The sequence below is a fragment of the Cucurbita pepo genome, chromosome 11 (assembly GCF_057944985.1).
Source record: "Cucurbita pepo subsp. pepo isolate OVF chromosome 11, ASM5794498v1, whole genome shotgun sequence".
Lineage (NCBI taxonomy): Eukaryota > Viridiplantae > Streptophyta > Magnoliopsida > Cucurbitales > Cucurbitaceae > Cucurbita > Cucurbita pepo.
In genome coordinates, this window is record NC_141808.1 from 5030058 (window position 1) to 5101162 (window position 71105).

The 71105-nt window shown below is 37.8% G+C and overlaps 4 protein-coding genes across 5 annotated transcripts; all 4 read right to left on the minus strand.

The window, feature by feature from the left end:
- Positions 1–4562: 4562 nt before the first annotated feature.
- Positions 4563–6209, minus strand: LOC147790139 (exopolygalacturonase-like). Its single transcript, XM_087128576.1, has 4 exons — positions 6054–6209; positions 5666–5968; positions 5042–5560; positions 4563–4950 (listed from the first exon to the last, which is right to left on the minus strand). Exons 1-4 carry the CDS (start codon positions 6186–6188, stop codon positions 4687–4689), a joined length of 1221 nt encoding a protein of 406 aa, XP_086984702.1. The 5' UTR covers positions 6189–6209; the 3' UTR covers positions 4563–4686.
- An 11461-nt stretch (positions 6210–17670) lies between these two features.
- Positions 17671–18623, minus strand: LOC147790140 (exopolygalacturonase-like). The gene is made up of 2 exons (XM_087128594.1): positions 18105–18623; positions 17671–18013 (listed from the first exon to the last, which is right to left on the minus strand). The coding sequence occupies exons 1-2, from the start codon at positions 18192–18194 to the stop codon at positions 17750–17752; spliced, it is 354 nt and encodes a 117-aa protein (XP_086984720.1). The 5' UTR covers positions 18195–18623; the 3' UTR covers positions 17671–17749.
- On the minus strand, positions 18196–19251 carry LOC147790141 (exopolygalacturonase-like). Its single transcript, XM_087128335.1, has 5 exons — positions 19117–19251; positions 18986–19031; positions 18729–18901; positions 18297–18623; positions 18196–18240 (listed from the first exon to the last, which is right to left on the minus strand). The coding sequence occupies exons 1-5, from the start codon at positions 19249–19251 to the stop codon at positions 18196–18198; spliced, it is 726 nt and encodes a 241-aa protein (XP_086984461.1).
- Positions 19252–61203: 41952 nt separating this feature from the next.
- Positions 61204–63187, minus strand: LOC111784440 (uncharacterized). 2 transcript variants are annotated; one of them, XM_087128154.1, is made up of 4 exons: positions 63025–63187; positions 62707–62937; positions 61961–62190; positions 61204–61434 (listed from the first exon to the last, which is right to left on the minus strand). In XM_087128154.1, the coding sequence occupies exons 1-4, from the start codon at positions 63034–63036 to the stop codon at positions 61425–61427; spliced, it is 483 nt and encodes a 160-aa protein (XP_086984280.1). In that variant the 5' UTR covers positions 63037–63187; the 3' UTR covers positions 61204–61424. The 2 variants fall into 2 exon arrangements, with proteins under 2 accessions (XP_086984280.1, XP_023520916.1); XM_023665148.2 differs by having other exon boundaries at positions 61957–62190.
- Between the last annotated feature and the right edge of the window lie 7918 nt (positions 63188–71105).

Sequence of the window (71105 nt, forward strand, 5' to 3'; positions counted from 1 at the left end):
CAGTTAACTTGAATAATGACCCGCCTCATTCCCGCGTTGACGCAGCTTGGCGGCGCAGTGGACTTGGCTTCTCAGCTAGACAGCTCGTTTAAAAATTATATACCATTTCCTAAGTTTTGGACCTTCGTAAAACCATTTTTACCTTATTTAAGGCATTTAAGATCTGTAAGACTCCTATCTATCCAAATTTAGTTAGGTGTAGGACTTATGTTAGAAATAATCATCATGTTTAGTTAGGCTAAGAGGTTTATATGCCGTAAGCATGTTATATGAATTGATATAGGTGAGAATTAAGCATTGGAATATAGTTTTCGAAGCGGCTGTCGAGTAATTAGTAACTTCGGTCAAGGCCAATCTTTTAGTGGTCTTACGGTTGGAGTAAGCTAATTGGTTGATGTATGATGGTGCATGCATCATATTAATTATGTGATGCTTATATGCTCTTTGTATTACCATGTATGCATGTGATATCCAATACACTATATTATGAATGAAATGAAATGTCATGTATGAAATTTTATGTCTTACCATATAAGTTACGTGATGGATTACGTGATATATACCATGTACATGATCCATATATGAAATATGTTATGGGGGGAAAGAGAAACGAAATGAAACAACTATTATGTTAGGAATGAAAATCATGGGACCTCATGCATGTATGTATGTCATGTACATCGGGATACTTCCCCGTAATGTTATGCTAGTACGGATGCGTACCTTCGATATTTATGTTTGTCATGATATCATGTGGGTCTTTCCTTTTCTGAGGCATCCAGTGACGTGTAATATTTTGTCCCAACCAAGTCAGGCCCAAGGGGTACGTGTACGAGCCCGCCTAGTGGGTCCATGAGCGTGTACGTGGGCCGTGAGTGAAAAAGTACCATGCATCAAACCCTATCCGAAACTAGAAAGAGCCTAAGGTCATGTTACGGTTTTAAAAGATAGATCTCAATCATGTATTGTGTGTGACTGCTTTACTAACTCCAATAGTGGGTTGACTTACCGAGAATTTCGTAAAATACTCAAGTCACATGTTACCCTATATTTTTTAAGTAAAGCCAAAACTCTCATGCACGAATGACGATAAACACTGGAAAGACCATGGAAGTTAGGATAGATCATGATAGGACAGCAGCATTGAATTTGAATTTAATTAGTAGTTGGTAGGTGTTTTATGCCAATTTGTTTTATGTTAAAAACCATGTTATATTTATTTATGTTTCGAACTGAATATGTAAGTCAATGCCTTTATTTTAAAAGTATTTATATGAATTTCTGCCTATGTGATTAAAGCATGCTAGGGTAACGTCACTAATTAACCTAAAAAAATTAGGGGCATTACCGATAATGTTTTGTTTTAAACTGTTGAAAATAGTAAAATATCAAGATTATTCCTAAAGTAAATTAGTTTGAGATAGAATTAAAAACCTAGCTTAACATTACTTTCATTCATTAATATAAATATAATAATTCATAATAACGAACTTAAAATAAAAATTGACTATGAGAAAACTCTATGAATAGTTTTATATAGATTAAGGTATTTTAGTTGATTGAAAGGAAATATCTGTAAGTAAGTAGGAGTTGAGTTGACTTAGAGTTGGATTAGTTTTTTTTAATTATTTTAAAAAGGTGATAATTAACTTTCAAAAATCAATTTAACCAACCTCTAAGGTTTATGAGATTAATCTAATTTGTCTGAGTAATAGTGTAACGCCCCTAATTTTCTTACCTAGATCAGACACGTCATTACATGCATGCCTTTAATAACATATGCGAAAATCTAAATAAAAATTTTAAACGAAGCCATGAACTTACATGTTTAATTTAAAACAATAAATAAAAATAATGTCGTCGTCGGTAACATAGATTTTTTTGTACAAAAATCAAAAGCTACCTATGGAACTATTAATTGAAAACAATGCATACTACCGTCCTATCTCAGCTTCCATGACCATTCCAGCATTCATCGTTATCCGTGCATGGACGCTTTATCTTTACATGAAAAATAAGGCTAGCATGTAGCTCGAGTATTTTAGTAAATACTCAGTAAGTAATCTCATTGTTGGAGTCAGGTAATGCAAACATACACATACATGATGGAACCTATCTTTTAAAACAACGTATCATGAGCTTGAGTTCTGCCCAGTTTAGGTAGGTTGGATGTGTGGTACTTCCCCATACACGGCCCACGCACGCACACATGGACATAGCAGGCAGACTCGTATACGTACCCCTGGGTCTGGCTTCATCGAACTAAACACGCTAATGCGTCGCCGGACACCACAGAGTGAAAGGCTCACATGATATGATGATGAACAAAAATATCGAAGGTATGCGTCTGTACTAACATAACATAACGAGGAAATATCCTAATGCACATGACATTGATAAATGCATAATAGCTTAAAATCATAGCATATAATAAGAATCATTTCGTTTTTCCTTTCATTCATGTCATAGTACACATATGAATCACGTATGAATAGTACTTATCACGACTTATATCACACACATTCATAACATGGCTTCACATGGCATTACATATCATGACGTAGCATGGCATCACACACATTCATAACATGGCCTCATAGGTCATCACATAACATACTTAAAATAGCATAACATTCCTAATTGTGTGCATGTAAGGGCCACAGGGCAAGCATGCTTCATCATACAATCCTTCCAACCAACAAATGTAGAGTCACTCACTTGTTTAGCCCAGATTCCCTTGTTGAACGATGAAAGTTCCACATTTGCTAATTTAGGGAATGATCGTTGGTTTATAACAAGGAATACTCTATCCATTGGTGTGAGGCCTTTTGGGGAAACCCAAAGCAAAGTCACGAGAGCTTATGCTCAAAGTGGACAATATCATACCATTGTGGAGAGTCGTGTTCGTCTAACCTCCCTAACTATTTTATAGGTGTTCTTAGGACATAGTATTAAACTTAGTTTAGCTAAACATATTGATTACTCCTAGTTTTAGCTAAAAAAAATATATTAAATTTGAGCAAATAGGAGTCCTACGGACTTAAAATGGCCTCAATAATGTCAAAAACAACTTTTTAAGGGTCGAAAATGTTGGAAATGATTGGCGTTTAGATTTTAAACACTTTTTTTTACTGTTTTATACACTCCTTTTCTTCGACATTCTATTCTAAATCATCAAGGTTGATCATTCCCCAAGAGAATTTCGAAGAACATAATTCGGGACTTTTGAAGCACGTGCTAAAAATACTGAGTAACGTTGATGTTTTTCGAAATTTTCTTGGTGAATGATCAACCTTGATGATTTAGAATAGAATGTCGAAAATTAGGGTTTCGATTTTAAACACTTTTTTTACTGTTTTATACACTCCTTTTTTGTTCGATCAATTCTAAATCATCAAGCTTGATCATTCCCCAAGAAAATTACGAAAAACATCAACTGTTACTCAATTTTTTTAGCACGTGCTTGAAACGTTCTGGATTAGGGTTTCTTTAAGCACTTTTTTACTATTTTATAACTCCTTTTCTTCGACATTCTATTCTAAATCATCAAGCTTGATCATTCCTCCTAAGGAAACCTTCGAAAAACATCGATCGTTACTCAGTTTTTTTAGCACGTGCTTCTAACATTTTAACTAGAGAGAGTAGGGGCCTCTCATGGTCGAGGCTTCTCCCGTCGATCTTCATCCTCGTCAAAGCTTTTCTACTAATAAGCTGACATTTTAGTGACAAATGGAGGCTGAATCGGACCCAAAGTACTTCTCCCTTTCTCCTCAAAACTTTTTTTTGACTTCTCCCTCACCCAACAAAATTGTGATATGTTTACAAATAATCCCTCCCATTTTTCAGTTGTTTTAGAATATTTCAACTATTTCTAGAATTGTTTTTATATCTAACATGTCTGTTTCTTCTAAAACTAGTTTTTACCTTGTTTGCATTGTAAAATCCTGTATTCCTATACAAATTAGAATTCTAAACTCTCTACGCCCTCTGGGATAAGATATTTTTCGAAACAAGCAAATCATAATGGTAAGATATTTTCCGAAACAAGCAAATCATAATGATTGCTGGTTTTATTATTTTCATTCGTTTTTTGCTATATTTCAATGGATTCAGCAAAACTCTTCTTATAAGAATAGCCTTTTTCTTGATAGCTTTGATTAATATGAACTAATGAAATACCTATGATTTTATTTTCCTTTATTAAGATCTTTCTAGTTTGCTACCCCTATTTTCTAAGTTAATTCTAATGATAGTTTATTTTGAATTAAATTATAAAGGGAGACTTTGTCCTTAATATTTCTTTTTATAAACGGTATATTTTATATAACAGATTTTGAAATTTTAATGGTGTATTCCATAAATCTTATTGCTGTATTTTTAAAATTATTTATTAATACTTTCCATTTGTAATTTTTCCATTGTAAGGAACCTCCACAAACAGCGTGATACTAAATTCATGGTCTTCTGGTCTTCTCCTCCTTCAAAGCAAAAGCAATGTCAATTATGTAAGAGGACTTTATTATAGTATAAAAATAGAATTGTTAAGTATTAATTCTCCTAAATTTTAAAAATACAATTATTGAAAACATGCCCAACATCATGGCATGTTGTAAATCGAATTTTGAAAGTTAAAATAAAAATGATAGGAAGAATGGTTTGAAACATTTGTCGGCATTAAAAGATTATTCAATCAGTCGACGGAGTGGTCTCAGGTGGCGCTGGTTTAGCACAGATGGGAGGGTTTTGCTTTCCAGAAACGGTCGGTTTCACATTTGCACACTCAGACACAGCTGGCCCTTCTTTACCACTATAAGTGAGGTCAATATCAGCAATTTCCACCCCCTCACATGGATTACTTTTACTGCAAACAAGTTTGACTGCAACCGGAGTAGAAGATGTACCCCTGATATTCTTGAAACTAACTTTGCTAATCTTAATGGCGGATGGAACCTGGATGTTCAAAATAAACATTAAACATTAATTAATACTTGTTCAAAAGAAAATAAGTTGGAAACCAACTTGGTTCGAATTTAATACACACCTTTCGGTTGCATTGATTCCATGGACAATATTCTTGATCTATGATGATAGGGTTGGCAACATTTTCCATTTCAATATCTTCAAAATGCATGTCAGAGGCTGGGTATGAGACGGCAGAATCTGGCCATGATTTGATCCTGACACCATTTGTAGTACCGATTAATTTGCATTTCTTCACTGTAACTCCTACTACTTCTTTTTCAGTTTTATACTTGCCCAAGCTGCCTATGCTAATGCCATGTCCCGGTCCGCAAGTAACATCACTAATGGTTATTTTTCTGTTAGTGTATCCTACGGATATACAATCATCTCCCGTTGCAATTGCGGTATTGAGAATGTAAACGTCTTCTGAATCGCCCAAGTGAATTCCATCGGTGTTGGGACTATTGTGTGGTGCAGTAATTTTCAGGTGATCGAAGGTAAGATTCTTGCCGGCCAAAACATTGATATGAAAATTCTTGCTATCCAACGAAGTTATGTCCTTCACTATCGAATTTGTGATGAAATTGAACTTCAAATTCTGCCCATTTTAAACAAACAAAGAAAAAACACTCCCATGTTAAAGTATATAATGCTAACCCAGATTATGAGTTCTTTTTATAATTAAAGTAGTATGAGCATTTACCATGGGAAGCTTTTTGCATTCTTTCTTCAGGTGGCAATCATTCTTTTCCCAACCAGCTTTTCCTTGGCCATCGAAAACTCCAGTACCAGACAATGTCAAATGATCGACGTATTCCATAACAAGCAACCCATCTCCTTCCGTGTCGGTAGGAGAAGCTTGTAATGTTCCTTCAACTAGAAGCTCAATAGGACTTTTACATGGACCTTTGAGCCTGGATTCTCCTAATTGATAAGTTCCTTTTGGAACCAATACTTTACTTGGAGTAATCGAAGCACATGCTTCCTTCCATGCATCTGCTAAAGCCTGTGAATTCAACCATTTCATTTGAGAAAAATATTTTGTACAAAATGAAATTTTCGTTTATCAACTTAAACAAATGTACACGTACTTTAGTAGCATCAGCATTAGGTTTGGCACCAAATGTCGTAATATCAAAAACACCGCTAGTAGCATCAACGGTAGCATTAGACACCAACAATAGCAACAGTGGTATTAATGCCATAAACTTTGATATCAATCCCATCCTTTCTAGTTCACCTGTCTCTTCTACCTTACCTTATTTTCTTTTCTTTTGGTACAAATTCTCAAACTTCTTAGGAATAAGAATTGATTTGAATGCATTCACCAATTCAAACCCTCTTTATATACCAACACAAAAATAACCAATTCAAACTAGCTAAATTTGTTAAAAGATAATTACGTGGTTTAAGGCAGACCCTATAATTAGTTTTACCTTAAAGGAGGGAGGACTGGTTTGGTTTGGTTGAACATAACTCCTTCATTAAATTTATATATTAGATAAATGTACATCCTACAATTTTCAACAAATGAACACGATAAAAATTATCCTCAAAGAGTTTATCAAAATTTTAATATATACATTTATATATATTAGTTTTCAAACTCTATAGTATTACTCTCTACTTTTCTTACTTTTATTCCTATCTCACAAGTTCTCCTCTTTTTCTCCCGAGAAATATATCGATGAGAATAAATATTTTTTATTTTATTGTTTTTAGCGTGTATCAAAAATATATTAAAACGATGTGATGGAAAAAAAATTTCTTTAGTCATTTTTCAGCAATATTGGTCGGTCGAGGCCCGTTCATGCCCAATTGGTTAGTCGGGCTTGTCCATTTCCAATCCTAATGGACAAACCCTCGATCCAATTTTCTCTCAATTCTTCACATGTCTTGTTACGTGATTGATACATTCTATTGGGCGCACTTGCCGTATATTTTTCAGAATCAGCTCTAGAAAATTTGTAATCTATTTTTTAGAATCCGCTCTAGAATCAATATAAATGTATAGAATTTTATCTGTTGTTTTCTCAATTATTCCGGATGAATGGAGTTGTAGGGTTGCTTGTGATACGTCATGCGGCGTACACTTGGATTGATCAAGATCCCCTTCAGCTGTAATTTTTTTGGATCTTTATGCGGTCTCTTGCAGAAAATAGGTTGTAGCGTTTGGGCACGGTTCCCTCTACCTCCTTAGGCTGTTCTTGTTCCTTTTGTCAATGAATTCCTTTAAAGTTTCTTTTCTAAAGGAAACAAGAAGAGAAACAAAATTGAGCCCAATGGTGTTATCCTCGAAGATATTATTTAACTTTCTGGGATGATAACCCACCGTGAATTATGAAGTTAGTGGATATCATGTAAGGGGTATGGAATGAAATGATGAAAAAAATTTAGAATTTCAGGCTATTTCGAGGTTGAACGACGCATCAGTGCACAGGCTTCACGCGCACGTGGAGGTGCGAGTAACCAAGGAGTGGGACATGTGGGCAACGAGTGTAGTACGCATGTGGGTGGTGGAGGCTTATTTCAAGTTTCAGCTCGTTCTGTTCAACTCCTTTTGACCTGTTTTATCAATATTAGCTTATACTAACCTTGAAAATCATTAGATATAGGTCAAATTAAGAGAATTTGTGACGAAATTACCATATTATGAACAATTATGAAAGCAAAGGAATTGACGATTCATGTAAGTAGTATCTCGAAGCTCCTAAACAAGCATGTTACCATGGGATTAAGAGCTAGAAACGTTGAATGTATGTAAATGGCACGAGTTAAATAATAATAATAATAATAATAATAATAATCATGAATCCATGCCTAAAATGTGAGCATATTAGAGAATCGTGATTAGTAAGTATGATGTACGACTCTAGTTTATGCTTATGAACTATTTACGATATGGAGATGTGAATGAGTATTCTTAGTCTACTAATCCCGGCAAAACCCGTAACCAATGCGATGTGTGCCAAGTTGGGAACAATAAATATTTATGACCAGAGAATTTAGTGGACAAACCGTATTTGACCGAGAGTGAGCCTTACGTACGAGTCTAAAATTTGTAGTGAACATAAATAGAGCCAACAAATAAAACTTAAGGTTGCTAGAACACCTTAATATCAACGGGGAGGTCCTAGTAGATGAGACTAGGAGCCAAGGTAATGGTTGGATGGAGGACTCTATCCACACCAAAAGCCTAAGAATAACCCATTGGGAATAAAACTTAAAATATTTCCAAAAAATAATAAAATTTGTTAATGATAAGTTAGCTAGTTGAGGAGTAAATTAATTACTCGTCAAAATTATTTTTAATTTTTGTTTTTAGATAAATGTGAAGTAATGTGATCCAGATGACTGTGTAGTCGAGTTGGAGACTTAGGGATCCTACCTAGACCGGTAATTTGTGTCAATAGTAAGAACAGTGAATCAAACTTTCGAGTAAGGCCGATATTGTATTAAATTTATATTTAACATATCATTTAATTTTTAAAAATTTAATTTTGTCAGAGATTTACTAAACACAAATGGAAAGTTCAAATATTTATAAGCTAGATCTATTTAACTTTTTTTTTTTTTCTTAGAATCTAAAAATAAACTAGACAAACAAAATTTTGAGATTAATTTCGGTATATTCAAGGAAATGCATGAGTTTAAAGTATATTTTCTTACATTTAAAAATATTTTAAAGAGTTTCAAAGGTCAATCCAAACAAGCTTCGAGAATAATTAGTTGGTTTCTTCATATGTATAGATGCACATTACTCCATACGAAGCTGAGTTACTACCTTACAAAGAGTAGCCAATTTTATAGAATTAGTACCATTTTTGTATCCAAGTTTTCTTTTATTCAACATAGATATTAGACATGTATGGTTTAACTACTATATGGATCCCCTTTGACATTTGATCATTTTAATATCTCTACGTTCTAAATGTTCGTTGTTTTTTGTTCTTGCATTTTTAAATTTGATTCATTTTGGTCTATATACTTTTTAAACACGACTACTTGACTTTCTGTTTGCAAAATTTTAACCTACAATTTATACATAATGGAATCCATTTAATACATGTAGACTATATTTTAGGAAGGATGAGAGGAAAATGAAAATGAAGAGATTAAGATGAGCCTTGGGACAAAAATAGACCTATTGAAAAGGAATAGACAAAAATAGTTTAAATCTATTAAAAATAAAATAATCCAAGTTATCCTTCTCACTTAAAAGAACTTTTAGACGTTTGTAATAAGTTTATTATGGTAGGCGATGCATTAGAGCATTTCATATGTTACTATTCCCATGTTCCAACGTTATCCAACGGCTATTAAATTCATGTCTAATCAGATTAATCTAACACGTTAAGAATATATTTTTTGTAGAGTTAGCAAAACTTTATAAGTAATAATTTTTGACGCACTATTTGATCGAAATAGATGGGAAAGGATAGTTTCATTAATATATCAACTGGTTCAATCTACAGTGTATCTCCAAGAAAACAGGAATGACGGATAAACATTATAGATCAACTAGTTCCAACGTGCATAAACTTGGTGTTTAATCTGAAGAAATGTCATGAGAATTTATGTCTTAAAATCTCGTAATTAATAATTTGATTTAAAAAAATTTATTTAGAGTTTAAAGAGTATCCATCCTATGAAAAATTGAAAGTTATTAGTGTCACGTCGTGGACCTCTGGAAAGATCATGTTTAAGTAGTAATATAAATGGTTTATAAAATATGGATAAAGTTGGGTGCTTTATTCTGATAACATTGTTGTTATGAGCCACGATTGTTACAAATGATTTGATCCAAGTCTTTCAAGTGAAAATATGAGTAGAGATACCTCGTAGAATGAGTTTGTGTAGGACTAAACCAAAATAATTTATCCATTTTTCTTTCTAATAAATTTTTTACTTGAGAAGATTAATATTTTACCGTATGATCATATGCAACTCGATCTTAATTCTAAGTGAGTTACGAACTCTACTTATTAGGGTTTATCATTTGATTTGCAAGGTTTGAACAACTTTCCTAACCAATTCAATATGTCTTCCATTTTAGAGACTAACCAAACAGAGAGTTGAGGACATGTCTTATGAGATGTAATTCAGTTATTTTAATATCAAGTAAGTAAAAGAGTAGTTTTCTAAGTGATGACATGAGAACTTGAATAAAAGGTCCCTACCCTCTTATCATGGTTGGATCATAAACAATTGTTCTTTCAAGAATTTGTGGTAATTAACAACTTAAATATAGTTACAAGGGCAAAACAAACGTTTGACCTAACCATAATTACGATAAGCTCTTAAAGGATCTAGTAATAATTTCATCTATGTAACAACTTGTCGTGCAGCGTATAGGAGTGCAACTCTAAATTTATCGTGGAGTGGCGTATAATTAGTGAATGATTATTAAATGAAGAATTTAAATAAGTGACATGTAGGTTCATAAACATATTAAATATAAAAGAAAAATGGTTTATTTATTACAGAGTTCAAATTAATATTTAATACGTGGTCTATATCAACTCACAAAAAAAATTATATTATAATACATTAATAAAATAATTAATGTATTTTAAATACATTAAAATAATTATTGTTGAAGTAATGTTGTCACATGGTAAGCATTTTAATTTCATATTTGTAATATGTTATTTGCAAACTTGATGGTTTAAGTATATTGGAAGCATTAAATTTAAGATTTTATATTTATTTTAACTCAGAATGTCATATAAATTTCATCATGAAAAATCCGTCATAGAAAGTTTTATACCCCTGAATTCTCGACATTGCATTAATCGATTTAGGAAAAGTCCATAAGTATATTCAACTATCCATACAAAACTAACATTCACATTCACGGTTTTATCTTCCTAATGAGTTTACATTTTTCATGTTTCAAGCAGCTTAAAATTAAATTTAATTTGTTTTCAATGGATTTAGACTTTGAGATAATGTAATGGTTTGGAATTAAAATATATATATTTAAATCTGGTCCCATATCTCGCGATTTCGGGCGAGGCATTATTTTTGCAAAAGTAACCAACACAACCCTCCCTTAAATTCACATCTCTCATCCCTTATAAACACATCCAAATCCACACATTTACGGACCTGGGCAGGTAAGGGAGACAAATCTTGGATTTTAGGTTGTCGTATCTCTCTCGGGCCTTTGCTATAGGTGAACCACACTTCTACAACGCCCACGACCCAATACAAGCAGTCCATCCCGGAACGTATCAGCCCAGTGTGACTCAACCCAACCCATACAGCCCGCAGTTAACTTGAATAATGACCCGCCTCATTCCCGCGTTGACGCAGCTTGGCGGCGCAGTGGACTTGGCTTCTCAGCTAGACAGCTCGTTTAAAAATTATATACCATTTCCTAAGTTTTGGACCTTCGTAAAACCATTTTTACCTTATTTAAGGCATTTAAGATCTGTAAGACTTCTATCTATCCAAATTTAGTTAGGTGTAGGACTTATGTTAGAAATAATCATCATGTTTAGTTAGGCTAAGAGGTTTATATGCCGTAAGCATGTTATATGAATTGATATAGGTGAGAATTAAGCATTGGAATATAGTTTTCGAAGCGGCTGTCGAGTAATTAGTAACTTCGGTCAAGGCCAATCTTTTAGTGGTCTTACGGTTGGAGTAAGCTAATTGGTTGATGTATGATGGTGCATGCATCATATTAATTATGTGATGCTTATATGCTCTTTGTATTACCATGTATGCATGTGATATCCAATACACTATATTATGAATGAAATGAAATGTCATGTATGAAATTTTATGTCTTACCATATAAGTTACGTGATGGATTACGTGATATATACCATGTACATGATCCATATATGAAATATGTTATGGGGGGAAAGAGAAACGAAATGAAACAACTATTATGTTAGGAATGAAAATCATGGGACCTCATGCATGTATGTATGTCATGTACATCGGGATACTTCCCCGTAATGTTATGCTAGTACGGATGCGTACCTTCGATATTTATGTTTGTCATGATATCATGTGGGTCTTTCCTTTTCTGAGGCATCCAGTGACGTGTAATATTTTGTCCCAACCAAGTCAGGCCCAAGGGGTACGTGTACGAGCCCGCCTAGTGGGTCCATGAGCGTGTACGTGGGCCGTGAGTGAAAAAGTACCATGCATCAAACCCTATCCGAAACTAGAAAGAGCCTAAGGTCATGTTACGGTTTTAAAAGATAGATCTCAATCATGTATTGTGTGTGACTGCTTTACTAACTCCAATAGTGGGTTGACTTACCGAGAATTTCGTAAAATACTCAAGTCACATGTTACCTTATATTTTTTAAGTAAAGCCAAAACTCTCATGCACGAATGACGATAAACACTGGAAAGACCATGGAAGTTAGGATAGATCATGATAGGACAGCAGCATTGAATTTGAATTTAATTAGTAGTTGGTAGGTGTTTTGTGCCAATTTGTTTTATGTTAAAAACCATGTTATATTTATTTATGTTTCGAACTGAATATGTAAGTCAATGCCTTTATTTTAAAAGTATTTATATGAATTTCTGCCTATGTGATTAAAGCATGCTAGGGTAACGTCACTAATTAACCTAAAAAAATTAGGGGCATTACCGATAATGTTTTGTTTTAAACTGTTGAAAATAGTAAAATATCAAGATTATTCCTAAAGTAAATTAGTTTGAGATAGAATTAAAAACCTAGCTTAACATTACTTTCATTCATTAATATAAATATAATAATTCATAATAACGAACTTAAAATAAAAATTGACTATGAGGAAACTCTATGGATAGTTTTATATAGATTAAGGTATTTTAGTTGATTGAAAGGAAATATCTGTAAGTAAGTAGGAGTTGAGTTGACTTAGAGTTGGATTAGTTTTTTTTAATTATTTTAAAAAGGTGATAATTAACTTTCAAAAATCAATTTAACCAACCTCTAAGGTTTATGAGATTAATCTAATTTGTCTGAGTAATAGTGTAACGCCCCTAATTTTCTTACCTAGATCAGACACGTCATTACATGCATGCCTTTAATAACATATGCGAAAATCTAAATAAAAATTTTAAACGAAGCCATGAACTTACATGTTTAATTTAAAACAATAAATAAAAATAATGTCGTCGTCGGTAACATAGATTTTTTTGTACAAAAATCAAAAGCTACCTATGGAACTATTAATTGAAAACAATGCATACTACCGTCCTATCTCAGCTTCCATGACCATTCCAGCATTCATCGTTATCCGTGCATGGACGCTTTATCTTTACATGAAAAATAAGGCTAGCATGTAGCTCGAGTATTTTAGTAAATACTCAGTAAGTAATCTCATTGTTGGAGTCAAGTAATGCAAACATACACATACATGATGGAACCTATCTTTTAAAACAACGTATCATGAGCTTGAGTTTTGCCCAGTTTAGGTAGGGTTGGATGTGTGGTACTTCCCCATACACGGCCCACGCACGCACACATGGACATAGCAGGCAGACTCGTATACGTACCCCTGGTGTTGGCTTTTTGGCCTTGATCTCACTTTAATTAATTTCAATCAATTAATTGATGTTTTGATGATAACAAACCTACTTTTTAATTATTAATTATTTTCAGTATTTTGAACTGTCCACAGTATAAGGTCGGGAATAACAATTTCAACGACTTTTCAATTACTCAAATCAGAGCTAAAACGAAGAAATTACAGTCGAGACAACATACCCGACGTGATGATGTGGCAGCAAAATCAAAATGATGGACAAATCAAAATATATCAAAGTATGACATTTATGATTTTGGGAGAGTAACAAATGGTGGAGTTTTTCTTATTACTCTATTTTTAAATAAAGTTATTTTTACAAAATATAAATTTGAATCTAACCGTTACTCACATCGATTTTTATTATTACAATATTATATTATTATATTATTATATTTTAAAATTTTGGTGGTTACTCACATAGTTTTTATTATTATTATATTATTATATTTATAATAAATTTTGAATTTCATTTGACCGTTACTCACATAACTTTTTATTATTATTATATTATATTACTATTATATTAAAATTTTGAAATAAATGAATTTAGAAAAATTTCTTATTTATTTACTTTTAATCTCCACCTTCCATTATTCCTAACACAATCCAATGGTCAATATTCAATCCTACATTTTGCCACTTTTCTCCTCTATATAAACTCATATTCCCCACATTTTAAAATACACAACTTACATACATTCTCCAATCCTCATTTGTTCAAAGTCTCCATTGTTTGTTGCTCTCTCCAAGCTTACAAGTTTATTTCTTTTCATCTTATTCTTGAGAGGGATTATTTTTGTATTGTGAGGAAATAGTTGTGAGTATCCCAAATTGTAAATCTACTCTTTGAGAGAGTTGTGGTGTGTTATTATCAAACTCAAATACTTGTATCGGTTTGATCCTGCGCCGTGGAAAGGATTGAGTTTGCTCTTGAACTCGTAAAAAGAGCGGTGTAGCGGTTTGGCTCAGATCCGTGGAAAGAGTCGAGAAAGTTCTTTATTCAAATTCCCAAGAGGCGCTTGGGGAGTGGAGTAGGTCGAGTTTGACCGAACCACTATAAAACTACGGTATCATTTTCTCTGACTCTTTTCTATTTAATTTCAAAATTATTATTGTGATTTATTGCATGTTCTACTTGATTATTGTTTTGACCTAAATTACTTTGTTATAGTAATTATCATCTTTTACTTATTTGTAAAAAGTTTCATCATTAGAAAAATTAATCACGTTTAAACACTTTTATCGTTAAAACCCTATTCACCCCCCCTCTAGGGTTGCCATACCGATCCAACACCTGGGTCTGGCTTCCTCGAGCTAAACACGCTAATGCGTCGCTGGACACCACAGAGTGAAAGGCTCACATGATATGATGATGAACAAAAATATCGAAGGTATGCGTCTGTACTAACATAACATAACGAGGAAATATCCTAATGCACATGACATTGATAAATGCATAATAGCTTAAAATCATAGCATATAATAAGAATCATTTCGTTTTTCCTTTCATTCATGTCATAGTACACATATGAATCACGTATGAATAGTACTTATCACGACTTATATCACACACATTCATAACATGGCTTCACATGGCATTACATATCATGACGTAGCATGGCATCACACACATTCATAACATGGCCTCATAGGTCATCACATAACATACTTAAAATAGCATAACATTCCTAATTGTGTGCATGTAGGGGCCACAGGGCAAGCATGCTTCATCATACAATCCTTCCAACCAACAAATGTAGAGTCACTCACTTGTTTAGCCGAGATTCCCTTGTTGAACGATGAAAGTTCCACATTTGCTAATTTAGGGAATGATCGTTGGTTTATAACAAGGAATACTCTATCCAATTGGTGTGAGGCCTTTTGGGGAAACCCAAAGCAAAGTCACGAGAGCTTATGCTCAAAGTGGACAATATCATACCATTGTGGAGAGTCGTGTTCGTCTAACCTCCCTAACTATTTTATAGGTGTTCTTAGGACATAGTATTAAACTTAGTTTAGCTAAACATATTGATTACTCCTAGTTTTAGCTAAAAAAAAATATTAAATTTGAGCAAATAGGAGTCCTACAGACTTAAAATGGCCTCAATAATGTCAAAAACAACTTTTTAAGGGTCGAAAATGTTGGAAATGATTGGCGTTTAGATTTTATTCATCGGTTTGTTTTGGCTTACTAATCCGATAGAAGAAGAAGAACATGTATGCGTGCTAAGCGGTGGGCAAGCGAGGATAAGCAGAAGCTATGGAATAGAGTCTTTCCTTGCTTTGACATTCAGCATTCAGTAAGTAGGAAGGCAAAGCCAGCCGGGTTTCGATTCTTTCAGTAAATAGGGGAAGGGAGTATCGTATTCCGGTGTTTCTTACCTTTCTATTCAAATGAAAAGAGTCGGCGAGTAAGGCTTCAGAAGGACCTAGTCTCGGGAATAAAAACACAACATTCTACCCCACCTTATCTACAAATCAAACACACAATTCTACCTCACCTTATCGAAAATCAAAACACTCGGCAATGAGGAAAGGAAGGACAGCTACAGAAGCAGGTCGTATTTTTTGATCTTCTTGTAAACCTTCGGAATCTTGGGGTGCGCTTTTTTTTACTGTTTTATACACTCCTTTTCTTCGACATTCTATTCTAAATCATCAAGGTTGATCATTCCCCAAGAGAATTTCGAAAAACATAATTCGGGACTTTTGAAGCACGTGCTAAAAATACTGAGTAACGTTGATGTTTTTCGAAATTTTCTTGGTGAATGATCAACCTTGATGATTTAGAATAGAATGTCGAAAATTAGGGTTTCGATTTTAAACACTTTTTTTACTGTTTTATACACTCCTTTTTTGTTCCATCCATTCTAAATCATCAAGCTTGATCATTCCCCAAGAAAATTACGAAAAACATCAACTGTTACTCAATTTTTTTAGCACGTGCTTGAAACGTTCTGGATTAGGGTTTCTTTAAGCACTTTTTTACTATTTTATAACTCCTTTTCTTCGACATTCTATTCTAAATCATCAAGCTTGATCATTCCTCCTAAGGAAACCTTCGAAAAACATCGATCGTTACTCAGTTTTTTTAGCACGTGCTTCTAACATTTTGACTAGAGAGAGTAGGGGCCTCTCATGGTGAGGCTTCTCCCGTCGATCTTCATCCTCGTCAAAGCTTTTCTACTAATAAGCTGACATTTTAGTGACCAATGGAGGCTTTCTACTAATAAGCTGACATTTTAGTGACCAATGGAGGCTGAATCGGACCCAAAGTACTTCTCCCTTTCTCCTTAAAACTTTTTTTTGACTTCTCCCTCACCCAACAAAATTGTGATATGTTTACAAATAATCCCTCCCAGTTTTCAGTTGTTTTAGAATATTTCAACTATTTCTAGAATTGTTTTTATATCTAACATGTCGGTTTCTTTTATCTAAAACTAGTTTTTACCTTCTTTTATCTAAAACTAGTTTTTACCTTCTTTTATCTAAAACTAGTTTTTACCTTGTTTGCATTGTAAAATCCTGTATTCCTATTCAAATTAGAATTCTAAACTCTCTACGCCCTCTGGGATAAGATATTTTTCGAAACAAGCAAATCATAATGGTAAGATATTTTCCAAAACAAGCAAATCATAATGATTGCTGGTTTTATTTTCATTCGTTTTTTGCTATATTGCAATGGATTCAGCAAAACTCTTCTTATAAGAATAGCCTTTTTCTTGATAGCTTTGATTATTTTGGTACTTATTCTTATGAACTAATGAAATACCTATGATTTTATTTTCCTTTATTAAGATCTTTCTAGTTTGCTACCCCTATTTTCTAAGTTAATTCCAATGATAGTTTATTTTGAATTAAATTATAAAGGGAGACTTTGTCCTTAATATTTCTTTTTATAAACGGTATATTTTATATAACAGATTTTGAAATTTTAATGGTGTATTCCATAAATCTTATTGCTGTATTTTTAAAATTATTTATTAATACTTTCCATTTGTAATTTTTCCATTGTAAGGAACCTCCACAAACAGCGTGATACTAAATTCATGGTCTTCTGGTCTTCTCCTCCTTCAAAGCAAAAGTAATGTCAATTATGTAGGAGGACTTTATTACAGTATAAAAATAGAATTATTGAAAACATGCCCAACATCATGGCATGTTGTAAATCGAATTTTGAAAGCTAAAATAAAAATGATAGGAAGAATGGTTTGAAACATTTGTCGGCATTAAAAGATTATTCAATCAGTCGACGGAGTGGTCTCAGGTGGCGCTGGTTTAGCACAGATGGGAGGGTTTTGCTTTCCAGAAACGGTCGGTTTCACATTTGCACACTCAGACACAGCTGGCCCTTCTTTACCACTATAAGTGAGGTCAATATCAGCAATTTCCACCCCCTCACATGGATTACTTTTACTGCAAACAAGTTTGACTGCAACCGGAGTAGAAGATGTACCCCTGATATTCTTGAAACTAACTTTGCTAATCTTAATGGCGGATGGAACCTGGATGTTCAAAATAAACATTAAACATTAATTAATACTTGTTCAAAAGAAAATAAGTTTGAAACCAACGAGGTTCGAATTTAATACACACCTTTCGGTTGCATTGATTCCATGGACAATATTCTTGATCTATGATGATAGGGTTGGCAACATTTTCCATTTCAATATCTTCAAAATGCATGTCAGAGGCTGGGTATGAGACGGCAGAATCTGGCCATGATTTGATCCTGACACCATTTGTAGTACCGATTAATTTGCATTTCTTCACTGTAACTCCTACTACTTCTTTTTCAGTTTTATACTTGCCCAAGCTGCCTATGCTAATGCCATGTCCCGGTCCGCAAGTAACATCACTAATGGTTATTTTTCTGTTAGTGTATCCCACAGATATACAATCATCTCCCGTTGCAATTGCGGTATTGAGAATGTAAACGTCTTCTGAATCGCCCAAGTGAATTCCATCGGTGTTGGGACTATTGTGTGGTGCAGTAATTTTCAGGTGATCGAAGGTAAGATTCTTGCCGGCCAAAACATTGATATGAAAATTCTTGCTATCCAACGAAGTTATGTCCTTCACTATCGAATTTGTGATGAAATTGAACTTCAAATTCTGCCCATTTTAAACAAACAAAGAAAAAACACTCCCATGTTAAAGCATATAATGCTAACCCAGATTATGAGTTCTTTTTATAATTAAAGTAGTACGAGAATTTACCATGGGAAGCTTTTTGCATTCTTTCTTCAGGTGGCAATCATTCTTTTCCCAACCAGCTTTTCCTTGGCCATCGAAAACTCCAGTACCAGACAATGTCAAATGATCGACGTATTCCATAACAAGCAACCCATCTCCTTCCGTGTCGGTAGGAGAAGCTTGTAATGTTCCTTCAACTAGAAGCTCAATAGGACTTTTACATGGACCTTTAAGCCTGGATTCTCCTCATTGATAAGTTCCTTTTGGAACCAATACTTTACTTGGAGTAGCCGAAGCACATGCTTCCTTCCATGCATCTGCTAAAGCCTGTGAATTCAACCATTTCATTTGAGAAAAATATTTTGTACAAAATGAAATTTTCGTTTATCAACTTAAACAAATGTACACGTACTTTAGTAGCATCAGCATTAGGTTTGGCACCAAATGTCGTAATATCAAAAACACCGCTAGTAGCATCAACGGTAGCATTAGACACCAACAATAGCAACAGTGATATTAATGCCATAAACTTTGATATCAATCCCATCCTTTCTAGTTCACCTGTCTCTTCTACCTTACCTTATTTTCTTTTCTTTTGGTACAAATTCTCAAACTTCTTAGGAATAAGAATTGATTTGAATGCATTCACCAACTCAAACCCTCTTTATATACAAACACAAAAATAACCAATTCAAACTAGCTAAATTTGTTAAAAGATAATTACGTGGTTTAAGGCAGGCCCTATAATTAGTTTTACCTTAAAGGAGGGAGGACTGGTTTGGTTTGGTTGAACATAACTCCTTCATTAAATTTATATATTAGATAAATGTACATCCTACAATTTTCAACAAAAGAACACGATAAAAATTATCCTCAGAGAGTTTATCAAAATTTTAATATATACATTTATATATATTAGTTTTCAAACTCTATAGTATTACTCTCTACTTTTCTTACTTTTATTCCTATCTCACAAGTTCTCCTCTTTTTCTCCCGAGAAATATATCGATGAGAATAAATATTTTTGATTTTATTGTTTTTAGCGTGTATCAAAAATATATTAAAACGATGTGATGGAAAAAAAATTTCTTTAGTCATTTTTCAGCAATATTGGTCGGTCGAGGCCCGTTCATGCCCAATTGGTTAGTCGGGCTTGTCCATTTCCAATCCTAATGGACAAACCCTCGATCCAATTTTCTCTCAATTCTTCACATGTCTTGTTACGTGATTGATACATTCTATTGGGCGCACTTGCCGTATATTTTTCAGAATCAGCTCTAGAAAATTTGTAATCTATTTTTTAGAATCCGCTCTAGAATCAATATAAATGTATAGAATTTTATCTGTTGTTTTCTCAATTATTCCGGTTGAATGAAGTTGTAGGGTTGCTTGTGATACGTCATGCGGAGTACACTTGGATTGATCAAGATCCCCTTCAGCTGTGATTTTTTTGGATCTTTATGCGGTCTCTTGCAGAAAATAGGTTGTAGCGTTTGGGCACGGTTCCCTCTACCTCCTTAGGCTGTTCTTGTTCCTTTTGTCAATGAATTCCTTTAAAGTTTCTTTTCTAAAGGAAACAAGAAGAGAAACAAAATTGAGCCCAATGGTGTTATCCTCGAAGATATTATTTAACTTTCTGGGATGATAACCCACCGTGAATTATGAAGTTAGTGGATATCATGTAAGGGGTATGGAATGAAATGATGAAAAAAAATTAGAATTTCAGGCTATTTCGAGGTTGAACGACGCATCAGTGCACAGGCTTCACGCGCACGTGGAGGTGCGAGTAACCAAGGAGTGGGACATGTGGGCAACGAGTGTAGTACGCATGTGGGTGGTGGAGGCTTATTTCAAGTTTCAGCTCGTTCTGTTCAACTCCTTTTGACCTGTTTTATCAATATTAGCTTATACTAACCTTGAAAATCATTAGATATAGGTCAAATTAAGAGAATTTGTGACGAAATTACCATATTATGAACAATTATGAAAGGAAAGGAATTGACGATTCATGTAAGTAGTATCTCGAAGCTCCTAAACAAGCATGTTACCATGGGATTAAGAGCTAGAAACGTTGAATGTATGTAAATGGCACGAGTTAAATAATAATAATAATAATAATAATAATCATGAATCCATGCCTAAAATGTGAGCATATTAGAGAATCGTGATTGGTAAGTATGATGTACGACTCTAGTTTATGCTTATGAACTATTTACGATATGGAGATGTGAATGAGTATTCTTAGTCTACTAATCCCGGCAAAACCCGTAACCAATGCGATGCGTGCCAAGTTGGGAACAATAAATATTTATGACCTGAGAATTTAGTGGACAAACCGTATTTGACTGAGAGTGAGCCTTACGTACGAGTCTAAAATTTGTAGTGAACATAAATAGAGCCAACAAATAAAACTTAAGGTTTCTAGAACACCTTAATATCAACGGGGAGGTCCTAGTAGATGAGACTAGGAGCCAAGGTAATGGTTGGATGGAGGACTTTATCCACACCAAAAGCCTAAGAATAACCCATTGGGAATAAAACTTAAAATATTTCCAAAAAATAATAAAATTTGTTAATGATAAGTTAGCTAGTTGAGGAGTAAATTAATTACTGTCAAAATTATTTTTAATTTTTGTTTTTAGATAAATGTGAAGTAATGTGATCCAGATGACTTTGTAGTTGAGTTGGAGACTTAGGGATCCTACCTAGACCGGTAATTTGTGTCAATAGTAAGAACAGTGAATCAAACTTTCGAGTAAGGCCGATATTGTATTAAATTTATATGTAACATATCTTTTAATTTTTAAAAATTTAATTTTGTCAGAGATTTATTAAACACAAATGGAAAGTTCAAATATTTATAAGCTACATCTATTTAATTTTTTGGTTTCTTAGAATCTAAAAAAAAACTAGACAAACAAAATTTTGAGATTAATTTCCGTATATTCAAGGAAATGCATGAGTTTAAAGTATATTTTCTTACATTTAAAAATATTTTAAAGAGTTTCAAAGGTCAATCCAAACAAGCTTCGAGAATAATTAGTTGGTTTCTTCATATGTATAGATGCATATTACTCCATACGAAGCTGAGTTACTACCTTACAAAGAGTAGCAAATTTTATAGAATTAGTACCATTTTTGTATCCAAGTTTTCTTTTATTCAACATAGATATTAGACATGTATGGTTTAACTACTATATGGATCCCCTTTGACATTTGATCATTTTAACATCTCTACGTTCTAAATGTTCGTTGTTTTTTGTTCTTGTATTTTTAAATTTGATTCATTTTGGTCTATATACTTTTTAAACACGACTACTTGACTTTCAGTTTGCAAAATTTTAACCTACAATTTATACATAATGGAATCCATTTAATACATGTAGACTATATTTTAGGAACGATTAGAGGAAAATGAAAATGAAGAGATTAAGATGAGCCCTTGGGACAAAAATAGACCTATTGAAAAGGAATAGACGAAAGTAATTTAAATCTATTAAAAATAAAATAATCCAAGTTATCCTTCTCACTTAAAAGAACTTTTAGACGTTTGTAATAAGTTTATTATGGTAGGCGATGCATTAGAGCATTTCATATGTTACTATTCCCATGTTCCAACGTTATCCAAGGGCTATTAAATTCATGTCTAATCAGATTAATCTAACACGTTAAGAATATATTTTTCGTAGAGTTAGCAAAACTTTATAAGTAATAATATTGACGCACTATTTGATCGAAATAGATGAGAAAGGATAGTTTCATTAATATATCAACTGGTTCAATCTATAGTGTATCTCCAAGAAAACAGGAATGACGGATAAACATTATAGATCAACTAGTTCCAATGTGCATAAACTTGGTGTTTAATCTGAAGAAATGTCATGAGAATTTATGTCTTAAAATCTCGTAATTAATAATTTGATTTAAAAAAATTTATTTAGAGTTTAAACATTATCCATCCTATGAAAAATTGAAAGTTATTACGGTCAGGTCCTTCACATTCACGGTTTGAATTTCCTAATGAGTTTACATTTTAAATGTTTCAAGCAGCTTAAAATTAAATTTAATTTGTTTTCAATGGATTTAGCCTTTGAGATAATGTAATGGTTTGGAATTAAAATATATATATTTAAATCTGGTCCGATATCTCGCGATTTCCGGCGAGACATTATTTTTGCAAAAGTAACCAACACAACCCTCCCTTAAATTCACATCCTCATCCCTTATAAACACATCCAAATCCACACATTTACGGACCTGGGCAGGTAAGGGAGACAAATCTTGGATTTTAGGTTGTCGTATCTCTCTCGGGCCTCTGCTATAGGTGAACCACACTTCTACAACGCCCACAGCCTAATACAAGCAGTCCATCCCATAACGTGTCAGCCCAGTGTGACTCAACCCAACCCATACAGCCCGCAGTTAACTTGAATAATGACCCGCCTCATATTCCCGCGTTGACGCGGCTTGGCGGCGCAGTGGACTTGACTTCTTAGCTTAGACAGCTCGTTTAAAAATTACATACCATTTCCTAAGTTTTGGACCTTCCTAAAACCATTTTTACCTTATCTAAGGCATTTGAGATCAGTAAGACTCCTATCTATCCAAATTTAGTTAGTTGTAGGAATAATCATCATGTTTAGTTAGGCTAAGAGGTTTATATGCCGTAAGCATGTTATATGAATTGATATAGGTGAGAATTAAGCATTGGAATATAGTTTTCGAAGCGGCTATCGAGTAATTAGTCACTTGGGCCAAAGCCAAACTTGAAGTGGTCTTACGGTTGGAGTTAGCTAATTGGTTGATGTATGATGGTGCATGCATCATATTAATTATGTGATGCTTATATGCTGTTTGTATTGCCATGTATGCATGTGATATCCATTACACTATATTATGAATGAAATTAAATGTCATGTATGAAATGTTATGTCTTACCATATAAGTTATGTGATGGATTACGTGATATATGCCATGTATACATGATCCATATATGAAATATGTTATGGAGGGGAAGAGAAACGAAACGAAACAACTATTATGTTAGGAATGTTAGGAATGAAAATCATGGGACCTCATGCATGTATGTATGTCATGTACATCGGGATACTTCCCCGTAATGTTATGCTAGTACGGATGCGTACCTTCGATATTTATGTTTGTCATGATATCATGTGGGTCTTTCCTTTTCTGAGGCATCCAGTGACGTGTAATATTTTGTCCCAACCAAGTCAGGCCCAAGGGGTACGTGTACGAGCCCGCCTAATGGGTCCATGAGCGTGTACGTGGGCCGTGAGTGAAAAAGTACCATGCATCAAACCCTATCCAAAACTAGAAAGAGTGATAAGATAAGGAATCAACTACAAGGGGAATAAGATTCGGATTACCTATCGAATATCTCAAGGCAAGAACATTGTTTAAGATTCGAATCACTCCACAAGCAAGATCGATCATGTCTAGCTTGAATGATTCTTGTTGATCAAATATATCAACGCAAGAACACTTATTTGAGATTCGAATCACTCCACAAGCAAGATTGATCATGTCGAGCTTGAATGATTCTACATGCAACCTAAACTACATAGAATTGCAAATAAACTTAGCCATTGGCTAAAGAAAAGCACAAATGCTTCTTTTACTATATTTTCCAAGTCTCCCTACACATACAACATACATGACTTTATATCGCCTCAAAATGAAACTAGTAAAGGCAAGTTGTAACATTTATAGCCATAATTAACCATTATGTAATTGTAACCTAAAATAAATAAAAAGTCTTAAAGTATATTAATGAAATACAATAACTCTAAATTGAAATCCACCCAAAATTTATAACAAGAAATTTCATTCTTCTTTAACGTGACATGAATTGAAATATCTTTTGATAATTTCAACAATATTTTCTTCATATCTTCATTGAAGCTTTTTGTATGATGGATGTCTCTTGGTTCATATCATTCTCCACTTCTTCAAGAGGATTCATCCTCAAATCTATTTGTGAAACTTTGCTCCAAAAAATTAGTTATGGAAATACAAAGGACCTCACACCACTCTCTCACAAGTATACACTAAAAGAATTTTAGGCCACTCTTTTTGCACTCATTTACACAAATGAAACTCTCATTCTCACCTCTCAAAATTTTAAATAGAGCAAAGATTGAATTTTAAACTCTGGGTCGATTAAAAACTAAAAAAATAAAAATAAATAAATATCAAATTGAAAAGAAACTCAAAGGAAACATATATCCGATCTTGAGCCTGAAGCTCTGATACCAAATGATAAGATAAGGAATCAACTACAAGGGGAATAAGATTCAGATTACCTTGTTGATCGAATATCTCAAGGCAAGAACATTGTTTGAGATTCGAATCACTCCACAAGCAAGATCGATCATGTCTAGCTTGAATGATTCTTGTTAATCAAATATCTCAACGCAAGAACACTTGTTTGAGATTCGAATCACTCCACAAGCAAGATTGATCATGTCGAGCTTGAATGATTCTACATGCAACCTAAACTACATAGAATTGCAAATAAACTTAGCCATTGGCTAAAGAAAAGCACAAATGCTTCTTTTACTATATTTTTCAAGTCTCCCTACAAATACAACATACATGGCTTCATATAGCCTCAAAATGAAACTACTCAAGTCATTCCAAGAGTGGTAACATTTATACTTAATGGCTATAATTAGCCATTATGTAATTGTAACCTAAAATAAATAAAAGTTTTAGTTGATTGAAAGTAAACATCAGTAAGTAGGAATTGAGTTGACTTAGTCCGACGTTACATTAAATAGACTTAGAAGTTGGATTAGTTTTTTTTAATTATTTTAAAAAACTGATCATTAACTTTAAAAAATCAATTTAACCCACCTAATGAAATGGTAGTTTGAGGAACTAAGGTTTATGAGGTTAATCTAATTTGTCTAAGTAAAAGTGTATCGCCCCTCATTTTCTTACCTAGATCAGACACGTCATTACATGCCTACCTTTAATAACATATGCGAAAATCTTAATAAAACATTTTAAACGAAGCCATGAACTTATATGTTTAATTTAAAACAATAAATAAAAATAATAACGTCGTCAAAATAAAACATTAACATAGATTTTTAGTACAAAATTGAAAAAGCTAACTATGGAACTATTAATTGAAAATAATGCATACTACCGTCCTATCTCAGCTTCTATGACCATTCCAGCATTCATCGTTATCCGTGCATGGACGCTTTACCTTTACATGAAAAATAAGGGTAGCATGTAGCTCGAGTATTTTAGTAAATACTGAGTAAGTAATCTCATCGTTGGAGTCAGGTAATGCAAACATACACATACATGATGGAACCTATCTTTTAAAACAGCGTATCATGAGCTTGAGTTCTGCCCAGTTTAGGTAGGGTTGGATGTGTGGTACTTCCCCATACACGGCCCACACACGCACACATGAACCTAGCAGGCAGACTCGTATACGTACCGCTGGGTCTAGCTTCATCTAGCTAAACACGCTAATGCGTCGCCGGACACCACAGAGTGAAAGGCTCACATGATATGATGATGAACAAAAATATCGAAGGTATGCGTCTGTACTAACATAACATAACGAGGAAATATCCTAATGCACATGACATTGATAAATGCCTAATAGCTTAAAATCATAACATATAATAAGAATCATTTCGTTTTTCCTTTCATTCATGTCATAGTACACATATGAATCATGTATGAATAGTACTTATCACGACTATCACACACATTCATAACATGGCTTCACATGGCATTACATATCATGACGTAGCATGGCATCACACACATTCATAACATGGCATCATAGGTCATCACATAACATACTTAAAATAGCATAACATTCCTAATTTTGTGCATGTAGGGGCCACCGGGCACACTCATGCTTCATCATACAATCCTTCCAACCAACAAATGTAGAGTCACTCACTTGTTTAGCCTTGATTCCCTTGTTGAAGGATGAAAGTTCCACATTGGCTAATTTAGGGAATGATCGTTGGTTTATAACCAAGGAATACTCTATCCATTGGTCTGATGTCTTTTGGGGAAACCCAAAGCAAAGTCATGAGAGCTTATGCTCAAAGTGGACAATATCATACTATTGTGGAGAGTCGTGTTCGTCTAACCTCCCTAACTATTTTATAGGTGTTCTTAGGACATAGTATTAAACTTAGTTTAGCTAAACATATTGATTACTCCTAGTTTTAGCTAAAAAAAAATATTAAATTTGAGCAAATAGGAGACTTACGAACTTAAAATGCCCTCAATAAGGTCAAAAACAACTTTAGAAGGGTCCAAAATGTTGGAAATGGTAATAAAATTGGCGTTTCGATTTTAAACACTTTTTTTTTACTTATTTATACACTCCTTTTCTTCGACATTCTATTCCAAATCATCAAGGTTGATCATTCCCCAAGAGAATTTTGAAAAACTTAATTCGGGACTTTTGAAGCACGTGCTAAAAATACTGAGTAACGTTGATGTTTTTCAAAATTTTCTTGGTGAATGATCAACCTTGTTGATTTAGAATAGAATGTCGAAAATTAGGGTTTCGATTTTAAACACTTTTTTTACTGTTTTATACACTCCTTTTTTGTTCGATCTATTTTAAATCATCAAGCTTGATCATTCCCCAAGAAAATTACGAAAAACATCGACTGTTACTCAATTTTTTTAGCATGTGCTTGAAACGTCAATCGGACACCGGACGGACAATGCACGACACCGTATGACCACTCACCAAAATCATGTCTACACATGGTAGAATGAAATGGCTCAAAATGTACTATAGGGGGTACCATGGTGTTAGCTCTCCACCACCCCTGGGCCCTGTGGCCTAAGTGAGCTTCCCTGTGACACATACGTGTGTCACAGTGTGGGCGAGCGTGCCGAGACGAGTGTCTCGGGCGACTTCCTTTGAAAAGAGTTTTTGAAGGACAGTACCGAACGGCACGGGTGTGTCGGTATTGCACCCTAGCCCGCGTGTTGGAGGTTGCTACATACACCCGCTATCTGGTACAGTATCCGTAAATGACTCGGCATGGGCACGGGAGGGCTTATGCCTCGATAGAACCCGGATGGATGGATGTTCGGGAAGTCCCGACGAGATGAACGACACGCGGGCCCATTCTCGATGGCATGACCGAACGAGTTATGATGGCCGACGACATCCCGAGACTCGGGATGGCGTCAAGACATATGGACCCTATCGATGGGGATCGAGATGACGAGATGAGATGCGACGTTGCATTGAGAGACCTTGGCCCAAGCAGAGCCAAGGTCGAGCCGAATGATTTGGCCTAGCGTAGAGGTAAGTCGGATGTGTCACAGACGATTGAACATGCACGCGCAGGCAGCATGTGTGGTCAAACAAGCTTGGATTCCGCACAAGCGATGTTCGATGGGCGAAGACAAACCTCGCCTAAGGTTCGATGAGGCCACAAAGCCGGGAAAAATAATATATATGGGGTTTAATTCCCCTCAAGGCTAGTCGTGAGCGTGTCAAAATCACGACGCCGCACGGTAAAAAATGTAGGACCGTGACACTGAGGACACATGGAAGTGGACGAGGGGCATTTTTAGTAGTTTACGTTATTTAACTATTTTAAGTTAAAGCATTGAACATTTTTTATTTAAATTTGTTTTGAATTCTGTTACTAATGCCAAGAAGATTCAAAAAGAGGACACATGGAAGTGGACGAGGGGAATTTTTAGTAGTTTACCTTATTTGACTGAGCTGAGGACACATGGAAGTGGACGAGGGACATTTTTAATAGTTTACGTTATTTGACTGAGCTGAGAACACATGGAAGTGGAGGAGGGGCATTTTTAGTAGTTTATGTTATTTGACTGTTTTAAGTTAAAGCATTGGACATTGTTTTATTTAAATTTGTTTTGAATTCAGTTACTAAAGCCAAGAAGATTCAAAAAGAGGACACATGGAAGTGGACGAGGGGCATTTTTAGTAGTTTACGTTATTTTGAATTCAGTTACTGAAGCCAAGAAGTTCAAAAAGATTAAAAAATGTCAACAATAGAATAGAGCTCAATTGATTTCAAACTTATCGCATTAGCCAGAGCACATCAACATTTGTTAAAAAATATTATTTTTAATTTCATAAAATATGTAAGGGTTAAATGGTTAATTTGACTTCGTCTTTTGTGGAGATTAAAGGAGATCGAGAATAAATCCCGGCCACAAACATCTTTTGTCGAGAGACTATAAATACCCGCAAATATGTTATGTAAAAATCAGATTGGTGAATGAATGAAATTGAGATCTTGAATAGAGACGTTTTCCTTAGAAATCCGAGCATCAATTTTGCCATTTCTAAGTTTCAAGCAATTCTTGGGCTAGAATTGCATCCGAGCCATTCAATCAAGCCTTGATCAAGTACGATTGTGAAGTGACTCAATTTAGAACAAGGTTTCAAATCTTGATTCAAGATCTTCGATTGTAAGAGGTAATCTAATTCTAGCCTTATCTCTTGGTTGATCCAAATTTCGTATGAGGAGGTGTTAATTACTTTGATTCAAGGGTTCTTGTTTCAACAAAAGCTTGGATCGTTGGGCTGAGGATTAGGGTTGCCTTATCAATTACAACCCTAGTCTCATCTCTATATTACATGTAGTAATACATGCTTATTAGATATTTATATTAATGCTGCTATTCATGCTCTTAGGGTTGTGTCCTAGGTCGATCTCTGGACGTGATGCAACATGACATTCATATCATACAACATAATTAATATGGAAAACATTATCGTATTAAGGTAATCGTCATGCAAAACATCATAGTCATCATAATGCCATCAAATGCATCAAGCACATCAAGTACATCATGCATCAACATATAACGAACCCATCATAGCTCATACATCATCACATAATTCACATATGACATCATACATCACAGCTCATATATCATACATCATATAATTCACATACATCATCATACGTCATCATAAGCCGTCATACATCATATAATTTTTGTAACCTATCCAATAGTAAGACCACTTATTTGGTTGACCTTAGCCAGCATTTTCCATAATTAGTATACGTTAGCTCTTGTACATTGAGCTGCTCCAAATATCGTCGGGGTTCATTTTCTATTACATCGTTCGTTAACTTTGGTAGTATTTCAAAAATTAATAATAATCAAACTAATACATGTGAAATACGGCACTAAAACGACCTCAATTACCTTAATTGAAGCCAAAAACAGGTCCGTTGGATTGGAAATTGAGCTAAAATAGGGGTACCTGAGCCGAATAAGTCAATGTGCCCAGGTCGACACTTGGCATGCCAGGAGTGGGCCATGTTGTGTGCAGGCGCGAGTCGAGGTGCGTTTCGGGTCAGCTCGTAGGTTGCGTCGGGTTGAGGCGCTGCAGAGTGGGCTATTTTCTCTCTCCTTCCCGCGACGTTTTCGACCTATTTTCTCTTCCTTTTTCTCTCTTTTCATCGAAGTTTCATGGTTGGTAGACGGATTGTAGGGGTAGATCTATTATTTCGGATTCCTTTTTTCGACGGCAGCAAGCGACGGCGCAGCGTGAGTTTGCTTTTGGGTGGACATACTAAGGCGGACAAGTTTGGTCGGTTTAGGCGTCGGAGCTGTCGGTTCAATCTCGCTAGAGTTTGGATTTCTCTCTCTCCCTCTCTCTCTCGGTTTTCTCTATGTATTTTCCTTTCTCTTCGCTTCTTTGCAGGTGTTCGATCGTAGAGCATTGGCTGAAGTTGGGAATTGCGTTTGGTGATTCGTCAAGGCCGCGGGGTCATGTTCTAGGCATTGCCCGAGAACTTTGACACCTCACCGGAATTCTCGGATTTTCAGCGATCGATCGATTTTTTTTTTTTTTTCTTACGGGACGTTACAATTTTGATTTGAGAAAGATTTCACGTTAATTAAACTACGTTATAATATTAAAATTTGAGTCCATATTATATTATTAAATTTAGTAGAATGTTATATATATATATATATATATATATATAGAAATGATAGTGTAGAAATTATGTATTAAAATTCTGGTTGAAACAAATATGATTTTTTAAATGTATATAAAATTAAAAAAAAATGCTGAAAACTCCATTCCTACAACAGAAGAAAAAAAAAATCACATTCTTGTAAAAATAGAGAATTTTGTAGAAAAAAGATTGAAAGCGCCCATGGAGAATACCTCAAATGCATGAGAACAAATATAATTATGGAAAAAAAAATAGAATACTTTTGTTAGTGGTTTTAGACCCTCGATGAGAAGATTTACAAAAGGAGATAAATGAAAAAAAAAAAAAAAAAAAAAAAAAAAAAAATTGATTATGGACATTTGAATTATCCAAATCCTTTAAAAAAATAGAAAGATGGAGAGGTAAGAATTTCAATTTTTAGTCTCGATTTTACTTGAAGAGATTTTCTTAGTATTTGGTTCTGAAATTTTGATATATTGTTCTTCTGATGGATTTGATGGATTTTGTTTTGTTTAATTGAGTTTTTGCAAATTTACCAATATTTTGAAGCCTAAATTTTTTTACCAAAACACGATCCAAAATTTAAAGTCTCGAAAATTAAGTCATGACACATCTATGCGTTAAAAGAAGCCAAATATGAGATTTTAATATTTGAAGGGCTCCAATAAAGTTCTTAAAGATTCAAGAACTAAGAAGGGTTGTTCTTGATTTGTCTCGATTTTCTTTCAAATTCGTTGAAGAACTTTTCGCTGAATCGAAAATGGAAGAGTTATTCAGCCGTCACTGGGTTGATGAGTCCAAAAATTGAAGAGCTTGAGAAGAATTTTTATATATAATTAAGAATTCATGTAATTTGAGATTCTTTTGAAGTTGTTTTTAATGGGTATTGGAAAGGTTGATGGGTCGAGTTTCATTTGGTGCTCAATTATTTTCATTATAAATTTTACTTAGTTCAAACATGGATGAAAAAATTGAGTATATAATCTTCATTACTTGTTAGGATCACACCAAGAAAGAATACAGAGAAGGAAGAAAGTACAAAACTTTTAGTCAATATTCTTCTTTGCATTTTCTATTCTTTGTGTTCATTTAGATCGAGTATATGTGTTGTTGTGCGATCCTAACAACTGGTATCAGAGTCATTCCTTAACTTAGTCATGTCAACAGAATTCTCAAATGTCGAACAAAAACGTTGTGAGTCTCAAAGGTGTAGTAAAAAAGTGACCCAAGTGTCGAAAAAAGGGTCTAGAGAAAGGGGTCGAGCCTCAATTAAGGGGAGGTTCTTCGTGTTGGGAGATGGAGCCTCATGTTTAGATCTGGTAGAGATATATTTGAAAGATATTTTGTAAAGATCTAGTAGAGATATATTTGGGAAATTTGTAAAGATGTGGTAGAGATATATTTGGAAGATATTTCGTAGAGATATGATAGAGATATATATGGTAGATATTTGGTAAATATTTCATAGAGATATATTTGTTAGATTATATCGTGTATGTTTAAATCTTTGGAGGCTATATTTAGTCAATTGAAACTATATATATATATCGCATTTGGCCGTGCTCTCAAAATGTACGTTTCTTCATCTTCTGTATTCTATCTTGTTGTACATACTTGAAGTCATGAATAATCAAATCTAGCCAATATTTCTCCTTGTATTTCCTCTCATGTTTTTTGTGTTCATCTTGATCGGGTGTGTGTTGTTGAGCGATCCTAACAATTGGTATCAAAGCTAACAATTGGTATCGATTCTAACAACTGGTATCAGAGCGAGGCGAAATTCGCCACGATTTGTGAAGATGGAAATTTCAAAGATTGGAATTGAAAAGTTTGATGGATCCGATTTCAGTTTCTGGAAGATGCAAATTGAAAATTATCTGTAACCAAAAAGATCTTCACGAACCCCTGGTGGGGGTGAAGCCGGATAGTATGACCATGGAGCAGTGCAAGCTCAAGGATCGTCAGGCCTTAGGGTTGATCCGATTGACGCTGTCTAGAAATGTGGCGTTCAACATCATCAAGGAGAAGACAACGTCAGATTTGTTGAAGGCATTGTCGAATATGGCTGAGAAATCGTCGACTATGAACAAGGTGTATTTGATGAGGAGACTGTTTAATCTACAAATGTCTGAAGGTAGATCTGTTGCTGGTCATATAAACGAATTCAATATGATTACAAGTCAACTGGGTTCGGTAGAAATTAATTTCGAGGATGAAATTAAAATATTGATTTTGATGTCATCTTTACCTGAGTTGTGAGATACTGTTGTTGCCGCGATCAGCAGTTCACGAGGATCTGATAAATTGAAGTTTGATAAAATTCGAGATGTAGTTCTTAGCGAAAGTATTCGAAAACGGGAAATCGAAGATTCATCAGGCAATTATCTCAGTGTTTGAAGGGGAAGAAGTAAATCAAAGGGCCCAAACAATGGGCGATCAAAATCAAGGAACCGAGGAGAATCTCCAAACAAACCAAACGTTAAGTGTTAGAATTGTAGAGAAAAAGGTCACTTTCGGGCAAATTGTACAAAGAGGAAGCAGACACACAAATCAGAAGATGATGATGATTTGGTAAATTCAGCATAACACATTGGAGATGCTTTAATCCTTAGTGTGGACAGTCCGATTGAATCTTGAATTTTGGATTTAGGTGCATCTTTTCATTGATCTCCAAATAAAGAGTTGTTTCGAAATTTCAAGTCTGGAAGTTTCAAGAAGGTGTATCTTGCCAGCAACAAAGATTTGAAGATCGAAGGAAATAGGGATGTCTGTATAAAAACTCCGACAGGAAATCAGTGGACATGAAAGGATGTCAGATATATTCCTAGTCTCAAGAAGAACCTTATCTCTATTGGTCAGTTGGATAGCACAGGTTATGCAACAAAGTTTAGTAAGAGTTCGTGGAAGATTGTGAAGGGTGCTATGGTGGTAGCACGTGGCACAAAATCTGGAACTTTATACACCACTGCAGGGTGTATGAACAGAGCTGTTGTTGCTGAGAATGCTTCAAATTCAAGTATATGACACAATAGACTTGGACATACGAGCGTTAAAGAAATGAAGATGTCAGCTACAGAAGGAGTTTTGGAAGGTCTGAAATCTGTTGATATGAGTTCTTGTGAGAACTGCGTTATGAGCAAACAGAGACGAGTTAGCTTCACAAAGACTACTAGAGAATTGAAGAAAAGTATCGGGACAACGAAGCAAGTGGGAGTTGAGGTTGAGTTTCTAAAAGATTCACCTAGTGATGTTGTAGCAGATACTCAAGAAGCTCATGAGACTGTTGTTGAGAAACCAGAAGCAGATCTAGTGACACCTGAGCAGGTGTTGAAAAGATCATCCAAAGCCATCAGAGTACCAGATAGGTACGTATCTTCTTTACACTATCGGTTGGTGACTGATGAAGGGGAACAACAGCCCCTTGATGAGGCCTACAGTTGGAGGATACGACTAAGTGGGAGCAAGCCATTGATGATGGGATGTCTAGGCTTCAGAAATGCGTTATTCTTTCTTCTGTTGAGGCTGAGTACGTGGCAATAGCTAAAGCTGGAAAGGAGATGATATGGATGACAGACTATCTAGAAGAATTAGGCGAGAAGCAGCGCGAGAAGATTCTTCAAGTAGATAGTTAGAGTGTCATGCATTTGGCGAGGAACCCGGTCTATTATTCAAAGACAAAACAGAAGGCGATACCATTTCACTCGAAGATTAGTGGAAGATGGTGATGTGTTTGGAGAAGATAAAGGGTGCAAGTAATCCAACAAACATTTTGCGTTGATGTTGGAACATTGAGGTTGTGAAAGCCTCAAGTGGTATGGTATAGATTGAGAATGAAATTCTTGGTTTACTAGATCGGTCTCCAAGTGGGAGACTGTTAGGGTTGACTGGATCAATCTCTAGTTGGGAGATTGTTGCGGTTGACTGATTAGTCTCCAAGTGGGAGATTGTTGGGATTTAGGAGAGATATATTTGGAAGATATTTCGTACAAGTCTGGTAGAGATATATTTGGGAGATATTTCGTAAAGATCTGAGATATATTTGAAAAATATTTCGTAAAGATTTGATAGAGATATATATGGTAGATATTTGGTAAAGATTTGAGATAGATAAATTTGGTAGATTATATTAGGTTTTAATCTTTGGAGGCTATATTTAGTAAGTTGAAACCATATATATACCCATTAGGTCATGCTATCAAAATGTACTTTTCTTTATTCTATCTTGTTGTACATCCCTGAAGTCATCAATAATAAAACCTTTAGCCAATATTTCTCATTGTATTTTCTCTCTCCTGTTCTTTGTGCTCATTTTGATTGAGTGTGTGCGTTGTTGAGCAATCCTAACAATTGGTATCAGAGCTAACAACTGGTATCGATCCTAACAGTTCGGTTATGCCTCAGGGGAGGTGTTAAGGATAGTTGACCGTTCATTATAAGGCAAATATCTTACATTACGGCTTACCATATTTGCCCTTTTATTAAAGGCAAATATATTGTATTAATTTATTATTCTTTCCTTTTATTGCTATTTCCATATTATTTGTAATTTACCATATTTCTGTATTCTGTAAATGATTATAAATAAGAGAACTCTCACCACCATTCAGGTGTGGTGAATTCAGCAAACATTCACATGGTATTAGAGCTATTTCGGTTTAACAACCCTGATTCTTTCTTCTCTATGGCTTCCGAATCTTCTTATCATCTTCTTCCTTTCAATACTCTAATCCATATGATCACCATCAAACTTTCTTCCTCCAATTATCTTCTTTGGAAAAGCCAACTTATCCCTCTCCTTGAGAGTCAAGACATGTTGGGCTATGTTGATGGAACTATGGTTCCACCACCTCGCTTTGAACCAGAAACTTCCTCAACACTCAACCCCAAAAATTTGGCATGGAGAGCAGCCGATCAACGACTTCTCTGTCTTCTGCTCTCCTCTCTCACTGAGGAAGCCATGGCTGTTGTTGTTGGTCTCTCTACTGCACGTGATGTTTGGCTTGCGTTGGAAACTACGTTCAGCCATCAGTCGAAAGCTCAGGAACTGAGACTCAAGGATGACTTGCAGTTGATGAAACGTGGCACCAAACCTGTTGTTGAGTATGCCCGTGCCTTCAAGAAAATTTGTGACCAACTTCATGCCATTAGCAAACCCGTCGAGGACATTGATAAAGTGCACTGGTTCCTTCGTGGACTCGGCATCGAATTTTCAGCTTTTTCTACTACTTAGATGGCTCTCACTCCTATCCTCTGTTTTGCAGATTTAGTCTCTAAAGCGGAAAGTTTTGAGTTGTTCCAGTGCTCCTTTGAGTCCTCTGACTCCACTCCTACAGCATTCACAGCCACTAATCGTGGTCGCACCCATGGAAGCCACCCTGCTTCCTTTAGCAACCAGCGAGGTCATTCTTATTCTCACAAAAACAACTCTTCTAATCGAGGACGAACCCACCTAGGTCAGGGTCGTCGACCACCTCACTGCCAAATATGCCGCAAAGAGGGCCATTATGCTGACCGCTGCAACTAGCGGTATGTTCGACCTGATTCTTCTCATGCTCACCTTGCTGAAGCCTTTAACACGTCATGTTCTATTGTTGGACCCGATGCTGCTGATTGGTTTCTAGACACTGCGGCTTCGGCCCATATGATTGCCGACCCATCTATTCTAGATCAGTCTAAAAATTACACGGGTAAGGACTCTGTGATCGTACGAAACGGTGCTGTCACGACCCAGTATTTTACTACGGATCATGACTAGCGACAAGACACAAATGCATGGAGAGTTTTAAATATGAAGTAAAGAAAAATCCTTAAATTCCAATAATGTTTTTGGACGACAAATAGACAAAACAAAAATGAATTTAAAAGTATGCAAACACAAATAAAACTAGACTGACGCCCCGGGACAACCCGTTCCTCTGTGACAAACCCCGCCTCCATCACACCCGCCCTTGACCGACGCCTCGCGCTCCTGAAAAAAAGGAAAACATAGCAAGGATGAGTATAAAAATTATACTCAGTAAGCCACCTACTTGTAGGCTCTCTTCGCATCTTAATTTAACAGAATTCCCACGGTTTCCTACTCGGTTCTAAGACGTCTGGTTCTAATCTTAGTCCCTTGGGGCTTGCCCCTTGCGTTTCAGTGGCTCATCGTTCTTTCATTAAACGCCTAGAGATTCCTTACGCCTAGCTAATGTGGTCGGTATCTCTCTATAAGGTGCTACCTCTACATGGCTATCTGGGACTACATGGTATCTAGCCTAGGGGTGTGTTGAATACCCCTACGCTCATATAGTCCCCCTATGGGGGGCGCGACCCAACCCGTTCCCATGCAGCTAATGGGCTGTACGACGTGGGGACACATTTCCCATGCGAAATGGCTAAGAGCAGTAAGAACTGATCAAGGACCCTTGATCCTCCCACGAAGCTATAGATACCGTTCTCACGCTAGCAATCTATGAACACTCCAAGGTACCCTCTTGCCGTGGTAAACCGCTAAGTTCCTTAGGGAAAATTAAATCTGGATGGAGCGACATATCGCTCCTAATAATAATTCCCTAAGCTTATCATAGGAATGGGCCCTACAATTAACAGAGTGTGCATGCAATCGTCTTCCAACATCGTACCATTAATTGATGCAAACTAAGCATACCGGCTCAACGGGGCGATGACCTCCATCAAGCACCCAGAGCACGAAGCTCGCGCTCAATGGGGCGAATTCGTCCATCAAGCACCCAGAACACGTAATACACAATTCCAACATAAATTAAATGCATGCATACATACAGTGGAAGCATAAAGCATACAGCAACACTCATGTAATTCACCCAATACAATCATATCAAATACATTGACAAATAATTTACATGGACAGCTAATCTGAAGTAAAACTACTAGCATGCATGCAATCCAAGCGAATCCTACAAGTATTTCTTCCTAAATATCGGGTGGTGACTTACCTGGTTGACGCGTGCTCTTTTTCTAACGTTTCTTTGCCTGTGAGGTGTCCAGAAATACTGATTTCTTTAAATTAGGTCCCTATTCACGTAAAAACAGTATTAGAACTAGAACCGGGACAAAATTCGGGCAAACAGAAAGTAACTGGGCCAAATTGGCCGTCACACGCTCACTCACGCGCCAGCGGCGCGCTGGGAATGCGTGGTCACACGCGCGGGAAGGCGCTAGTCGCAGGCTGCACGCGCGCCTGCTTCCGCGTACTCGTGGGTCGGCCAGTTCGGTTCGGTCTGGTCGGCTCGGCTCGCGCTGCGGTTTGGCCCGACTTGCAGGCAACACGTGTCGATACCTCGCTGGAGCTGCGTTGTTCCAGCCGATGGTCGACGCGTGTCCGGCGCCTGTCGCCGCCCTCCACCGCTCGCCGGCCGACTTTTTTTTTCTCCTTCTCTACCCTCTGAAAACCGAAACCCAGTCCCATTTTCCGATTTTTATATCTTTCGATCCGTAGATCGGATCGATATGATTCCTTCGACAAATCTCTAGATCATGTTACGAGCTACGCCCTGATATTTTTTTTGTAATTTTTTCTTGACTACCGGATGAAGTAAGGACGTCGAAAGTTTGCTCACCGTTCTCGGACGACTCTCGGATCTCCGCCTTCGAGTTGAGGTCTCGGCCAGACTTCTTCACAGACCGTGCATGAGTTGTTCCTAGGTGAATATTACAGAATTTTAGGATGGATTCACAGAGAGAAAACTCAGATCTGAGAAATGTCTTTCAAAACCTTACCTCGCGAAGTGTTCTTGGGTCTTGACGGAGCGTCGGCCTCGCTAGCCTCTCGATCCTTGTACAAGTCTCCGTCTGAGGATGGATTTCGGCGGAGGTCCATTAATCTTCCCGCCTGAACTTCTCTCCAGTTTCTCTCTATCTCCTTCTTTCTTTTGCAGGTGATCTAACGGGGTTCCCCTTGGACCCCTATTAGGGCTGGAGGGGCAAAATGACGTTTTTGCCCCTCAGTTGACTTAGCCCCCGTCTTTTTTTTTTCTTTTCTTTTCTTTTTCCTCTCTCCTAGCGTTACAAATTCTTCCCTCCTTAGGAACTTTTGTTCCCAAAAGTAGCTATCTCTTGGAAGAGTTAGGAATAAGTTTTCCTCACATCCTTTTCTCGTTCCCAGGTGGCCTCTTCCTCATGGCGGTTACCCCATGAGACCTTTACCAATGGAATATCTTTGTTACGCAACCGCCTAGTATCTCGAGTCAAAATTCTGCTAGGCTTCTCCTCGTAAGATAGATCTTCCCGAAGAGGAAGCATCTCATGCTCGATTACATGGGTAGGGTTTGGAGTATACTTTCGCAGCATGGATACGTGGAACAAATTGTGCACGGCGGCAAGGTTCGGTGGTAGGGCAATTCTGTAAGCCACAGCCCCAACTCTCTCTAGAATCTCGAAGGGGCCTATGAACCTTGGGCTCAATTTCCCTTTCTTTCCGTACCTCAACACCCCCCTCATAGGGGCTACCATCAGGAATATGTGGTCACCCACCTCAAATTCGAGGTCCCTTCTATGCACATCTGCATAACTTTTCTGTCGACTCTGTGCGGTGAGTATTCTCTGCTTGATTTTCTGCACCGTTGCGTTGGTGACCTGGACCAACTCTGGTCCCAGTAGTTGTTGCGTGTCTACCTCTTCCCAAAACACTAGTGTTCGTCACCTATGCTCATACAGTGCCTCGAAGGGGGCCATCTGAATGGTCGCTTGATAACTATTGTTGTAGGCAAACTCCATTAAAGGCAGATGTTCGTCCCAGCACCCAGTGAAATCTAAGGAGCAGGCTCGCAACATGTCCTCTAAAACCTGGTTCAGCCTTTTGGTCTGTCCGTCCGTTTGAGGATGGAACGCTGTACTAAACCTCAACTGAGTTCCTAGTGCCTTCTGAAGACTCCTCCAGAACTGAGAGGTGAACCTGGTGTCCCGATCTAATACTATGGACACTGGTACCCCGTGCAGGTGTACTATCTCCTTGATATATAACTGAGTCCACCGATCCACTCGATATGTAGACTTTCGTCGAATGAAGTGGGTTGTCTTAGTCAAATGACGTTGAAACCTTGCTTTGTCTTTGGCAAACCCGAAACGAAATCCATACAGACTGCTTCCCATTTCCACTGAGGAACGCTCAGGGGCTGTAGCAATCCTGCTGGGCGCTGCCTCGGGGCCTTCACCTGCTGGCAGGTCAAGCAACAGCTTACGAAATCCGTTATGTCCCTCTTCATTCCGGACCACCAATAATATCTTTTCAGATTCTGATACATCTTCATACTTCCAGGGTGGAACACATAAGATGTATCATGGGCTTCCGTCATAATATCTTTTAAGATTCCCTTGTCTCGAAGAATGCACAGGCGGTTTTGCCATAGCAGATCCCCGTCTGAGGAGATAGAATACCCTGCTGGCCTCTTCGTCTCAGTCTGACTCCACACTTTACTGAGGTGTTCATCAGACCTCTGAGCGTCGATAATTTTCTTTCGTAGGGTGGGCTGTATGCTTAACTGTGTCATCTGAACACTACTACCTTTAACCACCACGTCTATCCCTTTCCTCTTCATCTCATCTTGTAGTCTTTCCTGTGTGGTGATCATCGCAGAAGTATGCACGGCCTTCCTGCTCAATGCATCAGCTACCACGTTGGCTTTGCCTGGATGGTACAAGATCTCTATGTCATACTCTTTTACCAGTTCCAACCATCGCCTTTGTCTCATATTGAGCTCCTTCTGCGTGAATAAGTACTTGAGGCTCTTATGATCGATGAGGACTTGTACTTTTTCCCCATACAGGTAATGTCGCCACGTTTTTAGAGCAAACACTACCGCTGCTAACTCGAGGTCATGCGTTGGGTAGTTTCGTTCATATTCCTTCAGTTGTCGAGAAGCATACGCTATCACCTTACCATTCTGCATGAGCACACATCCCAAACCTTTCCCTGATGCATCACTGTACACCGCGAGATTACTTGACCCGTCTGGAACTGTAAGGACTGGTGCGGATACCAACCTCTTCTTGAGTTCCTGGAAACTCTGTTCACAGGCTGGAGTCCAAGCAAAGGGCTTGCCCTTCTTGGTTAGCTGGGTTAGCGCTGAGGAAATTTTTGAGAAGTCCTGAACGAATCTTCTGTAATATCCAGCTAGCCCTAGAAAACTTCTCACCTCTATGACTGTGGTCGGCTGTGGCCACCTCATCACTGCTTCTATCTTAGTTGGGTCCACTGTAATCCCCTTGCTTGACACAAGTGACCCAGAAATGCAACTTCAGACAATCAAAACTCACACTTAGAGAACTTGGCATACAACTGCTGGGCTCTCAGTATTGTCAAGACTTTTCTTAGGTGTATTTCATGATCTGCCTCTGACTTAGAGTATACCAAAATGTCGTCGATGAATACTATGACAAAAGTGTCTAAGAATTCCTTAAACACCCTGTTCATTAGTTCCATGAAAACTACTGGTGCATTGGTAAGGCCAAAGAACATAACGAGGAACTCGTAATGTCCATAACGACTTCTGAACGCTATCTTGGATATATCCCCTTCTCTAACACTCAACTGATGATACCCCGACCTTAGGTCGATTTTCGAGAAGACTGTTGCTCCCTGTAGCTGATCAAACAGGTCGTCAATTCTCGGGAGAGGATACTTATTCTTTATAGTGATCTTGTTTAATTCTCTGTAATCAATACACAACCGCATGGATCCATTCTTCTACTTGACAAACAGAACAGGGGCTCCCCAGGGTGATACACTGGGTCGGATGAAACCCTTATCCAACAACTCCTGTAACTGTTCCTTCAATTCCCTAAGTTCTGCAGGTGCCATCCTATAAGGTCCCTTGGAGATCGGCACAGTTCCTGGTGCTAAATCGATCCCGAAATCGACTTCCCTAGCTGGGGGCAAACCTGGTAGATCCTCTGGAAAGACATCTACGAACTCCCTGACGATGTGTACCGATGAGGTTATTTGTTTGTTACTATTGTCTAAGGTTACGCTGGCTAGAAATGCACTTGCGCCACTACGAATCAGCTTCTTAGCCCTTAGCGATGTTATGACGCTTGGGGCACCCTTGGAAGTGGCTCCCTTGTAGGTAAAGTTGTCCCCTGACGGGAGCCTGAGAGTCACTACTCGAGTCTCGCAATCTATCAAAATGCGATTCTCGCCTAGCCAATCCATACCCAAGATGACATCAAAGTCTTGCATGTTTAACACTATCAGTGTAGCTTCGATGACACGTCCTGATATTGTTACACCACCTCCCTTAACCTTATGGGTAGCTGGCAACAGCTCGTGAGCAGGGGTAGACACTAATAGGGTAATCTCTAAAAGTTCTTTTTCTAGATGTGCTAGCTCTACAAACTCTTCAGATACGAATGAATGTGTCGAACCCGAATCAAACAATACTAAAGCAAGATGACCAAATACGGGTAGCGTACCTGTGACAACTGCGTCAGGTTGGTCAGCTTGCCTGGCTGTTGTTGCATGGGCTACAGCTCGCCCCTGCTGTTGCTGAGTAGCTTGGCCCCTCTGATGCTGTACTGCAGGCCAGTTCAAACGTTGATCATTCCTCTGAGGGCAATCTACTGCAAAGTGCCCTACCTGGCCGCATCTGTAGCAGGCGCCTGTTCCTGCTCTGCATTCCCCCGTGTGAGGACGCTGACAGTTAGGACAAAGGGTCTTGTTCTGTACCGGGGCCCTTCTTCGTTTATCAGTGCGGCCGCGGGGCGGTCTACCAGTTCTGGGGTGGCTAGGGTCTGTCACCCTTCACTGGGCTGCAGTGTGGGACGATTGAGCTATTCCCAACTGCAGCTTGTCGGTACGGGAAGAGTCGAGCAGGGTCGCCACTTGAAGGGCTTTCGTATAGACAAAGGATGACTGGGATGCCACATTCCCCCTTAGTTCCTCCCTCAGGCCAGCGATAAATCGCTCGCCCTTCAACTCCTCAGAACTAACATAGCTGGAGAAAATCTTGCCAACCTATTAAACTCCAAGTCATATTCCTCAACTGATCTGTCTCCCTGTTTCAGTGCGAGGAATGTTGCCTGCATTTTCACTCTGGCAGTGATCGGGTAGTATTTGTGGAGGTACGCATCTTTAAACTGGCACCACGTAATAAAATCTCCTTGTGGTGTAATGTTCTTCTGAGCACCCTTCCACTAGAAGTGCGCCTCTCCTTTCAGCATATACATCCCACAATGGACCTCATACTTTGGCGGGCAGTTCATAAAATGGAAGGCTGTTTCTATGGCCTCTAGCCAGTTCTCGACGGCAATGAGATCCATCTTCCCTCCGTCAAAGGAAGGCGGTTTATGCCTCTGGAAATCTCTTAAGTAGCGGGACTCCACAGTCATAGTCCCTGAATCCTTGCCCCCTTGCCCTGTTGACTGATTGGACATCATGGTTTGAATCATCTGGTTCGTCAGGGCCTGATTTTCCATCGACGTCATCATGAACGTTTGAAACATCTCAGCTGGGGAATGGCTAATGGCTGGTTTAGGGGGACTGCTGTACACGGGGTTGGACCCAATGGGACCTCCTCAGAGAAGGGAGCAGTAGGGGGTGTATCAAGTAGCCTTCGGGCCTTGGCCTTCCTTCGGCGTCTTTTTGTTCTTGATGGCTATGGTTCTGTCCCCAAGCTAGTTTGGGGCGTATCCCCAATCTCCTCCTGAAATTCAGGTTGTTCCTCTTCAGGTGTTGGAACTGAAGTGTCCTGAACTTCCTCTCGTCTTCCCCTTCTGGGTCCGGGCCCTACATATGGTTCTCGTCTCTTTGGTGCCATTATCTACCACAATAGAAAAAGAACTATGGTTACAACTCATTCTTGACACATCTCCTAGGGAATGTGCGATTATAATGTCATAGTCGGTCATGGTATACTCTATAAGTATTAGCTTAACCTTTGTCTCTATGTTTCCGTCGCGTGAGAACGTCTGGTCGTGTGCGGCATGTGATTGACGAGCGAAGTCACAGAGGACACGACTCTCTATCCTAAATGTCTACAGGGCCTATAACCTGACTGCTCTGATACCAAATTTGTCACGACCTAGTATTTTACTACGGATCATGACTAGCGACAAGACACAAATGCATGGAGAGTTTTAAATATGAAGTAAAGAAAAATCCATAAATTCCAATAACGTTTTTGGACGACAAATAGACAAAACAAAAATGAATTTAAAAGTATGGAAACACAAATAAAACTAGACTGACGCCCCGGGACAACCCGTTCCTCTGTGACAAACCCCGCCTCCATCACACCCGCCCTTGACCAACGCCTCGCGCTCCTGAAAAAAAGGAAAACATAGCAAGGATGAGTATAAAAATTATACTCAGTAAGCCACCTACTTGTAGGCTCTCTTCGCATCTTAATTTAACAGAATTCCCACGGTTTCCTACTCGGTTCTAGGACGTCTGGTTCTAATCTTAGTCCCTTGGGGCTTGCCCCTTGGGTTTCAGCGGCTCATCGTCCTTTCATTAAATGCCTAGAGGTTCCTTACTCCTAGCTAATGTGGTCGGTATCTCTCTATAAGGTGCTACCTCTACATGGCTATCTGGGACTACATGGTATCTAGCCTAGGGGTGTGCTGAATACCCCTACGCCCATATAGTCCCCCTATGGGGGGCGCGACCCAACCCGTTCCCATGCAGCTAATGGGCTGTACGACATGGGGACACATTTCCCATGCGAAATGGCTAAGAGCAGTAAGGACTGATCAGGGACCCTTGGTCCTCCCACGAAGCTATAGATACCGTTCTCACGCTAGCAATCTATGAACACTCCAAGGTACCCTCTAGCCGCGGTAAACCACTAAGTTCCAGGGGAAAATTAAATCTGGCTGGAGCGACATATCGCTCCTAACAATAATTCCATAAGCTTATCATAGGAATGGGCCCTACAATTAACAGAGTGTGCATGCAATCATCTTCCAACATAATACCATTAATTGATGCAAACTAGGCATACCGGCTCAACGGGGCGATGACCTCCATCAAGCACCCAGAGCACGAAGCTCGCGCTCAATGGGGTGAATTCGTCCATCAAGCACCCGGAACACGGAATACACAATTCCAACATAAATTAAATGCATGCATACATACAGTGGAAGCATAAAGCATACAGCAACACTCATGTAATTCACCCAATACAATCATATCAAATACTCTGACAAATAATTTACATGGAGAGCTAATCTGAAGTAAAACTACTAGCATGCATGCAATCCAAGCGAATCCTACAAGTATTTCTTCCAAAATACCGGGTGGTGACTTACCTGGTTGACGCGTGCCCTTTTTCTAACGTTTCTTTGCCTGTGAGGTGTCCAGAAATACTGATTTCTTTAAATTAGGTCCCTATTCACGTAAAAATAGTATTAGAACTGGAACCGGGACAAAATTTGGGCAAACAGAAAGTAACCGGGCCAAATTGGTCGTCACACGCTCGCTCACGGGCCAGCGGCGCGCTGGGAATGCGTGGTCACGTGCGCGGGAAGGCGCTAGTCGCAGGCTGCACACGCGCCTGCTTTCGCGTACTCGCGGGTCGGCCAGTTCGGTTCGGTCCGGTCGGCTCGGCTCACGCTGTGGTTCGGCCCGGCTTGCAGGCAACACGTGTCGACACCTCACTAGAGCTGCGTTATTCCAGCCGATGGTCGACGCGTGTCCGGCGCCTGTCGCCGCCCTCCGCCGCTCGCCGGCCGACTTTTTTTTTTCCTTCTTCTCTGCCCTCTGAAAACTGAAACCCATTCCCATTTTTCGATTTTTATATCTTTCGATCCGTAGATCGAATCGATATGATTCCTTCGACAAATCTCTAGATCGTGTTACTAGCTACGTCCTGATATTTTTTTGTAATTTTTTCTTTACTATCGGACGAGTTAAGGACGTCGGAAGTTTGCTCACCATTCTCGGATGACTCTCGGATCTCCGCCTTCGGGTTGAGGTCTCGGCCAGACTTCTTCACAGACCGTGCGTGAGTTGTTCCTAGGTGAATATTACAACATTTTAGGATGGATTCATAGAGGGAAAACTCAGATCTGAGAAATGTCTTTCAAAACCTTACCTCGCGAAGTGTTCTTGGGTCTTGACGGAGCGTCGGCCTCGCTAGCCTCTCGATCCTTGTACGAGTTTCGTCTGAGGATGGATTTCAGCGGTGGTCCGTTAATCTTCCCGGCTGAACTTCTCTCCAGTTTCTCTCTATCTCCTTCTTTCTTTTGCAGGTGATCTGACGGGGTTCCCCTTGGACCCCTATTAGGGCTAGAGGGGCAAAATGACGTTTTTGCCCCTCAGTTGACTTAGCCCCCCGTCTTTTTTTTTTCTTTTATTATCTTTTTCCTCTCTCCTAGCGTTACAAATTCTCTCCTCCTTAGGAACTTTCTTTCCCGAAAGTAGCTATCTCTTGGAAGAGTTCGGGATAAGCTTTTCTCACATTCTTTTCTCGTTCCTTGGTGGCCTCTTCCTCACGGCGGTTACCCCATGAGACCTTTACCAATGGAATATCTTTGTTACGCAACCGCCTAGTGTCTCGAGTCAAAATTCTGCTAGGCTTCTCCTCGTAAGATAGATCTTCTCGAAGAGGAAGCATCTCATGCTCGATTACATGGGTAGGGTTTAGAGTATACTTTCACAGCTTGGATACGTGGAACACATCGTGCACGGCGGCAAGGTTCGGTGGTAGGGCAATTCTGTAAGCCATAGCCCCAACTCTCTCTAGAATCTCGAAGGGGCCTATGAACCTTGGGCTCAATTTCCCTTTCTTTCCGTACCTCAACACCCCCCTCATAGGGGCTACCTTCAGGAATACGTGGTCACCCACCTCAAATTCGAGGTCCCTTCTATGCACATCTTCATAACTTTTCTGTCGACTCTGTGCGGTGACTATTCTCTGCTTGATTTTCTACACCGCTACGTTGGTGACCTGGACCAACTCTGGTCCCAGTAGTTGTTGCGTGCCTACCTCTTCCCAAAACACTAGTGTTCGTCACCTACGCCCATACAGTGCCTCGAAGGGGGCCATCTGAATGGTCGCTTGATAACTATTGTTCTAGGCAAACTCCATTAAAGGCAGATGTTCGTCCCAGCACCCAGCGAAATCTAAGGAGCAGGCTCGCAACATGTCCTCTAAAACCTGGTTCAGCCTTTCGGTCTGTCCGTCCGTTTGAGGATGGAACGCTGTACGAAACCTCAACTGAGTTCCTAGTTCCTTCTGAAGACTCCTCTAGAACTGAGAGGTGAACCTGGTGTCCCGATCTGATACTATGGACACTAGTACCCCGTGCAGGCGTACTATCTCCTTGATATATAACTGAGCCCACCAATCCACTCGATATGTGGACTTTCCTCGAATGAAGTGGGCTGTCTTAGTCAGATGACGTTGAAACCTTGCTTTGTCTTTTGCAAACCCGAAACAAAATCCATACACACTGCTTCCCATTTCCACTGAGGAACGCTCAGGGGCTGTAGCAATCCTGCTGGGCGCTGCCTCGGGGCCTTCACCTGCTGGCAGGTCAAGCAACAGCTTACGAAATCCGCTATGTCCCTCTTCATTCCGGACCATCAATAATATCTTTTCAGATCCTGATACATCTTCGTACTTCCAGGGTGGAACACATAAGATGTATCATGGGCTTCCGTCATAATATCTTTTAAGATTCCCTTGTCTCGAAGAATGCACAGGCGGTTTTGCCATAGCAGACCCCCGTCTGAGGAGATAGAATACCATGCTGGCCTCTTTGTCTCAGTCTGACTCCACACTTTACTGAGGTGTTCATCAGACCTCTGAGCGTCGATAATTTTCTTTCGTAGGGTGGGCTGTATGGTTAACTGTGTCATCTGGACACTACTACCTTTAACCACCACATCTATCCCTTTCCTCTTCATCTCATCTTGTAGTCTTACCTGTGTGGTGATCATCGTAGAAGTATGCACGGCCTTCCTGCTCAATGCATCAGCTACCACGTTGGCTTTGCCTGGATGGTACAGGATCTCTATGTCATAATCCTTTACCAGTTCCAACCATCGCCTTTGTCTCACATTGAGCTTCTTCTGCGTGAATAAGTACTTGAGGCTCTTATGATCGATGAAGACTTGTACTTTTTTCCCATACAGGTAATTACTTTTTTCCCATACAGGTAATGTCGCCACGTTTTTAGATCAAACATTACCGCTGCTAACTCGAGGTCATGCGTTAGGGTGCCCTTTTTACCAGGTTGACGCGTGCCCTTTTTCTAACGTTTCTTTACCTGTGAGATGTCCAAAAATACTGATTTCTTTAAATTAGGTACCTATTCACGTAAAAACAGTATTAGAACTAGAACCGGGACAAAAATCGAGCAAACAAAAAGTAACTAGGCCAAATTGGCTGTCACACGCGCGCTCACGCGCCAGCATCGTGCTGGGAATGCGTGGTCACACGCGCGGGAAGGCGCCAGTCGCAGGCTGCATGCGCGCCCACTTCCGCGTACTCGCGGGTCGGCTAGTTCGGTTTGGTTCGGTCGGCTCGGCTCGCGCTGCGGTTCGGCCCGGCTTGCAGGCAACACGTGTCGACACCTCGCTGGAGCTGCGTTGTTCCAGCCGATGGTCGACGCGTGTCCGGCGCCTGTCGCCGCCCTCCTCCGCTCGCCGGCCAACTTTTTTTTTTCCTTCTACTGTGCCCTCTGAAAACCGAAACCCAGTCCCATTTTCCGATTTTCATATCTTTCGATCCGTTGATCGGATCGATATGATTCCTTCGGCAAATCTCTAGATCGTGTTACGGGCTACGTCCTGATATTTTTTTGTAATTTTTTCTTGACTACCGTACGAGTTAAGGACGTCGGAAGTTCGCTCACCGTTCTCGGACGACTCTCGGATCTCCGCCTTCGGGTTGAGGTCTCGGCCAGACTTCTTCACAGACTGTGCGTGAGTTGTTCCTAGTTGAATATTACAGCATTTTAGGATGGATTCACAGAGGGAAAACTCATATCTGAGAAATGTCTTTCAAAACCTTACCTTGCAAAGTGTTCTTGGGTCTTGACGGAGCGTCGGCCTCGCTAGCCTCTCGATCCTTGTACGAGTCTCGTCTAAGGATGGATTTCAGCGGTGGTCCGTTAATCTTCCCGGCTGAACTTCTCTCCAGTTTCTCTCTATCTCCTTCTTTCTTTTGCAGGTGATCTGACGGGGTTCCCCTTGGACCCCTATTAGGGCTGGAGGGGCAAAATGACATTTTTGCCCCTCAGTTGACTTAGCCCCCCTCTTTTTATTTATTTATTTTTTTTTCCTCTCTCCTGGCGTTACAAGTGCATCCCTACCCATTACCCACACCGGTACTCTTTCTCCTATTCCAAATATTCACTTATTAGATGTCTTGGTTGTCCCTCACCTCACTAAAAATCTTCTTTCCATAAATAAATTAACGTCTGATTTTTCTCTCTCCGTTACATTTACTAATAATCTTATTACTATCCAGAATCGTCAAACAGGAAGGGTGGTGGCAACCGGTAAAAGAGATGGAGGGCTATATGTGCTGGAGCGCGGCAACCCTCCTATTTCAGTCCTTAGAAACAAATCTTTACGTGCTTCATATGATTTATGGCATGCTCGTCTGGGTCATGTGAATCATTCGTTTATTTCTTCTTTAAATAGAAAATGTCATCTTTCTCTTACGTCTTTATTGCCTTCTCCATCATTATGTAATACTTGTCAGCTTGCGAAAAGTCATCGATTGCCTTATTCCCGCAATGAACGTAGGTCGTCTCATGTGTTAGATCTTATTCATTGTGATCTTTGGGGTCCTTCTCCCGTCAAATCAAATTCGGGTTTTCTTTATTATGTTATTTTTATTGATGATTATTCTCGATTCACTTGGCTTTTCCCTTTAAAATTTTAATCTGATTTTTTTGATATTTTTCTTCAATTTCAAAAATTTGTGGAAAATCAATATTCTTCTCGTATCAAGGTATTTCAAAGCGATGGTGGTACCGAATTTACTAGTACTTGTTTCAAAACTCATTTACGTAATTCTGGCATCCACCATCAACTCTCTTGTCCATATACACCTGCTCCAAATAGTCGTGATGAGAGAAAACATCGTCATGTGACTGAGACTGGCTTGGCCCTTCTCTTTCACTCTCATCTTTCTCCTCGTTTTTGGGTTGACGCCTTCAGCACTGTAGCTTATATTATCAACCGGTTGCCTACTCCACTTCTTGGAGGTAAGTCACCCTTTGAACTTCTTTATGGCTACACTCCACGTTATGACAATTTTCATCCCTTTGGTTGTCGTGTTCATCCTTATTTGCGCGATTATATGGCTAACAAGCTTTCTCCCCGCGCATTCCTTGTATTTTTTTGGGTTTATAGTCCTGCTCATAAAGGGTTCCGCTGTCTTGATCCCACCACCACTAAGCTATATATCACTCGCCATGCTCAATTTGATGAAACTCACTTTCCTACTATCCCTAGCTCCCAGGCCCAACCTCTTTCCTTTATTCCTATTTCAAATTTCTTGGAACCACATCTTTATCATATTGATTCATCCCCCCCTACCACTTCATCACCGCACATTCCTCGATCCAGTTCTGACCTTGTGGATGAGTCTGTGCAGGTTGATACTTCTCTTGTAGGTTCCACTTTGCCACCCTCGACTTCTAATTCGACCTCTATTGAACCTACTGTTGATTCCTCTTCTTTGGGCACTCATTCTATGATCACACGAGCCAAAGCTGGTATATTCAAGACTCGTCATCCAGCAAATCTTGGTATTTTGGGCTCATCTGAACTTCTTTCTGCTCTTCTTGCATCCACTGAGCCAAAAGAATTCAAATCTGTGGCTAAGAATCCTGCTTGGGTGGCTACCATGGATGAAGAAATTCGAGCGTTACAACAAAATGATACTTGGACTTTGGTTCCTCGCCCTGCCAACACCAACATCGTGGGCTCTAAATGGGTGTTTCGTATTAAATATTTGCCTGATGGATCCGTCGAGCGTTTCAAGGCTCGTCTTGTTGCCAAAGATTATACTCAGGTTCCTGGTCTTGACTACACTGACACTTTCAGTTCGGTTGTCAAAGCTACCACTGTCCATGTTGTGCTTTCTATTGCAGTCACAAATAAATGACCTCCTTGACAACTTGATGTCAAGAATGTTTTTCTCAATGGAACTCTCATTGAACGTGTTCATATGGAACAATCTCCTTGATATATTGATCCTCGATTTCCCACTCATGTTTGCCTATTAAAGAAAGCTCTCTATGGCTTAAAGCAAGCTCCTCGTGCCTAGTTTCAGCGTTTTAGCTCATTTCTTCTCACACTTGGGTTTTCTTGCAGTCGCGCTGACACATCCCTTTTTGTCTTTCACCAGCAATCTTACCTTATCTATTTGCTTCTTTATGTTGATGACATTATTGTTACCGGCAACAACTCATCTCTTATTGACAACTTTACTCGCAAGCTTCATTCCGAGTTTGCTACCAAAGATTTGGGTTCTCTCAGTTACTTTCTTGATCTTGAAGCTTCACCCACTCCTGATGATCTCTTTATTAGTCAGTTAAAATATGCTCGAGATATTCTTACTCCTACTCAGTTGCTCGATAGCAAACCAGTCCACACTCCCACGGTTGTTTCTCAACACCTGACTGCTAATGGTTCTCCTTTCTCTGATTCTACTCTCTATAGATCTCTTGTTGGTGCCCTTCAGTACTTGACTATTACGCGTCCAGATATTGCCTATGCTGTCAATTCTGTCAGTCAATTCTTGCATGCCCCTACTGCAGATCACTTTCTTGCTGTCAAACGTATTCTTCGCTATGTCAAAGGAACACTCCACTTTGGTCTTACCTTTCGTCCATCCACTGTTCCTAGTACGCTAGTCGCTTATTCGGATGCTGACTGGGCTGGTTGTCCCGATACTCGTCATTCTACATCCGGCTATTCTATGTATCTTGGTAACAATCTCGTTTCTTGGAGTGCCAAAAAGCAACCTACTCTCTCACGCTCCAGCTGTGAATCTGAGTATCGTGCTCTTGCCACAACTGCTGGTGAACTTCTTTGGGTTACGCATCTTTTGCATGACCTCAAGGTCCCTATTTCACAGCAGCTCTTACTCTTCTGTGACAACAAAAGTGCTATTTTTTTTAGCTCTAATCCCGTTTCTCACAAGCGGGCGAAACATGTTGAACTAGATTATCATTTTCTTTGAGAACTTGTTATCGCTGGCAAACTTCGCACACATGTACCCTCTCATCTCCAAGTTGCTGACATCTTCACAAAAAGTATTTCTCGACCTCTCTTTGAATTTTTCAGATCCAAGCTTCACGTTCGTTCAAATCCGACGTTCAGCTTGCGGGGGGGTGTTAAGGATAGTTGACCGTTCATTATAAGGCAAATATCTAGATATTTGCCTTACATTATGGCTTACCATCTTTGCCCTTTTATTAAAGGCAAATATATTGTATTCATTTATTGCTATTTTCATATTATTTGTAATTTACCATATTTCTGTATTCTGTAAATGATTATAAATAAGAGAACTCTCACCATCATTCACGTGTGGTGAATTCAGCAAACATTCACAGGAGGGAGTCCCACATTGGCTTATTTAGAGGATGATGGGTTTATAAGTAAGGAATATATCTCCGTTGGTACGAGGATTTTTGGGGAAGCCTAAAGCAAAGCCATGAGAGCTTATGGTCGGAGTAGATAATATCATACCATTGTGGAGGTTCATGATTCCTAACATATTGACCCTATTTAGCTACTTACGGGAAGAAATCTTTCCTAAATTCCTCTGTGGTCCTCGGCCTTGTGGGTTAGATAGACATCTCTATTTCTTTCAATCTTTTTTTTCCATTGAGAATCTGTCCTCAACGAACAACAACTTGAAATACAATCCACACCGACATGAACTCTTCCTTATGTGATTACTCCAATGACCCCTACGTGTTTTCTGACTAATGAATACCATGATGCTCGTTCCTTCTTCACTTTTTTTTACGATTACCCATAGCGTCGAACGTACAATACTTGACGATGCATTTTCGACCTCCCTCTTTTGGAAATGCAAGTTAATACCAACTGCAACTTGTGTGAGAGTCCTTATACAATGATGCTACATTCACGTAAATCTCTACCAAGAACACATCAGGTGGGGATGCTAGATTTTGAAAACCTCCACTCCATTTGTTTGTGTTGGCCCATTTGGTCAGTTCCAAGCTATTGAATTGTGGTATTTGGAAGTCAAAAGGGTTTATTTTATTTGTAATAAAACATTATCCATTAATATTATTCGAAAGATTTAAGGTTATTGTTGCAATGTTGAAAAATATATAGTAAGATCATATTCAAGAAATAACTTAAATGATCTGAAGTATATGATAAATTTGAGTGTACGTGAAGTCATCAATAAAAAATAAAAAAAAATTCTTTTAGCCAGAGTTCTCCTTGCACTTTTCTCTATCCTATTCTTTGGGTTCATCTAGATCGAGCGTGTGCGTTGTTGTGCGATCCTAACAACTGGTATCAGAGCTAGGCGAAATTCACCACGATCTGTGGATGGAAAGTTCAAAGATTGGAATTGAGAAGTTCGATGGATCCGATTTTAGTTTCTAGAAGACGCAGATTGAAGATTATCTGTACCAGAAAGATCTTCACGAACCTCTGTTGCGGGTGAAGTCGGATACCATGACCACGGAACAGTAGAACCTCAAGGATCGACAAGCCTTGGGGCAGATCTGGTTGACGCTATCCAGAAACGTGGCGTTTAACATTATCAAGGAGAAGACAACGTCAGATCTATTGAAGGCGCTATCAAATATGTATGAAAAACCGTCGGCTATGAACAATGTGTATTTGAAGCGAAGATTGTTCAATCTACAGATGTCTGAAGGTGGATCTGTTGCTCATCATATAAATGAATTCAATATGATCATAAGTCAACTGAGTTCGGTGGAAATTAATTTCGAAGATGAAATTAAAGCGTTGATTTTGATGTCATCCTTACTTGAGTCATGAGATACTGTTGTTGCCGCAATCTGCAGTTCTCGAGGATCTGATAAACTGAAGTTTGGTGAAATTCGAGATGTAGTTCTCAGCGAAAGTATTCACAAACGGGAAACTGGAGATTCATCAGGCAATGCTCTCAGTGTTGATCGAAGGGGAAGAAGTAAACCGAAGGGCCCAAACAAAGGGCGATCAAATCAAAGAACCGAGAAAAATCTCCAAATAGACCAAACGTAACGTGTTGGAATTGTGGAGAAAAAGGTCACTTTCAGACAGGTTGTACAAAACCAAAGAGGAAATAGAATCACAAATCTGGAGATGATGATGATTATATAAATTCAGCAGAAGACAATGGGGATGCTCTAGTCCTCAGCGTGGACAATTCGATTGAATCCTGGATTTTGGATTCAGATGCATCTTTTCATTCTTCTCCAAATAAAGAATTTACTGAGGAACCAGCAAATACTCAAGAAACTCCTGAGACTACTACTGAGGAACCAGATGTGGAGCAAGGTTCCAAGACCACGAAGAAAGTGGGAGTTGAGCTTGAGTTGCAGGAAAACTCACTTAGTGATGTTGTAGCAGATACTCATGAAACTCCTGAGACTACTGCTGAGGAACCAGATGTGGAGCAAGGTTCCAAGACCACGAAACAAATGGGAGTTGAGCTTGAGTTGCAGGGAAACTCACCTAGTGATGTTGTAGCAGATATTCAAGAAACTCCTGAGACTACTGCTGAGGAACCAGATGTGGAGCAAGGTTCCAAGACAACAAAGCAAGTGGAAGTTGAGGTTAAGTTGCGGAGAAAATCATCAAGTGATCTTGTAGCAGATACTCAACAAACTCCTAAGGTTGTCGCGGAGGAATCAGCAGTTGAGCAAGTGACACCTGAACTGGTGTTGAGAAGATCATCCTGTACTATCAGAGTACCAGATATGTATGTACCTTCATTACACTATCTGTTGCTGATGAAAGGGAAGCACAACCCTTTGATGAGGCCCTACAGTTGGAGGATACAACCAAGTAGGAACAAGCCATGGATGATGGGACGTCTAGGCTTCAAAAATGCGTTGTACTGAGATTGAGTATGTGACAATAGTTAAATCTGGAAAGAAGACGATATGGATGACTGACTATCTGGAAGAATGGGCAAGAAGCAGCACGAAGGTATTCTTTACAGAAATAGTCAGAGTGTCATACAGTTGGCGAAGGAATCCGATCTATCGTTTAAAGAGAAAACACAGAAGACGATACCATTTCACTTGCAAGTTAGTGAAAGATGGTGATGTGTTTGGAGAAGATAGAGGGTGCAAAGAATCCAGCAAACATGTTGATAAAATGTGTTGATGTTGGAATATTGAGGTTGTGCAAAGCCTCAATTGATATGGTGCCATGAAGACCATGAAGATGCTCATGGTCGTTTGAGAATGAAATTCTTGGTTGATTAGATCAGTCTCCAAGTGGGAGAATTGTTAGGTTATGGAGCCTGCTGCTTATTTATAGTTTGGTCAACGGTTATATCCGATAAAATTATATTTGGTAAAACTATATTCGGTAAAGCTATATATGGTAAATAGTTATATATAGTAGATGGTTAAATCGGGTAAAGCTATATATAGTAAATAGCTATATATAGTAGATGGTTAAATCTGGTAAAGCTATATATAGTAAACTGAACTATATATATATCCCGTCCGGTAGAGCTTTGAAATGAAACTTTCTATTCTCTGTAATTCTCTCTTACTGTACATACGTGAAGTCATCAATAAAAAAAATCCTTTTAGCCAGAGTTCTCCTTGCACTTTTCTCTATCCTGTTCTTTGGGTTCATCTAGATCGAGCGTGTGCGTTGTTGTGCGATCCTAACAACCTTCACCCGTACAGGGCCTCAAAAGGTGCCATCTATATGGTCGCCTGGTAACTATTATTATATGCAAATTTTATAAGGTGCAGGTATTCGTCCCAACCACAGGCGAAGTCAATCTCGCATGCTCGCAATATGTCTTCTAAGACCTAACTTAGCCTTTGGTTTGGCCATCAGTTTGGGTGTGGAACGTTGTACTGAATCTGAGTTGGGTCCCCATTGCTTTTTGCAAACTTTTCCAAAAGTGGGAGGTAAAACGTGAATCTCTATCTGACACAATGGAGACAGGAATCCCATGCAATCTGACAATTTGTTCCAAATATAGCTTCGCCCATTTATCCCCTGTGTAAGTAGCCTTACCGGGGATAAGTGGACGGATTTCGTTAGTCTATCAATAATCACCCAAATAATCGTGTATCCCTTCGAGGTCTTGGGTAATCCGGTTACAAAGTCCATGGCTATATCCTCCCACTTCCACTGTAGAATGTCTAGGGGTTGTAGTAAGCCAGAGGGTCTCATTCTAGGGGCCTTCACCTGTTGACAAGTGAGACACCTACTAACTTTGAGGGCAACATCCCGCTTCATCCCTGGCCACCAATAACACTTCTTCAGGTCACGGTACATCTTGGTACTACCAGGGTGCACTGAATACAAAGATTCATGTGCTTCAGTCAGGAGGTTTTCTTTGATCCGCTCATCTGCGGGGACACATAGTCGACCCTGCCATAGTAATCCCCCTTCGAAAGACATGGTAAATCCTTCCTCCCTCAATGCCTCATTGTGTTGCCAAATCAAGTACAAGCTTCGGGTCATTGCTCTGAGCATTTATGATTCGCTGTCTCAGATCCGGCTGGACCCTAAGTTGACTCAATCTTCCTATGGTGCCTCTTGTCTCTACTTCTATTCCAGCTTTCGCCATGTCCTCCTGCAACGTATACTCCCTTGTAATTAACGTCGAAGAGTGAGCGGTCAGAGCATCAGCTACGACGTTAGCTTTACTTGGGTGATACATTATTTCAAGGTTATAGTCCTTGACTAACTCCAACCAACGCCTTTGTCTCATGTTGAGTTCCTTTTGAGTGAATAAGTATTTCAGGCTCTTGTGATCGGTGAAAATCTATATACGCTCGCCATACAGGTAGTGTCGTCATATCTTTAAAGCAAACACTACGGCAGCTAACTCCAGGTCATGCGTCGGGTAGTTTCTCTCGTAATCCTTTAATTGTCTCGAAGCATAGGCTATGACTTTGTCATTCTGCATCAGGACACAACCTAGACCTTTCCCTCACGCATCGCTATAGACCACAAAATTGCCTGAGCTATCTGGTACTAAAAGTACCGGCGCTGTAACCAGTCAGTGCTTGAGTTCCTTGAAACTTTTCTCACATGCACTATCCGACGAGAACGTCTTTCCTTTCCTCGTTAGTTGTGTGAGACTGGCGGCTATTTTGGAGAAATCCTAAATAAATCTTCTATAGTATCCAGCTAGACCTAAGAAGCTCCTCACTTCAGTTGCTGAGGTAGGTCGAGGCCAATCTATAATTGCCTCGACTTTGGTTGGATCCACTGATATGCCCTTTCCGAACACAACATGCCCCAATTAGAACATGACTCTGCAGGATTAGCCACCTCACCATATTCTAAGCCAATAAACACCAATTAGAAAAGACAAAGGAGAGCAGCACCGGCGTCAGAATCTCCACCACAGATTCACCTCGCTCTGGTCGGTGGTTCCGACCATGTCGGGAATCGACAAAGCCTTTGTTCTATCCGACGCCGTTTCATACAAAAACAGCTAAAAGCTCAGAGGGCGGGCAATTGAAGTGGAAGTGAAGATCATCGGAGAAGATCAGGCGGTGATCAGAGTTCAAACCAAGAATGTGAGCTATGCCATTGACGAAATTAATGGAAGCGCTCAGAGATTTGGAGGTGAAGGTTCACCATGCGAGCATGTCCAATTTACAGGACATGACTCTGGAGGATTTGGTTGGATCTTGGCATGTCTCAATCATGTTTCGAGTGGATTAATGATTAAATGCCTCTGTCTCTGTAAATTTTGTAATGCTGTGTTCTAGATCTGGATGGAATCTTGTTGAGAGTGTTTGAAATTGCAGAGATAGTGGATGAAAATGTGGACATGTGATGAATGTTGATAGGGTCACATGTATGAATAGATACACGTCACATGTTGAAGGGTCATTCATAGACTCATAGATAGATATAGGTAGGTTCATTAGTTCATAATTAATTAGGTACATGACTTTTGGATAATGAATAGTATTTGAGAAATGTCTCAAATTACCTATTTATATGTATGTTGGCATTGGTGGAAGAGGTAGAAAATCAATTAAGCATTCATCCATAGTAATACAACGTTCTCTTCTAACTGCTTGAAGTTAGCACGTTTTACTCTCGTTGAGCTTTGATACTTCCTTCTCATTGAATTTCAAATCTCCTCGAACGTCTTCTTCTGAAGCATTGTTTCTAAGATAGTCCGATCAATGGACTGAAATAAGTAGTTCTTAACCTTCAGGTTCGATCTTGCAGCAACAAGAATGGCAGCAGAAAGACAAGTTGATAACTTTGTTCAACCCGCCATCCCGAGATTTGATGATCACTATGATCATAGGGCGATGTTGATGGAAAATTTTCTCAGATCAAAGGAGTTCTTTGATATGGTGGAGATGGGTTATGTACAGCCAAAAGGTAAGGTACTCTCAGTTGTTCAACATCAACGGTTGGCAACATCAAAGTTGAAGGACTTGAACGTCAAGAACTACTTATTCCAGTCCATTGATCGAACTATCTTGGAAACAATACTTCAGAAGAAGACGTCCAATGAGATTTTGGATTCAATGAGGAGGAAGTATCAGGACCCAATGAAAGTAAAGCATGCTCAACTTCAAGTAGTTAGAAGAGAACTTTATATTACTATTGAGGAATGCTTAATTGATTTTCTACTTTTTCCATCCACGCCTTCTACTTTTTCCACCTACGCCAACATATATATATATATATAGAGAGAGGGGTAATTTGGGACATTTCCTACTACCATTCATTATCCAAAAGTCATGCACCTAATTAATTATGAACTTGGGACATTCCCCACTACCATTCATTATCCAAAAGTCATGCACCTAATTAATTATGAACTAATGAACCTATGAACCTACATGTATCTATTCATACATGACCTTATATATGTATCTATACATGTATCTACAAGTGACCATTCAATACATGTATCTATTCATACATATATCTACAAGTGACCCTTCAACAACGAATGCTTAAAACGTTTACAATAACATTTTGAGTTTTAAAAATAAAAAATAGGTTAAATTACATACATGGGTTCGGTTGAGTTAAAAAAAAAAATTCAAAATTTACGAGAACATTTTGTAGTCTTAGTAAGAGAGGAAAGGGTTAAGGATTTACCCGGTATGAGATATCACATTGTTCGAGGAACCCTAGATGTTGTCGGAGTAAAGGAAGGTCAACAAGGGCGTTCTAGTGCGTTGTAGATTCTTATCCAAGACTTGTATCAATTGATGATTCCATGTGATAGCTAGAAACATGTAAAGTATATGGCTAGCCCAATAACGAAAGGATCTTCTTTTCAAAGAGATTCGATTCGAAACTCTTATATGTCTAAGGTCCAATATTGAAATAATTTCAGTGGTTTTCCTTAACTTTGTCCGTGGCAACAAACAACTCGAAATGCCTCGACTTTTTTAGAACAGGTCAAAGTCAAATAGTAATAATTCGAAGCTAGTTAGTGAGGTTGGTGACTTAGCGAATAGGGTTTGGGCTTTGTTGACTTTATATATTGACTTCGAACTTTGATGGCCTGTGAGCTCAATCTTTGGTCTTAATCGTTTGGGCTTCAGGTCAAATTATCATTTAAGAAACCTTCCTTTTGATTATTTAAACTTGTGAAAATTTCTAATATTACTATAGTATATACTAATTACATTTCGAAATTGACACGTCTCGAACATAGTTAAAATATGCAATGTTATGACCATAGTATATACTAATTACATTTCTTTTGGAGTCTTAGTCATTTTTTACTATGACTTCGAGGAGCCTCGACTCCTTTTTTTTTTTGGAGTTCTTTGTTTGATATTTGGGGATTCTATTGACATGGCTAAGTTTAGGCATGACTCTGATACCGTGTTAGTTGAACACGACTCTGCACAATAGTATTATATTGTCCACTTTGAGTATAAGCTCTCATGGGTTTACTTTAGGCTTCCACAAGAGGCCTCGTATCAATAGAGATAGTATCTTTTGATTATAAACTCTGGTTTTGATTATAAAATGCGCTAGGGTTTGGTGTGGATATTCCATAGGTAGCAGGGGATGTGTGTGTAGTGTTGTTGAAATCCATTAGGCATTAATTAGGGAATGTTTTTGTAACCTTTTGTCCGGCCACCCCTATAATGGTTTTTTTTTTTTTTAATGATAGGTCCCTAGATCTTAAGTGGCATATATTTGCATTTCTTAACCCCAATAGTGGAGCTTCTTTAAATATTCAAGTCGTGTGCTACTCCTATTTCAGGTACAGGCAAGGGATTACACTACGGCTAACGATGGTATCGCAACACGATACCATGACACATGCATAGGGTAGATATACTTATTTTCTTATAACTAGGTTAGAATAGGGTGATTTAAATTTAACATTTATTTATTCATTTACTATTTCGTTTTGTTATTTTAAAGATGTTTTTAGAAGTCCATGACAATGTTTTAAAACGAAGTTTATGTTTTACGATAAAATTTTAAATGTTTAATTTCGCATATGAGTATAGATGATGACGACGGTTAATTTATATTAATTTGAAGCAAACTTATATCTAATATATTTGTTCGAGATAAATAAATTTAAGGTTAAATTAAAAAAGCGAGGTTAAATTAAAAAGGCCACTACTAAATAAATAAAAAATAAAATAAAATAAAATAAAATAATCAATTCATTTATATAAATACAGCTATTTATATCATAATTTATATTCCATTGGAAGCTTGCAATATGGTTTTTCATATATCTAAATATATATGGTAAGAGTTCTAAGTTTATTAGCGCTCCTAAACTCTGATGGGTACTCATCGCCAACAACTTAAAGTTACATAACACCTAAAAAAATAAGTTTATAATTTTATAATTAGATATCTATCTCGGTCTAACTTAATCTATTACCTTATCTAATTAAAGTTTAGTAACTTAATCGAGTACCTTATCTAGTTATAAGTAGATACTTACCTCATTCCGTGCTCGATTTTAGAAAACCTAGAACCTTTTTTTTTGTCAAAACTTCAGAAAGCATATTAAATATTTGCACAATCTTGAAAATAAATAAATAAAAACAGGTCAAACCGACCAATTAGACCAACACATGGCTCTCTCTCTCTCTCTCTCCCAGTCCTCTGGTGACTGCCAATTTAGATATATCTATATATATATATATTTAATTTTTTTCATTTTTAAAATTAGGATCTGACAAGTTATTTAGATTTGAAATTACATTAAAGAAGAGAATTTAGGTTAATCTTCATTAATTAAGAGGATAATATGGTAGAATAGACAGAAGGCTATTATTCCTACACCCAAAATTCTGAAGTGATACATTATAATTCATTGATGGGTATATATCATCAACTCTCAACATTCCAATGTCACTTTTTTTTTTTTTTTTTTTACATCAGACTTTAATTAGAACAACCAACTCATCCAATCTATTCTCTTTCTATTTCTTTAAAACTAATAAAATTAAAAATAATAAAATCAAATAACAAGGAGGGTATTATATAATGATAGATTAACAATTTCCTAATACTGTTGACCCACAATGGATATACCTCAGTTGCAAGCTGGTACTAAACACCTTGAAAACAGGCCCTTCATTTTGTTCTGTATAACAAAGTAGATACAAATTTGAAGCAAGTCAATATCAATTTATTTTAAATGAAAATCACTACAATTTTATGATTAAAGGTGTTCTTGGCTTTAGAATGTTTTTTAAACCTAACTCAATTCTTCGGATTATAATTATTTACTAAGATTTTTGTGTAAAAAAAAACAGAAAAAGTAAATATTAGTTCAAAAAACATAACTATTCTTAATAGTATTTAATTTGATGTTTGTTATTTTCCAAGCAATTATATGAAATATTTTAAGCTTTACGATTTTTTAATTATTAATATAGAATATAGAAAATATTATAGATAAATATAATTTTTTAAATAATTAAAAAAAAAAACACCTCAACAACCCAATCTAAATATAGGAGGTTGATTGGATTATAGACTATACTCATCTGATGATAATAAACTCAAAATTTTAAGTTGATCTAAACTATTTCAACAACATATCTCTAAATTAGGTATGAAAATGAATGAAAGAATGAGATAAATAATGGAGGAAAGAAGATACCCGCTTAGAAGAATGGAGTAGGTGAGGAGGGATTTTGTAGAGATCTTCGTCAACAGGTTTGGGCGGTCTGGCATTAGATCTAGGCGGAGGACGCGGGATGGGCACGTCGTTTTGCTTCAATTTTCGCGCTCCTCCCATTTCCATCGCCTCCAACGCTCTCCCTTGCTGTTTCATCATTGGAATCTGGTGGTCCTTTAATCCCACATGCGGATACCGTTTTTCCCTCAACCGTCCCTGCAAAATCACGCCACGTTTCTCTCCTCATTCATTTCGCGTTTCATTTTCTGACTCGATTCAATACTCCTAATTCATCAAATCTCACAATATCTATCAAAATGTTCTTCGCATTTACTTACTGTTAAATTAGTACTAAAACGCAGAGAAACACAGATTAATGTTCGATTTCTCCTCCTCCTCCTAATCGAAGCTCTTCGCATTTAGTGTGAAATTAGTACTAATACGCAGAGAAACACAGATTAATGTTCAATTTCTCCTCCTCCTCCTCCTCCTCCTCCTAATCGAAGCTATTCGCATTTAGTGTGAAATTAGTACTAAAACGCAGAGAAACACAGATTAATGTTCAATTTCTCCTCCTCCTCCATTCGCATTTACTGTTAAATTAGTACTAAAACGCAGAGAAACACAGATTAATGTTGAACTTCTCCTCCTCTTTCTAGTCGAACCTATTTAATCAGAGATCAAGAGATTCAGAGTTTTTAGAGAGAGAGAGAGAGAGGGAGATGTGGAGACCTTGCGCGCGGCGGTTGCGGTGGCGAGGGGCGGAGGTTTCTTCGGATCGGCGGAGTACAAGTCGGAAGGAGGAAGGCAGGGGCCGCTTTCGCCAGAGGAGGAACTGTAGCGAATCAAACCGGCTTGACGAGCGCTCTCGAAATACTGAGTGATCGGCCAGTCGTTGGCCTTGTCCCAGTCTCCAAACGCGGGGATTTGGTGGAGTTGGCCACTGTTTCTGTATGAAAAATGCTTCAAAAACAGACGAAATGTAAACAACAGAGATCACCAAAGAAAGAAGAACTTGAAAAAACAGAGGAAATGGCGGAGAGTACTTACAGAGACTTCCATAAGAGACAGAGAGAGAAGAAGAAGAAGAAGAAGAAGAAGAAGAAGGCAATGGATTCTTGACTTTTTGAAACAAATTGATTAGGAAAGTGATGAACAAATGAGGGGAAGAGAAATGCAAAAGGTTTTAGAGAGAGCTTTTAGGGGTGCTTCACTTTTCACACACTGCCCAACCATTTTCATTCTATTTTTCTTTTTATTTTTTATTTATTATTTATTTTATTATAAAATAGATTTGACATTTTCACCCTAATTAATGCTTCTTTTTTTTTTTTTTTTTTTTTTTAAGTTCCGTGTTCTTACTTGTTACTCCCTATCCTATTTTATTTATCATACACATTTGTTTAATGACGTAAAACATTCTCTCATTTCTCAAAAATGGAAATTGTCATTAATGTCAACATTAGCTTTTTACAATTATCCATAATTCTTTTATAATATATATATATATATATATATATATTTTTTTTTTTTTTTTTTTTTTTTTTTTTTTGAATCCGCTCTAAATTTTGATTTAACCATTTATTTTTTTTGGTATTGTTTTTATTATTATTATTTAAAAAATTATATTTTAATATTACTTACAAAGGTCAAATATTCTTAATTTCATAATAATGAATATTGACACAAATATCGACATAATCTGTGTTAGAAACCCAATTTCGTACTGTTAGTGGCCCTCCAAATCTTGTTCTTTCTAGAACTTGTTTTGGCGTTTGTGTACACTTCGTCCTTCTAGAGCGCGGACCAAAGTTTGTTTGAACTCTAACCCATTTTGAGCCTTGGGAGAGTTAGAAACTCGAAAGTTCGTTCTTTCTAGAGCGCATCTCCGCGTTCGGACCAAACTCTAATCTGTTAGAAGTTTGGAGGGCCACTAACCCAAACTCTAATATGTTAGAACAAGATTTGGGTTCCTAACTTTCCAAAGCTATAACAGAAGTAGGTATGATTAAAATGGATTGTAACCTTATTTTCGGTTATGTCACCCGCGAATCAAATCCGAAAAACAAATCTAAGTATTAAGGTGGGTAATAATTAATTTGGTTTGGTGTGGAGTAATTCATATAAATATGTAAAAGTTATGGAACAAAAGTCAAAGTCATAACCTACCAAAAAGAGGACAAGATTTTAGTGTGTGGACAAAAGAAGCCTAGCCTGAAACACTTGGGAATATTATAATAATAATTATAAAAAAATTAAAAAAATTAAAAATTAAAAAAAATTAAAAAAATTAAAATTAAAAAATAAAAGAGGGATTGGTCACCTTTTTGGTAGCGACAATTGAGGATCCATGGATTCGGAAACGAAAAGGTAGATTTCCATATTTGAAGAAAAGAAATTAATTGAATAAATTTAGGGTACCCCATAATTGGAGGGATACCCTACCATGCATTTTGGACTATACTTTATTATTTTTTTATCCCTGGTGAAAACTAGCAGATCCAAACACCCCTTTTATTTAACTCTCACTCTCTCTCTACCACTTCTCTCTTCTTTTTTTTCATCTTCTTTTACCTTTTTCAATTATTTTATTTTGGATCCTCCTCATTAATAATTTTTTTTTAAAAAAAATATTATGACGGATTCTTAATTTTCACGTCCCAGCACTTCCAACTGTAGAACCTCTTCTCTAATGTTTTACTCGTTGTGACTCAAACGACGAGCTTCTTGAAAGAAAAAAGAATTTGAAAGGTTCGGAGTAGTTCTTTCCTAAAACCTTCGTTGCTGTGGCTCAAATGAGTTAGAGAATAGAAACGGGAAGAATTAATATATTTTAATATCTAATATATTATCATATAATGTTTTGTTTAAATTATATTTAACGACCCATTTAAATGTACTTTAATTTAATATACCCAGTGCATATTATTTATTTTAATATATAGTTATTAAAAATATAATAAATATAATTTTGTATTTTATATATTTTATATATTAAATATTAATTTAAAACACTTCCATTTTTTTCAACTAAATAGATTCTTTTAGTGTTATTATGATCTAGCAATAGAACTTTATGGATTTATATATTATAAAATATTACTATACATATTAATTCATTAATTAAATTTGTTAATTAATCAATTTTTATTCATGAACTATAAATCACTCCATTTAGATCGAATGTTGCACTCTTATGCAATCTAGAACAAGTTGTGGCCATGAAATAACCAATATAAGTAAGTCGGTCCTTCACGACATGTCCGTCATTATAACTAGGTCAAAATGTTACTATTCATTCTCTATTGAACAATGTATTTATGATTAAATCATAAACTAAATCCCTCTCCAATCAGTTAGAAGGTTAGCCATATTGTTCAAGTCTCGAAATCAATACTTAAGAAAGCTACTCTTCTACTTATCCTATACGAGAATGACTGAATTTCATCTTATATCATCGTGCTCTAGCTCCCTATTTAGCAAAATTTCCAAAATGGTAGACATACTAAATTGACTAAAAGCATTCTCACTCATATAATCAAAAGACATCAAAAGACAAGCTCTCACAAACCACATTATAGACACTGAATCTTATCCATATATTATAGACTCTTTTAAGTTATTATTTGAATATGATCCCATCGTATATCAACCACATATTGTTCAAAATTATATTAAATTGCATATTAAAATTAATATTAAATTTAAATAATTAATTATAAATAAAATATTAATATTCAGAAAAATTATAATGAGGGAAAAGTACAAATAAATGAATATATATATATATATATTATATAACAGAAAATTATTTTTTTAAAAAAAAGTTGATGAATTCAATGAAAAAAAATATAAAATTATCCAATTAGAAAAAAAATAAAATAATTATTTTAAAGTGAAAAAATCACTCTAAACTCCTCGACATTTTAAGTCTAAACACTTCATCTCTACGCTGAGGCTTTCACCTCGTGGCGTGAAGAATGGGGCGTTTCTGTCAAAACATTGACTTATTGGGCCAAAAAAGAAAATACACGAAAATCGAGAGAAGCTTTTGTAATATGGGCAACTAATCAGGAGCCGACACGTCGAATAAGTCGTTGACGACACGGCGTTTTTGGGAAGAGGACTAAAAGTCAACATGACCTCGATTGTTGGGACCCGCGTTGGAAGACAAGAGTGAGGAGGGGAAAATTATTCTGACATGCCTGTCTGTGACAGTCTTGTTTTATCTTCCACCCGTCTTATCTCACCGACGCTTAAGCCGACCCGCATATACGTATTGAATTATTTTCTGAACGCCCTGGATTTTTCGTACTCTCTTTTTCTGCTTCTAAACTTGTTCATTATTTTTTTATATTTAAAAAAAAAAAAATTAAAAAGTAGGAAATATTTGGTGACAGGAGCTGCAGCAGGGTATTATTTTATTTTAGTTTATTTTAATTCATGGGTGGAAAATAGGAGAAATTACTATAAAAAAAAAAAAAAAAAAAAAAAAAGGTTGAGAATTAAATATAATAAATAATTTTTAGAAATAAGGCACGTAGTTAGTATGTTACCATACCCGTTTATATTTTTTTTATTATTAATATTATATAAATTATATTTGAGTTAAATTACTTTTACGAGTGGTTCAGAGTTTAAATTAATTTAAATTAGATCGTAACTGGTTAGGTGCATACGAATTAGGTTGGGTTACGTTGGAGAAATCGTTTGGACCAATAAAAAAATTTGTATTTGTTGGGTAGGTGGCTCGAACATTCAAAATAGAGTTCACAATCCAATCCAACCCAATCCTCTATTTTGAGTTGGTCATTGGTTGGATTGTCAGAGTTTTTCTTAATTTTATTTATCCACCGTACGTGTTGTATTCATAACTAAAATTTTATAAAATTCAAATATCAAACATTCATAAATCATAGTGCATCACTAATATCGGTTACAAACGTAAAATATTCTTAATCTTCATAATAATATTAAAAATAGAGTAGGATGGGTTGTAGCCCTATTTTCGATTTTTCAAAAATTCAACTTGAAAAAAATTTGATTTCGAATAAGTAGTTTGGGTTGGTTAGGTTGGTTAGGTTATCGAGTAATTTGAATACTCCTATAACTAGTAAGGAAAACCACTCGTTAGGTTGCAATACATGCTAAAACACGTGATCTTTAGCTCGATCTCTACGAGTTTATATTGTACTTACCTAGTAGGCTAAGTGAATTGACTTGGGGTATTAGAGTTTGGCATCATTTTGTAGCTTCAACATTGGATTGTAGGGCGGTGTCCCACCTATATATTTGGCTCTTAACTTTAAATTCTTACATTATTATAGCATAGCTAACCACATAGATAGATTATACAATACTTGTGTTGAATCATGTTGGCGTGGTCCACAAATTAATTTAGTTTAAAGATTCCGTACTCGATAATATTTGTTTGTCATTACTAACAAATTTAAAAGAGTCATTAGTATTTTAAGATATTTATAATTTGAGCTTTAATCTTTTAACTTTTTTAGTTTTTGTCACGACCTGTCGGGGCTTCGAATCATGGATCACCATGCAGACTCAAGAGTAAAAAGGTGGTAGAAATTTTCTTTTTGTAGACAAAAAAAAAAAAAAATTACGTATGCATTCAAACTTATGTAAAAATAAAATTTAAACGTACAAAACATTCCACGGAGCCACATAAAAAGCAGGTCACAAAACAACATGAGTTTTGGAAGTAGATAACATTAAAATAATAATAAAAGCAACACAGATGGAAAAGACTCGGTCAAGAGTTCCCTCGGGCAGCCACACAGTCCCGCACGCTCCCTTTGTCACAATGATCTACGCTTCATTTGGAAAAAGTAAAATAACATGGAATGAGTATAAAAATACTCAATAAGCAACCTATTTGTAGCCTCTTGTCAAACTTATTCTTATGTACGAAAACTTAGGCTATGTGCTCATACTGCCCCTTAAAGATGGACAAAAATTTGGCTTAACGTATGCACTGACCTTTGCATGCTTTTGCATAACTGACCTTTAAGGAGTGCTCTAACCCACCTCGGGTTTATAACTTAAGGGATTTCTGATTCTCTTAGCTCAACGTTTTATGTATGTTTAGGTCCTTCGTCAACCTTGCGCACATTGCGCCACAATTCGTTGTGCCCTATGGAAAGATCCTAGGGGAGTACTCATAAGTCTAGGAGAGCTCATTTTCTCTAAAACTCCATACATGTCTACCTATGAGCTCAATAAGGAGGTTTTCCCTAGTGGTGTTGGGTATCACAACCTAGGGCAACTCTCAAGTGGCGCCCTCCGGCTACACGAGGGTCAAGATTGAGAAGTGCCATGATGCGACCAATGAGGATGGTGCATCATCCAACACACTAAGAGTGTGCATTTAAGCTAAGTCGAGGGATACACAAGGTTTGAGAGAACGAAGCGACACGAGTGTCGAAGACAAGTTCAAAGAGAATCGGCTAGGGCCCTAGAGCCCTTGGAGCCCTAGAAGCCCTACAAGACAAGACCACAACTCTGGGTGGCTTTGAGCATAGGGATAGTTCAACAGGTTCTATTGCTCGAATGGAAGAATGCATCGAGGGCTTAGATAATGCCCAACAAGCGATTGTTCAGGTGGTCTCAGATTTTTCTGAATATTTGGCAGCGATCCTTAGAGTGGTCAAGGCTGAAGTGATGGACTTAAGCGCTAAATTAAACCTCACCATGATCGGTAGAGAACCAAACCTTAACTAGGGTTGTAGTACAGGTTAACAAGATAAAAGTCATAGAGCCCAAACTCTTCTATGCTGTTCAAGATTCCAACGCTTTAGAGAACTTTATCTTCAACCTCCAACAATACTTTTGAGCCACAAATATCATGGTAGAAGAAACAAAGGTCACGTTGGCAACAATGCATCTAGTCAACGATGCAAAGTTTTACTGGAGGTCCAAGTACGTGGGCATTCAAGAGGGTCGATTTACTGTGGACACTTGGGATACCTTGGAACAATAACTCCGCTCTCAGTTATTCCCAGAGAATGTCAAGATCATCGCAAGAAGAAAGTTAAGAGAGCTGAGTCATACGAGTAGTATCTGAGACTATGTTAAGCAGTTTTCTGGACTTTGTGAGCAAAAGTCAAACTCTACGAACAAAGAGTTCAAAACCTTTCCATGGCCTATACTACTATCGAACAATTTTTTGATCTTAGTATCTATGGACCCCAAAAGATAGGGAGGAACTAGGCGTTGAAAAGTTGTGAAAATGAATTACCGACCAAACTTCCCTCGAGGTTGGGGAAGTGACAGGCTCGAAGGTAGAGAAGAGGAATACGAGTCCTTCTAACAGAGAGATGGGACTCCATGGCAGAGACCTAACAGCCAAAATAATCAAAGTCAAATCTAAGTCCCCCGTCTTGCTTCATATGCAAGGGGGCTTATTAAGTATCTGAATGCCCACAGAAGGTGTAGGAAATTGAGTTTGAGACTGTAAAAACAAAAATATCGTTAGCTGAGATTGTCGGACACCCCACGTGGGGGCACTAAAGTACTTTTATGCTCTCCAAAAGAGAGTGGAAGAGACAAAAGAGCTAGTGGAGCGCGGTCTTATGTATTTCAAGGCCTAGTTAATTATAGAGCAACCAGAAACACTATTGTCAACTCTAGAGACACCCACAACTTCACGACAGAGAACAAAGCAAAAAGATTGAATATCCTTTGGCATCGAGACGTAGGAAAGATGAAGGCCGTCAATTCTGCAGCTTTACCCATCTTAAGAGTTGCGAAAAGAACTCCCATCCAGCTGGAGACTTGGACTGGACGAACCAACTTTGCGATAATCAAGATGGACGACTTCGACATTTTGTTAGGGATGGATTTCATATTAGAACAAAAAGTCATTCCCATACCCCTAACAAAAAACTTAGTATTAATGGGGTCCAATCTGACGATTATCCAGACAAACACTCGTTAGCTGGAGGGGTGAAAATATTGTTAGCACTACAGTTGAGAAATAATCTAAGCCATGATGAATCTACGCTCGTTGTCATTACCGTATTTGAAGAGGGAAGCTCGTGCGAGCCAGCCCCAACACAAGCCTAGTGATCGATTCAGAAACACCGCAACATGAGACAAGGAAGTCAGAAAAAGTATTTATCTCCAACTGAACAAATAAACAATGAGATTGATGTTATATTGGGGGCGAGATCGCTTGTAAAAAATGACGTCATATAACTCAATCCGAGCTAGCTAAATTCTACCAGCAGGTAAATGACTTTCTAACAGTCGGGTCCATTATACCAACAAACCCACTTTTAGTTATCATCCAAGGGTTGGGGAGAAACACCAAGCCAACACCTCTGTCGAAGGAGGGAAACAGAGACAAACCACTGAAACAACACATGTTACCGCAGAAGCACCATTCAGACGGGTGAAGGGAAGGGTCGATCAGAAGCATTGACCATGAAAGTTACAAGGCGAGGAGAGAGTTCTGATATGAATTCAACTACTGACCCTTTGCATGTACACGAAGGACCGATTACAAGAAGCAAGGTTAAGAAGATTCAAAAGGCCTATACATTGCATCTTCAAAGGCTAGCTAATGTACAAGTTGAAACAAAGACTTTTGAGCACAAAAATCTTTATAGCATTAGCATATCAAATCAAGAAAAATAATTGAGTGACTGACATTGTAAAGTGATTAGAAGACTTTTGTCTTTGGTAGTTGAACTAACAATTAAGACAATTTATGTCATGCCTTATTTTCTTCTCTTTCTATTTACTAGCTTGCATTGGTAGTTGTAGTTTGTAGTTGGTAGATAAACTTCATTATCTTTGAGTTATCTTTTTGGCCTATTTAAAGACATATAATATTCATGCTTGCCGATGATTGTTGAATACAAACAAAATCTTTGTGTTTTCTTGAAATCTTTTTAGTGTTATTCTTTTTCAAACCTTGCTTTAAGTTTGATGTTTAAACCGATTTATTGGATTAGTTTTGATCAAGCTAATTCTAAAGTGAGTCGTCTTGGAATCTAAGAGTAACCATCATAGATTTCAAGTTCGATATAAGAGTTATTCATCTTCTAACCAGCTCTTGGTTGAAATCAATTCGTTAAGTTAACTTTCTTTGTAAAAGTCTACAAGGATTC

Excerpts from the sequence above, each read along its gene's own strand:
- LOC147790140 (XM_087128594.1), bottom strand. The coding sequence starts at position 18,194 with ATGCATTTTGAAGATATTGAAATGGAAAATGTTGCCAACCCTATCATC. Across the intron at positions 18,014-18,104 it reads GGAATCAATGCAACCGAAAG|GTTCCATCCGCCATTAAGAT; the intron begins GTGTGTATTAAA and ends TTGAACATCCAG.
- LOC147790139 (XM_087128576.1), bottom strand. The coding sequence starts at position 6,188 with ATGGGATTGATATCAAAGTTTATGGCATTAATACCACTGTTGCTATTG. Across the intron at positions 5,969-6,053 it reads CTAATGCTGATGCTACTAAA|GCTTTAGCAGATGCATGGAA; the intron begins GTACGTGTACAT and ends TTGAATTCACAG. Across the intron at positions 4,951-5,041 it reads GGAATCAATGCAACCGAAAG|GTTCCATCCGCCATTAAGAT; the intron begins GTGTGTATTAAA and ends TTGAACATCCAG.
- LOC111784440 (XM_023665148.2), bottom strand. Across the intron at positions 62,191-62,706 it reads CCGCAACCGCCGCGCGCAAG|GGACGGTTGAGGGAAAAACG; the intron begins GTCTCCACATCT and ends GTGATTTTGCAG. Across the intron at positions 61,435-61,956 it reads TACTCCATTCTTCTAAGCGG|AACAAAATGAAGGGCCTGTT; the intron begins GTATCTTCTTTC and ends TTTGTTATACAG.
- LOC147790141 (XM_087128335.1), bottom strand. The coding sequence starts at position 19,251 with ATGGGATTGATATCAAAGTTTATGGCATTAATATCACTGTTGCTATTG. Across the intron at positions 18,902-18,985 it reads ATGTGCTTCGGCTACTCCAA|TTGAAGGAACATTACAAGCT; the intron begins GTAAAGTATTGG and ends TTGAGCTTCTAG. Across the intron at positions 18,624-18,728 it reads AATGCAAAAAGCTTCCCATG|AATTTGAAGTTCAATTTCAT; the intron begins GTAAATTCTCGT and ends TAAAATGGGCAG.